Genomic DNA, 71,773 nt, shown 5'->3' with positions numbered 1-71,773 from the left:
GGGGGCTTAAGTTAGGCCATGGGATTTTCTCACTTATTGATGAATTTCTCTCTAAAAATAAAATGAAGATAATCAAGTGAGTCATTGATCCAAATTAACCGTTAAAAAAATAAAAGAATAATAAAAAAATAACAAGTACTATATATTTCGTTACATAATCCAAAAAGGCAAAAAGTAGAAGGTGGGTAGTTGCTAATTTAGGAAAGTATAGTTCCTTAAAGACAATAAACAAACAAAGTATTAAACTTACAAGCGAGTCGCCTGTGGGCAGCAATATGATGATGGGGTAATCAGACAGACATGCCCAACGGAAGCACTTCTCCATTATTAACCAATTTAGATACAACAATTTCACGGCATGCGATCCGCCGCGGAGAGTTTGCGGTGGCGATTAATAATATTATTATTCAATGAGTCAGCAGCAGGAGCGAGATGTCCTACTCGCTGTTATTAGCTGATTCCAGATTGCAAATGAGCTGGCAGACTAATTTATTATTACCATCATCCAATAAGAAACCACGGAGGAACGGTGGTCTTCCTCCTTTAGGCTTCAGGAACCTTGGTAACACGTGTTACCTCAACGCCGTTCTCCAGTGCTTGACCTATACCCCACCGCTTGCTAATTTCTGTCTACAGCTTCAACACTCTGCTTTCTGTATGTCTTTTCATTTTCATTTCAGTATTGTGTTGTTCAATTTGACCTAATTTTATTACTAGGGTTTGTTATGAAATTGCGATTTAGGGAAATGGTAATTCAATGCCCCTAACTTAAATTCGTCTTATTCGGAGTGTTAATTTTTGATTTCTGAACACTAATTGTTAATTTCCCTTTAGAATATATGCATTAGGGTTAATGGTATTACAGGTGTCTTCATTGCTTCAATTTTAGGGCTTTTTTGGTTTTTTTTCGGGTCAAATTTTAGGGTTTTTTTTTGTTTCAAATTTAGGTTTTTATGGTTTATTTGGGTTAACCAAAATAAATTAGCTTCAAATCGAACTGAATAAGCGAATAACCTAATAATTGAATTCAACTGCCTAGCTGGTTATTCAGTTACTCACTTACTGTTACAGCTTACAACCCCCAAATTGGTTAGCCAAATAATCAAATTTTGTAATCGGTTTATCCGGTTGAACAAATTCAGCATTTTGTAAGACCAAAAACCAAACTAGTTATTCAGTTATGGTTACATGTTTACAACCCTCTAATTGATTAACCAAATAACTAAATCTCTTAATCAGTTTATTCGGTTAAACAATTTCAGAATTTTGTAAAACTGAAAGCTGAATTGGTTATTCGGGTATGGCTACAACTCAAAGCGAATAACCAAATACGAATATGGTTTGGTTTGGTTTTTGGTTTAAACGGTTTCAGACTGAATAATAAACACCCTATTATTGCTACGCGTTTGCAGGCGAGTCACTAGCACAGCAAGACAAAAAGAGCGATTGTCCATTCTGTCTACTAGAAAAGAGAATCGTTCGTTCTCTTACTGCCGACTCAACCACAGAAACACCGGGGAAGATAATTGGCGGTTTAAAGCTCTTTGCAGACCATTTTCGTCTCGGAAGACAAGAAGACGCCCACGAGTTTCTTCGATACGTTATTGACGCGTGCCACACCACATGTCTTCGGTTAAAGAAGTTGCAACAACAAAGACGTAAGGTTATTAGTAATGGAGGCGGTGACGGGTTCAGTGGCAGTTCGGTAGTTAAAGAGATTTATGGGGGCGCTTTACAGAGTCAAGTGAAGTGTCTTGTTTGTGGCCATGAGTCTAATAAGGTTGATGAGATAATGGATATTAGCATCGATGTGTTAAATAGTAATTCGCTTAAAGACGCATTTGAGAGTTTTTTTCAACCCGAAACTTTAGATGGGAATAATAAATACAAGTGTGATAGGTAAGCTTACCATTCTACTTACCGTATTCTTATGTATGTATGTCTTATGTTGTGTTTATTTATATAAAACTTGTGACTTTGTAGTTGTAAAAGGTTGGTAGCAGCAAGAAAGCAAATGTCTATTCTTCAGGCACCTAACATTCTTGTAATTCAACTAAAGGTGGGTTCTATATTTATATCAGTGGATATCTTTATTGAGTTTTATTTTTTATCAGAAAAAACGGTGGCTAATTAAGTAATTTTTGTGGTTATTTAGAGGTTTGAAGGAATATATGGTGGAAAAATAGACAAAGCAATTACTTTTGAGGAAGTACTACTTCTTTCAAGCTTCATGTGCGAAACGAGCCAGGTGTATAACACTAGTCTTATCCTTTTAAGTGTTTACTTGTTACACTTGTACTGTTATTTTTTTAATATATTTTTTTATTTGGAACTATATTTCTGATTCAGTTGATCATTGTTTTTGCAGGATCTTCATCCAGAGTATAAACTTTTTGCTACCATCATACATTCTGGATATTCACCTGATTCAGGACACTATTATGCTTACATCAAGGTTATTTTATGCTTTTCTATAACTTTGCATATTCAATAGTCTGTATTTCTGTATTGGAGTGGCAATTTGAACTGATTTACTTACGAATCAGTCAATTTGGCTTATGTTGATGGGTTATAAAACCCGAAACAAAATTGATTGTTGATTTGTAAAACTTAATATTCTATTAAAAAATTTAACCCGAATCAATTGATTGTTGATGTGTAAAACCTGAATATTTTATTCGAAATAGCATTTCGGCCCCCTTATATCTGACTCACTAATAGATTGCTATAAGTAGGGCTGTAAATGAGCCGAACGGTCTCATTTTTCCTAAAGAACTTAAATGTGCAGCTAAAGCTCGGTTCATAAAAAGCTTTAGCTGGCTTGTTTATTTTTTTTAAAATCAAACTAAATGCCATTAGCGGATAATAATTCCAACTGAGTTTATTCCCACCTGTGGTCCCAAATTTTAAGAAATCTACTCTCATTGGATCACCGTTTCGAGCTAAGTTTTACATCAATTGACCCGTATCCTCCTTCCGATCAAAATCCCTAAAACATCAGTTTGAAATTCGGAAAAAACTTAATGCCGTTAATTTTTTTTTCTTTTTTTTATGGAGGACCAATGAGGGTAAAACTTCTAAAATTACCAGCGGGAATAAACTCCGTTGGGATTATTATCGGCCAATGGCATTTAGTTGGGATTATTAAAATTGAATTTACGTTTATAATTTAATTCATATTGACAAACATAAAAAGAAAAAAAATATATTTTTAACATACACACATAGTTAATGAATTACAGATTTGATGGGTTATACATACATGCAAATTTGGGTTATAGTTTGTATAAAGGTTTAGTAATTCTGGATAAAATATGCATTTTAGGTCAACCCATACACAAAGTACCAGCTTGACTAGTTTCCCACTCATTTTGCCACGTTTAGTTAATATGTATGTGGGAGTCGTTGCTTGTTTACTTATTTTGTTTTGAATATGTTTACAGGATGCTATCGGGCGTTGGTATTGCTGCAATGATTCTTATGTTTCGGTTTCAAACATTGAAGAAGTTTTATCTGAGAAAGTCTATATTCTTTTCTTTGCCCGTACCAAACAAAGGACCGCTCTACCTAACAAAAATTTATCTACAAACGGAACAAAATCACATGAAAACAACAGAAACGATAGTTCAAAAGTTCCCAAATCAAGAGTTGATCCTGCGACTTCATCTAAAGTGGTAAAGCCGCTTTATGTTCCTCAAAAGAAGCCGGTCAGTTTTGGTATCAAAAAGTTGCCTCAAATTATTGTTCATAATAAAGAGAACAATGATAATAATGGTGATGCGAAAGCGCCACATGTTAAAAAGACAAGTGAGAAGAAGTTTCCATTATTGGAGGAGAAGAATGGTGTTAGTCAAAATAAACATGTGGCTAATGGGAATGCTGAGATTTATAGGTACGGAGACGCATTTGTTGCGAATGGAAAAGAAACTGGTAAATTGCATAATGGTGTTGCTAAAAACGTTTCTGATGAGTCGGATTTGCAGAGGAAATGTAATGAACAGAAAATTTGTGATTCTGTTGTTAATGATCATAAATCAATAACAAAACATGAAGAATTGAAAGAAAGGTATGTAATTTCGCATCTTTAATTAATGCTTTATGCTTTGTGGTTTTGAGATGCATCCTATAGTTTGCCAGTTATTTTTATCAGTGTTCTATACGGTTTAGCATTGAAAAATTGCAATTAGATATTAGAAATAGGAAATAAAGGGTTAAAAGTAAATATTGGGCTGGTATTTAAAGGGTTGTTTTTTAAGTATATGACTTTTTACCTTAAATTATTGTGCTAGAAGTTAAGAATAAGCTTATTTCAACTTGCAAGGATGACTGTGCCGCTAGATTTATATAGTTTTATGTCTTGAAGTTGATTTCTTGCTTGATTTTTATACGGTAGTTTGTCATGTTTGTTTCCTCATAGTATCTTATGAAACATATATTATTTTGGCATTTGAGTATTCAGTCTCAAGAAAGAAGCTTCTTCCTTTCTGAGAAACTGTGGTTATTCCAATGAGGTGGCAACTTTCATGCGAGCAAAGAGGCTGAGTATACGAGATGAAGTTGGTGATGCATTACAAAGGAATGAACTTAAGTAAGTCCCTCTTAACATATACGGGAGGGATCAAACGAGAAGAGGTAGTATTGTGAGAGGAGAAAGAAGAAAAGAATTTTTCAAATTTTCAATTTTAGATAGTTTTAAAATACAAAAAGATGGTAAAAATGCAATGTTTATTCATCTATTTTAACATTTAAAAAAAATACATAGTCAAAACTCGCTTATTTATAGAATTTACCCATGTGTTGGCTATGTGTATCAAACATATATATATTTCCTACATATGCCTAATTGCCTACACATGTGTATAAACGTTTTAAAGTAAAAAATAAACATATGAAAAAAAGTAGTTCAATTGTTATTTAATGTATATAACAGAACATTTGTGTATAAGAAGTAAAGTTTTTAAAATTTTAACCATTGATAGGAAAAAATAAATGATTTGGGCTTCTTCTTTTTCTTTTTGCAATAACTTAATCTCCTGTAATAAAACTCTCCCTATATATATGTTTATGAATGTGCATGTATGCATGCATATGATTATATGTTGTTGGTGTAAAAGATATGAGGTTTAAATTGGTGCAATATGTATGCAGGAGGAAAATGACAGCTGATGCTAAGGCTGTGTTTATTTCTCAAATTCCTCAATTGTTAAAAACCGATCTCATCAAACGTATCAAATCTCAAATTGATCCATGAAACAGGCGCTGCATGGTACTCACCGCAAACACTTATTTTAATTCAGTTATGTAAGTTATAATTCTGCTTTGATGTTACAATGCTCATAGCTCATTTTTTGCAATTTGTAGAGGTGAAAATGGGATGCCACGTCAGAGTCGCTATGAATTTTAAGGAGGCGTGGAAACATGAAGATGGAATGCTAAGTTTTGCCTTTTAGTTTGTATGGGAGATGTTTATTATTGTTAAGACTGATTTTGGTAAGTGGTTGCTGAGTAAGGAATATGTTGAGTGAGGTTAATAGAGAACGGGATGGCGAGATACATATAATATTCTTTCTGTAAAATATAGCTCTTTTTGACACACTTATAATTTACCGTAAAAACTCAGTTTTACTGTATATTGGCATGACTCGACCTGTTTGTTTTACCTGGACGGTGATAAAAGTTGCTAAATTCGTCACTTTCTGGCGAGGACAGTGACAAATCGTCTAAATCCGTCATTTGCTGCTGAGTGTTTAAAGTGAAATTGGTAGTTTTAGTTTGTATGAGATGAGACCTTCACTTTCAAAACTTTTTGACTCACTTGGTTTTTGGACATAATAACACACCATTATAAACTATGAGAAGGCGAGCGGGTATCGCAGATTGATAACGAGTTTGAGATAAACATAAAATACATATATTATATATCCTGAAACCACCGACTTATTTACTACCAAAAACTAAGTTTTCAAACCTCCATCCAAGTGACAAAAAAGCAGATACAGGATCAAAATGTTTGATCAACAACATGATGCATCCTATCAAAATCCTTTCACCCCACAACTTCCACCCCATTGTTGTTTTCCAGCAACCTTCTTTCAGAACTCGAGCTTTTTGACTATGTGAAAATTGCTGATTTCGACCCTCTTTACAAGCCCGAATTCTACCTCTATATACAATGTAGCAGCGTACATAATTTCTGCATGGAAAACTGGAGAAGTTCATATTGCTGATGATGCTAACATGTTGGATTGTTGATAATCTTGTATGAGACTTTTGTCATAAACATAGGATGGAGGTTAAGGTTTCTGTTCTGTTTGATATTACTACATCTCGATTCCAGCTTCTTTAAAAGCCGCTGTCATGGTAGTCGACGCCTCTTCAAGTGTTCGTCTTTTCTGAATTGAATTGAACGTTTCAATCACGTCACCTTCCTCCCATTCATTAAAGTCATCAACCCCAATCCCACACTCTAAACCTGCATTCACCTGTTCGGAAAAAAAAATATCATATATCTGATCAATTGTTTTTCTAATCATATTTAAGACATTTAATTGTTCATGCATACCTCTTTGACATCTTCCTTGATGCGTCTCAAAGAATTAAGGACACCAACAAAAAGCGTCTTTCCTTTCCTCTTAACCTTAACTAAACAATCTTTTGTTACTTTTCCCTCGGTCACCATGCATCCAGCAACCCACCCACTGCCGCTCCTAAACACCGCGCGAACGTCTGCCGAACCAATCAGCACTTGTTCCTGCAAGATACCAAGAGTCTTTTACTTAAAAAAGTACAAAAAGAATCCAACATATCATGAAAATGAAGATTCGTAATAAGCCTATGGCTATAGGTAAAATTAGGGTCATTCAAAAAGATTGTGGCTGGCTAGATATCTGCTCGTTTATAAACAAGCTGGGCACGAGCCAAGGTCAACTCAGCCCATGGCTCACTCGTTAGTTGACTCGTTGGCTCCTTATATGCTTTTGAGCAGCGGCCAAGCTCAGCATTTCAGCTTGTTAAGATGAACGAGCTGAGCCGGCTTGGCTTGTTTACAGCCATGGGTCAAATGGACTGAAGATTAATTTTTGTAAAATTCAGCAAACAAATGAAGATAACAAGATGTTTGTGGATCAGCCCGACCCAAAACAACCCCAGCCCATTACCCGATCCATTTGGCACCCTATAATAATAAATCTTGAACACACCTCAACAGGGTCTAGTAGTCCCTCCATTGCGGCCCGCACATCATCAAGAAGATCATATATAACTTTATAAATCCATATCTCAACGCCCTTATTGTCAGCATACTTTTTAACAGAACCAGCCACTTTCACATTAAACCCAAATATAATGGCTTTACTTGCGATCGCCAGGTCAACATCACTAGTGCTGACATCACCCGCTGCTTGTAAAACGAATTTCAAAGTCACATTATCTTGTGGGAGCTTTTGTAAAACTTGTTTCACAGCTTCAGTTGACCCCTAATCATGAATCAAATCGTTTAAATGTGTTCTTTAGAACATAATCACATACAAAGGAAAAACATGTTCTTTAGAATGTAATCACATACAAAGGAGAAAACATGTTCTTTAGAACGTAATGGCATACCTGAAGGTCCACCTTCAGAACAATGTTCAGTTGGTGTAAATCTAATCCAGAGTTCTTGCCTGTTGTAACAGCAGAAGCAAAGGACGAAAATTTTACCGTCCCCGGCCTTGGCCAGTATACGTTCGTCTCTTAATGATCTTGCGCGTTCCCCTGCCCTCTCACGTGCGATATTGAGTGAGTCGACCACCTCAAATTCATCACCAGCCAATGGGACGTTGTTTAATCCGATCACCTGTAAAGTATGCGGTTTTAGTACGGGATAAAAGGGTTCAGACTAAAAAAGTTCAAATTTTGAACGTTTAAACAGATTCAAATGGGCCACTTTCTGAGTGGGTCAAACAGGTTGGATATAAACTGGTCAAAGGGTTGGGCAGAAGCAGGTCAATTAGAGTTTCGGTTGAAACAAGCAAAACAGATTTCCGTTGAAACAGTCCATTTTCTGAATGAATGAAATGTGATCTGCTCAAAACAGGTCAAATGGATTCTCAAAACATGGCAATTTAACGGGTTGAAACTTGAAATGGGTCAAACATATTCAATTCAAAACAGGTCAAAGAGGTTTCGATTGAAACTAGCAAAACAGGTTTCTGCTGAAACGATCCATTTTCTGAACAAATGAAATGTGATCCGATCAAAGTGGGTCAAATGGATTTTGGTCAAAATGTGGCTTTTTAATGGGTTGAAATTGGTCAAACATATTCAAGTCAAAACAGGTCAAATGGATTCGGGTCAAAACATGCCATTTTTAACAAGTTGGAACAGGTCAAACATATTCAGGTCAAAACAGGCCAAACGGATTCGGGTCAAAACATGCCATTTTTAACAGGTTATGGATCACAAAAATTCGGGTCAAAACATGTCATTTTTAATGGTCAAACGGCAATCATATTGATTCAGGTTGAAACAGGCCAAATAGGTGTGAACTACTTTTAGCACGGGGTGTAATATACACGAAAAACGCAATCAGTTTTTAGCAAAGTCTGACCTGTACTGGTATTGATGGTCCAGCAACATCAACACGCTTTCCAGCATCATCAAACAAAGCTCGAACCTGTAATATCCAAAAGAGGAAATCACTTCAGGGATCGTGTAATATGAATTCAATCTAATTATTATGTTTTAAAGTCAAGATTTTTAAAACCTGGTTAAGTGTTGAACAATTTTACCAACCTTTCCAACGGCTTCGCCACAGACTACTACATGCCCTGTTTTAAGTGTGCCATTTTGCACGATAAAAGTAGCTACCGGTCCTTTTGATTTATCAAGACCTGCTTCAATTACAGCACCCTTTGCATTTCTACAAGGATTAGCCTTCAATTCTTGCAGCTAAATAGTCAAGAAAAAATAACACATAATTAATATGTATGTATGAGCATAAAAATGCTAAATCCCTTTTGGATCCATTTCTTATTAATGGGTCCATTCAGGTAATTATTTTATTCACAAAATTAGAAATAATATCACTTTTGAAAGCATGCCTGACTTGGTAACCATTTCTAAAAAATTATGAAGTTTGGACAAAATGGCATTTTCAGTCAACCCAGCTTGACCCATGCCAGACAGTACCAAAATCCAACATTTATAGCCCCCCACCCCCCCCACCCTCTGCAGCCCCACCAAAAAAAACAAACACACACACACACACAGAGTGCGTGCAATGCATAAGTTTACCTCTGCAACGAGCATGATCATTTCCAACAAATCATCAACATTCTTGCCAGTAAGAGCACTGATCTGTAATAGGAATTTTAAATTTATTAAATATAAATCGATAATAAGAATTGTGAGAAGATTATTAACATTAGAATGAAAGAAGGTAAGGGCTTTTCTGGAGCACCTGAACCATAGGCGTATCACCACCCCAATCTTCTGGTTGGCAACCATTTGAAGAAAGATCCTGCATAACTTGCATGATTCTATCCGAAGCTCCCTCCTTATCTATCTATAAATATTGAATAAATTAGTAAAAAAATAGCAAAATGTGCAGGCAACATGGAAAGTTGGATCATTTAAGTACGCCTATTATACCTTGTTAATGGCAATGATTATTGGCACACCGGCTGACTTGGCATGGGCTATGGCCTCGATTGTTTGAGGGCGTAGCCCATCATCAGCAGCCACTACAATAATAGCAATATCTGTAACCCTAGCTCCACGAGCTCTCATTGCACCAAAAGCCTGCAAAACAAGGTGGTTATTTTCAAATCTCCAACCAAAACAATATAAGTTGGCAAAACGGTAAATGGGTCAAGCAGGTCAAAAGTGTTCTCAACCAACATAAGTGTTAATGATGGATAGAACCAACCAACTATCAGCAGCATAGCAGCTTAAACTTCTATATTATTATTATTTTGCAATAGTTATATTCTTTTTGTTTTTTGCTGTCTTATTGAACATGCGGCAAGTTTATTTGGGCCCCATTGGGACAGAAATATAATAATAATATTTAAAAAAGCCAAGGGGTGAATCTGAACAATCAAAAAGTTAGACTAAACCGCTAAAATCTTGATGGTTATTGATTTTATCCAACCTTAACCCATAAATAAACTTGTTCAACATAAGCATTTAGCCTGTCCAAAAGGTCAAGATAGCACTTTCAACACATTTAAAAAAAACAGTCAACCTTTGCAAAAGAAATTAGTGGACTATACTGCCAAAATTTTGAAATATGGTTGGCTTTATCTAATGTAAGCCTTATTTTAACAATACAGTTTTATGATCTTACTTGCACATTCATTATTTATACGTTTAAAAGGGACGACAAGGACTCATGGGTTTTTACATGTACCCAAATCTATAAGAATATGATGAAATTACCTCATGTCCAGGAGTGTCAAGGAAAACACACGGTCGCATAGTGTCATCAACAGCCACCAGGACCTTATACGCCCCAATTCCTTGTGTGATCCCGCCAGCTTCAGAAGCTGCCACCTGTAAAACATGGATGGTAAAACTTAAATATGCATGTTTTAAGTCATGCTATGAGATCTATCATCTTCATTCTTCACTCAAAAACTAACTTATAACTGCAAGAAATAACTTAATCATATTAGTAGGTGTAAAGAAACGAAGCATCGGTACCTTGCTTTTCCGGATATAATCCAGAAGTGTGGTCTGCCAAATACAAAAAAAAAAAAGGTAGTATTATCAAGAATTAGTCTTTAAACAAACTTAAAGCACAATTTTTTGTGAAAGCTCATATATATTGCTGCTTACTTTTCCATGATCAACATGACCCATAATAGTGAGAACCGGGGGTCGATCTTGTAAACTATAAAGATCATCTTCATCTAATATCTCTTTCTTTTTCGCCATTTCTTCTATTTTAGTGGGAACCACATCAAGAACCTCCACCTCATACTCCCTACAAACCATTTTCACCATTTCTTTATCCAACTGTTGCACCCCATCAGGCTTAATCCCCTTTGCATATAGACACCCTAGAATCTCACCTTCACTAACCGCCAAATTAAACGCCAGCTCATCAATTAACATACCCTCTTCATCGACCTCCATTATCTCAACCTTAACCGGTTCAGCCTCACGAGCTAACCGCATTCTAACCGCTTTTCTACTAGCCTTACTCCATTTTCTCCCCTTTTTTTTGCACCCGGGATGGAAACATTAAGCTCTGATGTTTCATCATCATGAATCTCATCATCAACTTTGGCTTTGAGCCTAAGAGCCTGTGCACCAGGCCCGCCACTCTTTTTTCTAAAATTATCCTTAAATTTCCCGGGACGCGGTGTCTTTCCTGGTTTAGGCGGTGCTAAAACCGCTTGAGCTATTGGCGGGTCAACACTCGATCTTTTAGAAGCAAATTTGTCAATCAAAACGGGTCCGCTCCGTTCTCTTGTTTTGGTACCAGAATCGTTTTCATCAGATTTTGAAGCAGCTCCTAAATCTTTCAAGATTGGTGGTTTTTTAACTGTGGAAAGTGGTTTTGATTGTAATTGTGGTTGGACTCTTTGAGGTGGTCTTAGTGGAGCAACGGGTTTACTTTCGACCTCAAATTTTGACTTTTTTTCCTGACCCTTTTCAACCCGTGTGGCTTCTTTCACAACCTTTTCTATTGTTGCAACAGGATTCCCTTTACGCCACACCCTTTTAAGCGTTTTAGCTTTCCCGTTAGTTGTTGAATTACCCCAGTTTCCATTGTTCGTATTTTGTACTTTTGTTTTCTTATATGTTTCTAACTTCTCAACTTTCTCAAATGACCCAATAACCTTATCTCTCGTTTCTCGTTCACCCAACTTTGATCGTTCTATCTTATACTCAGTCGGTTTCAACACGGGTCGTCTAGCCGATTTAACTAAAACACCAGAAGCACCTTCATTGCTACTTTTACTAGTGGCATTAAGTGATGCAGAAGTCCCTTTATCAGCTATAATTTCAGTGGTCACAGAATATGTACAGATTGAAACATGCCTCCATCCAGCGGGAAAATAAGCCGTCTTAACCGACACACGGGCGCCTTCTAATTGTCCGGAAGAACAAGTGCAGGCACTTCCTAAACCCACTAAGGAATCTAAAGAGGCCATAATTTAACTTATTTATACTCCAGCTTCACTTTATTTTCACAGAGGCAATTCATCAAACACCTTATGTGCATACTAAATTCACCACAATTTGTGCCCTAAAGTATACAGATTGGTTAATTCACAGTCCAAAGAACATGATTTCCAGTTCAATTAATATAAAACCGTATGAAATTTGAGACAAACAGAAAAAAAAATGATCTTTTTACCTCTGAAAATTAGGGTTTTGTTGGTGGATTGGAGACAGGCAGCAGAAGGTGTTTGTGTGTGTGTGGGGCTAATTGTATGCCTCTTGACAAACGAGAACGTTACACGTGTCTGATAATAAGTTGTAAAGATAAAATAACAAAAATGTCTATTTTTCATTTTTTATGTCTTTTCAATCGGGTTCATAAAATTCTACATGGTTTTATTGTGTTCATCGTAAAACTCGGTCCGCTTGATTTCAAATCATGAGACGACAAGATGTTTTAACTAACCAGAATCAGTCACGTGTTTATATTTCATCAAAAAACAATTATGAGAACCGGTTGTCTTGCATTTTATATAATTATTCAAATAAGCTTAAATCAAACCCTACAAATATTCTTAGGCTTCTTAATTTTCACCCAATCACCTACCTCATTATACACATAATTTAAAAAAAAAATTTACTTTGGGTCCAACTCATCACATGAAACGAGACAAACTTATGCCCTTATGCGAGGGCGCCTCACCTAAGGGCTTCTTAAGACGACGGATAAGCTCTTATTGTATGGGTCTCGACGAGTTAATCTCCAAGGACCTATTGGAGATAGTCTTATGACTAGGAGTTAAACAAGTTGATCACTACTGCAATGAGGTAAAGGCTGGCATCACTACTAACAAAGAAGGTTGTCGGTTGAGGGAAGGCAAGCATCAAACTTACGATACAACGGAACAACTAAGAGTATGATAGCCTTGGTAGATAATGTAGTTTTGATAATTAGTCTATGGTTAGATTGAAACAATCTTTGGGTCTGTTTGGCATCAGGTTTTGAAATGGACAACCGGGGTAATGAAATAGACAACTAAATGAAATGAATCATTATAATTTCATTGTCTTGTTTGGATGCAATGTAAGAATAGAATGATTCATCACTTTATTATTATTATTATTAATAATAATAATAATAATAATAATAATAATAATAATTAAATAATGTTAATAATAATTATACGAATATTATTTAACTTGCGCGTTACGACGATACTATTAAATCGAATAAAAATAATCATGAAAACTTTGAATCACATACGTGCGTTATGAAGTGTTAATAATAATGTTGATAATACAATAACAACAATTATTATTATATTTAGATTCAGTAATAACAGTTATATTATAATAATTATAATATAACAATAATATTTGTAATTGTTGATTTTACCAGTGTTTTAAAACCAGTTTAAACCGGCCGGTTGAACCGGTTAAACCGGATTTCGCACAACAAGCCGGTATATTTGGTCGGTTTGCTAGGACATCGTACCGGCGGGTTTTTCCTTAAAATACCGGTTTTTACCGGTAAACCGGTTTTAAATATGAGGAATTTTTTATATTTGCGGCCCATATTTTTTCAAAATTACTTTTAACCCAACAATTAACATTCAAACGTGTAAACTTTAGGACTATTTATTTAAAATTGAGTGTTTTTGTATTATTTTTTAATATGGATTAACTTTTGGGTTATTTTTTTGTTATTGAATCATTTATATTTGGGTTATTTTTAGAGTTGAAGTTGCATTTATAGAAAATTATAAGGTAAACTATTCAATCGGTTGAACCTCCCGGTATAACCCAGTTCAACTGGTTGTACCATTTTTTAGCTCAATCCGATACGAGTAAAAAACCGGTTTTTAAAACATTGGATTTTACCATTCATAGGAATAAAAAACACCTTTTACAAATAAATATAAATCCTTAAAAAAGGAAAGAAACTCATTCCTTAAGAATGATTCATTCCACTCCGTTTTTGGAATGATCTATTTCATTTCGTCTTTCGTTCCTTTTGGATGAAATGCTAGTTGTATTTTGAAGATTTGTGTTGCATATCGTCCAAATATAATGCTACTTTTAAACCAAATAAAATAAACTCTGTTGCATTTTCAAAGTAGATAAAAAATGAAGAAATGATCTCTAACGCACAAAGCTAGTAAAAATTAAATTTATCGTTGGTGATATGCAACATCGCACAGGGGAACGTGTTTACTTTGATTTAATTTTAACGAATTTTGCAAATATCAACCTAAGTCTTTTTAGTTTTTGCAGCAATGCGTGAAGGAAAAATACTCGTTTTAGTAACAATCCAAAATCATATCGACTCATACATCACGCATGCATAGATAAATATATAAAAAATGGTTAAATTCTTTGTTTTATTGGATGTATTTGAATTTTTTTATCGTGACATCTTGTTAATAGAAAATCCATCAATACATTGCTAAATACCAAGATTAGATTAAACATAGCTTACAGTCTTACACGCATGTGGACTTTAAGTAAGTTAAACGCATAAACCATACGTTTGTAGTCTAGTGATTTAACAATCCTTGTTAAAACTGAATACACAATTTCAGTGTGTTATTTTACTCGTTCATTATTCCAATACTTTCAATTCATCATGTAATAGTTTAGTTGTGACTAATATTAAAATGTATATATAATTTCCACATGTAAATAACTTATATATATATTTCAATCAAATATTTCCTATTATTTCTGCACGTAGCTTTTAATTGACCGGTTTTACAATAAAAAAATTGTGGGTCGCAATCCAATTACTTGATTTCGTGACATGGAAAGCAAATATACAAAAACAAAAAAAAAACATATGGACATTTTGTTTCATTAGAGAAACAGATAAATATAAATATAGAGTGTGGAGTTGTAGACGTCATAAACTCAAATCCTAAAATGATTCGGTGGGTGGTGTATATAGTTTGACTGTAGTTTATTACATCTTCAAATGATGGCGGTGAAGCTTAAACGAGTTCGTGAGGGACTCAAAATGTATTTTTAAAAACACATAAACGAGGGGGGGGCTCAAAATTTGGGGAAAAGCAGGTAATTTATATTGCGTATACAAATTTTCGGTGCAAAAAAGGGTCAATTTATTTTACACTATTGCGCAAAAAACAAGGGGACCCCGAGCCACCCCCGCCCTAAAGAAGCTTAGCCCATGATTATTGGTGGATGATATATATAACACATGAATATAACAAATAAAAATGATCAACTTTTAAGCATCTCTCTTCAAATTTGTTTCTATAAATTGAGAAGGTATGTAACGTTTCAACATGTCAAATTGTCTCTCAAACTAGATCATAAGAACAAAGAGCTGATGGCATTGCAAAATGATGAGCTATCTAAAAACTTACTTTGTTCTCAAACTCACATATGGAACCACATTTTCAGTTTTATAAAGTCTATGTCACTCAAATGTGCAGTTCAGCTACAAATACCCGATATCATCGATGGCCATGGTTCGCCAATGTTACTTTCCAAGTTAGTTGAAGCCCTCCCGATAAAACCCGAGAGAACCCAATTCGTGTATCGCCTTATGCGCATCCTTGTTCACTCTGGTTTCTTCGTGAAACAACGTGTATCGACAACGGGAGGGGATGATGAGGAGGAAGGAGAGGGCTATGTGTTAGCTCCTGCTTGTCGGTTGCTTCTAAAGGAAGACCCCTTAAGCCATAGGCAGCTAGTGCTAGCCATGTTGGATCCATTATTGTTGGAATGGCAGCATATGACCAAGTGGTTCCAAAATGATGAAGTGACCCCCTTTTACACAACTCATGGGAGGTATTTTTGGGATGTGCTAGGCCAGGAGCCGAGGCTTGGTCAGTTATTCAATGAAGCGATGGCTAGTGACGCGAGGCTTGTTATAAGCGTTGTTCTAGAACGTTGTGGTAGTGTTTTCAAAGGGTTAGATTCCATTGTTGATGTTGGGGGTGGTACGGGGACAATTGCTAAAGCTATTGCGGAAGCTTTTCCCGATATTAGTTGTATCTGTTTTGATGTTCCTCATGTGGTTAATGGTTTGGTTGGAAGTAACAACTTGAGTTATGTTGGTGGAGACATGTTTGAAGTCCTTCCCAATGCTAATGCAATTTTGCTTAAGGTATACTTTTGAATATTTTATTTTATTAATTGAATACTACCCAAGTTACAACTTACCTTAACTAAGCATTGGATGGTCAAGAGACCGGTCTAACCAATGTTGTTAGACCTTTATCAATTTCAAGTGAAACATGTTCTCTTTTTCTGTTTTACGCTTTTATTTAATTCACAATAGATCATAATTGATTGCAGTATATCGTCTTTTCGGTCGCAAATGGCTTTTTATGATTGATTTGTGACCAAAATGGTGGTCTAAAAAATCTTTGTAGGTAACTATGTTTTGTTAACAAGTTTATTATAAATTGTAGTAGCAAATATTGAGACTGATTTATGACTAATTTGTGAAATGTTGGTTGTAATTTATATCAATAACGTGTGTACAAGAAATTTTGACATCAATTTCTATTATCTTTTTTGAAAAACTAGTGGATTTTGCACGATTGGAATGATGAAGAGTGCATAAAGATATTGAAGAACTGCAAAGAGGCGATTCCAAGCAAGGAAAATGGAGGAAAAAACTAGTGATCATCGACATGGTCGTGAAGGTTGACGAAGGTGTGAATGAATTACTCGACTCTCAATTATACTTTGATATGCTTATGATGACTAATATTACCGGACGAGAGAGAAGCGAAAAAGATTGGGTAAAGCTCTTCCTTGACGGTGGCTTTAGTGATTATAGAATAACTCCAGTTTTGGGTTCAAGATCTCTCATTGAAGTTTATCCTTAGCTAGTTAAGATGCTTTGCTTTCTATACTGCCGTATTTCGTCACAAAGTTTTTAAACAAGAAACTAAGTACTACTTTCTTGTTTGTGGTTCTTTTTGTATCCATGTTTTCATTCTGTCATGTTTAATCTTAATGTTAAAGTCAACTGTAGTGTGTGTCTGTGTGTTCGTGTGGATGTGCAACATGCCGCTAAATCATTACCGTAACAGGAGTGATGTTTTTGAGGGTCTTGTTAAAACAGTCTATTTTAAAAAGAACATGATAGCAATTGTTTTGAGGGTAGTCAATAATCAGTTTGTAACGGTGTTTCTAGTATTCCGGTTCTGCTCTTTTATTCCAATGTTAGGAGGGTATTTAACATTTAGTTTTTAAGATATTCAAATCTTAAACGTGTGTTCCTACCAATGACCTAGTGGTCTGATGGCATAGTTTTTAAATCCTTGCCAATGCAACACATAATATAGTATTAAAAAGTAGTCTCTTATAAGTTATAAACATGCCATTTATTAAACATCCCTATGAGAAAGAAACTCTTCTACATGTAAAAACTTATTCACGTTAAACTGATATTAAAAAAATGCCCTTTTAATCTGCTTCTAGTTTTATACCAAAATTGTTAAACTCTAATCATCTAATGTATGTAACTATATATTAAATATATATGATATCTTTTTGTGGACCGGGCTTTCAAACGGCTTCGGCTAGGGCTAGTCACAGGGTCAGACTGGTTATGGCTTTGAGAGAAATATTTTGGCCCAAACATTTGACCAACCAACTGACTTACACAGTTACCCAATTACCCTCATCTAAATTTATAACTAACTAACTAACTAACTAGGGGCGTTCACTATGTTGTCAAGTCACTAAATCGTGAACCAAACTGTATAAATCTCAAACCGTCCGAACCAACTGATCTACTTCGGTTTAGACGGTTTGATCAGTTAATCAACACACCTGTAATCACTTGAGGGATAAGTAGATTGCATGAAAGTAAGCAACAATAAAAAAAATTCAGACTAGTTGTTTACTTAGAAGTATGCAAGTAAAAGTATATTTATTTTTATTTATCCATATCAGGAGACGAAAATACCCATTGATTATAACTCCTTTGCTCTTCTCTTATCTATAACCTGTAAATAATGAAAATGGGTCACACAATATCAGCTCAATCAATAACACATGTGGTCCCATCTGTGAAAACATGTTACTTACGTGAACAACTGTGGACGGTTACGAGACAGCTGAGGCCGCTTCATTGGAGATATTATCAGATTCCTCAAAGCCGTAGATGGATCAGTTCCACCACCGCCGCCGCCGCCAAACATAGAGCGGCCAAAATGCTTCTGTTATCAGCATGCACTGCTGAATGTTTAGCAGGCGGGCTAGCCGAGATATCAAATGGTCCAGAGTTTAAACTGTTCTGTCTTGTTTGTGGCCATATATCTTCCCGAGGCCCTGGAGTGTCAGGTGTGGTAACCGACCAATCTGCAGCATATAATTAACTAGCATTTCTTGGGTAATACCAACGCCAAAAGTAAAAATTGTTTATATACATAAACACATATAGGAGAGGATCCCTTAGAAAGTATAGGAAACAAAAGGGATGAAAGGCTATTTTTGGAATAGCTACTTTTGTTGACCTTTTTCGAGTTCCCCATTTTTTTAAATGTTCATAACTTCTTTATGCAATCAGAAAAAATTACACTCTATCATCAAGCATTTCTTTATATTTAATTTGGGTTTAGTGTATATATATATATATATATATATATATATATAATTAACTATTAGAGAAATAAGAAAACTGTGTTGTATGGTTCTGCTTTTAGTTATTGACTTATTGTGCTATACTTTTGATTTGTATTTTTGAGAAAACTAAAGGGCTGACAATTTGGCTTTTAGGACCAAAATGCCCTTTAATCCTAAATTTGAGGAGTGTCAAATATCACCTCCATAATTTCTATTAGCCTACTTCAGTAAAACACACTTTTATTTGATTCAGTGCTTGTGTGTGTGCGTGTGTGTGTTTATCTTATTATATTCTAATAATAAGTAAACAAAATGAGATTACCTTTCCTGATTGGATCTCTATTATCCATCATGTTAGCTGGACTAGCAAACAAATCATGATCTGTTCTTGAAAAGAAGTTGTTTGTTGGTTGAATTGCTGACCGTTTGACTGATTCATACTCGCTTCTCAACTGGTCATACATCTCATCCAGTTTCCGCTTTTGCCTATAAAATATATCCAAGAAAATTATTATTTACAAATAACTGACCTGGATTTTATTTACAAATAGCTGACCTGGATTTTTCAGAAAATTTTTCTTGGAGCTCTTGCTTATCTTTAGATAGATTCTCGTTTTCTTGTTCTGCCAGCTGGCACCGTTTGGCCATTTTCTGATATGCTACATGCACTTGCTCCATTTTTTCAGTGAATTTTTCTTGCATTGTTTCACATTTTTGTCTGCATTGAGCTACTATTCGGTTCATTTTGTATTGCATTTCAAGTTCTTTTTGTCCTATGTAGAACATGATGCTTTTGAGTGAACTCTTCATTACTTGACGTGTGTTAAAGGAAAGATATGTTCTATATGGAGAAACAGATACATAATTAATGGAACTAAATTTAATAATTAAAGTTAACAGGATACAAATCTGTGGGGATATGCCAGTCATAGCCATCTGCAGTGAAGCATGTGAAAAGAGTTAAGAAAGAAGAAGAGTACTAGCTACAAAGATATGAATGCTAAAATCAAAATGTAGTTAATGAAAAGAAATGTGGAAATATGAATGCATATTAATACTATGATTTATAAAATTACAGCCAAAATCACAATTGTACGTAAAACAATTTTGTTTAAAAGTTATAAGACACCATGCTCATTTCTCTTTTATCTATTATATATTGGCATAAATTATACATTAAACTATAAATTTAGAGCCAAATATGCAAATGCATATAAATTAGTTATGTTTTAAGTGATAAAACATGATGCTCATTTCTCTTTTATCTTTTATATTATGGCGTAAATTACCCACCAAGTCGACCTGAACACGGTCAGTTTAACTAAGCATGCTCACAGGTTTGACCCAAACACATTTAGAATAAAACCATGAATTTCATGTTAGGTTCACGTTGTGTAATAAATTCACACCCCTAGTGACAAACTACTGAAGAAAGTATCTTGGCAAAAAACTAAGCCAGTTGTGTGTTCTTACATTTATCCATTCATCAGTTGGGTTGATATCTACAGGTCTCATGAGACTGAAAGCAAAAAAGCGCATTAAGTCAATAAGAACCAGGGTACAAATGATGCATCTAAATGTTTTAAGACATATGTTGTTTTCAGGGTTCATAGACTCAAATAGTAAAACATGTACCTTTTAGATAGAACTTGATCACAAATAGGGCAGGCTCCATCAGTACTTAGTATCTTGCTGGCGTCTTCGTTGCCCTATAATGCCATTAAAGAAAAATTAATTGCCATTTGCTAGTGACAAAGAAGTATAATTGAGTAACTGAATGCAATTTAAAGAAGGTTATAAATTGAGGATACACAAGATATGGCCACAAGTGGTAGATATAGCTCTTCCTTCCAGCTCCCGCCAGCACGCGTTGCATCTCATTGCAGTGTTTGCAGTTATCTACAAATAGTTTTATACACCTTAACAGTTAACACTCCTTGTAAGACCCGTTCACAAAGATTCTGCTACCAAAGTGGAAAATCCACTGAATAAGTAAAATAAAGACTGTAACTATAGCTACAGATAACACAAATTGAACAGTTGTGATTGATACTAACAGCTAGCAAATTGAAAGCAATATGCACTGTGCACATAATGCATTATAGTTCAACCTTTTTAGTACATAAGCATCAGGACAATGACTGCATTAGTATTATTAATCAAAAAGTTGCCTTGTGACAGCGAGAAAATGATTCAGAAAAAGAAAGAACTGTTTGGATACTTTCATTGTGTGGTAGCATTTAAGAACAAAATTAAAGGGCTTTTAAGAAAAACATGGTCCATGATCCTAAGTCCTAACCTGTGAACATCATGATGATAGGTGTCAACAGTGAAACATTTTAAAGCATCTAAACAGCCTTAGGAAGCTCTAAGTTACTATATTATGGAAATCTCTATAAGTGCTATGAAACTATTTAGTCTAATAAGCCTTGGTTTATCTAAACCATCTCTATAAACAAATGCAACACATAAAACAAAGCTTTTGTTGTCATTTTATGCCCTGCACTGCCATTTATGGAATATGAAAATGAAGGACATCCTGCTTCTGATAAATGAGTGAAAAGAAATCAACATGAATTAGAATTTTCAGATGCTTAACTGGAACTAGCACTTAGCAGCAGATATAGAAGTTTTATACGCACATAATTGCAAAAACTTCAGCAATAGTACAATTGCATAATACATACTTAAGCAATTAATACAAAAATATAATCATCTTCTGATTCAGCTAACCTAAAACTTTACACCAACTTTTTTTTTTTAATTTTCACATGCTTAGCTGGAAATTAGCAGCAGATGTAGAAGTTTTATAGACAAATAATTGCATACACTTAATCATCATCGTACTCAGTATATCCCACCAATAGCAAAGCTATGGTAGGGTCTGAGGAGGGTAAGATGTAGACAGCCTTACCTCTACCCCATAGGTATAGAGATGCTGCTTCCGGTGAGACCCCCGGCTCGAAATTGCATAAACTTAACAATAGTAAAATTACATAATACATACCGAAGCTATTAATACACAATGTAATTAATCATCTTCTTATTCCGCTAAGCTAAGGCCATAAACTACATGTCATTGAGCATTAGCAAAACGAATTCAAGTCTCCTGTCGAAAATTTAGCAATACGCAATCTATTTCTCACTCTTCCTTCAAGCAATACGCGATACGCTGAATTAAACAGTCTACATACGAATTATGACTAAAACGAAACAGAAAAAGAGAACGAATCTGAATCAAAGACGAAATTCACCTCAAAATGACTGAACAGTTCACGAAACAAGCCCGACGCTGCGTGTAAACCTATACATTCGCAATTAATCACAAAAACCTGCAAAATAATCACATTGTAGCGTTAAACAAACCTAAATGATACTATACTATAAAGTGATAAACTACAGTAAGACGATCCGAAATTTAGGGTTTAAACAACATGACGATCGATCGATACAGCAAATTAGGTTTTGAATCTGAATTTTTGCATAACAGTGAAGTTCGTTGGATATAAACAATGATAATTATAAAAATCTCACCTACCAGATGAAGATTCAAGCACTGATCGCTCTGCGTGTGGTTTGCTTGCTTGATTTATGCGGAATTGAAAAATGGCGGTGAAAAGTAACGGCCGTGGTAAGATATTTTATACAATTGATTGATGGGTCGGGTTATAGGTCAACGGGTAGAGAGAAACATGGACTTTTTGTATATCAGGGGCGTAACTGAAAATAAGTTATACTAGAACTTGGCAAATCTTTTGTGTTAAAAGTTAATAATAAAAAAAGTTTTGGGGTTTCTGTTTGCAAAATGAAAGTTGTCACAAATTTTACATGTACTGTATCTTTCTTTCTATAATCTTTCAATAATGTTGGTACTAGAGGTGTTCAAGATTGGATTATCCAGTTTTCGGATATCTGAAAAGTTCGGATAGTGAATATTGATATCCAAATCCGTATCTGAAATTTCGGATATCCGATTTTCGGATATCCGAAATTTCGGATACGGATTCGGTTATTGAAATGGATGATCCAAAAAAAATTGTTTATGCATATAATAAAAATTAAACCTATGTTCAAATTTCCAAGTTTCCAACATTGAGATAAAAAAAATTCAAGAAATTCATGATAAATTCAAACTTAAACAATTTAAACAGCCAAAAACATCTAAACAAATTATAAGATAAATTTCAAAACTAATAAGCTAAAATCATAATTTTCGTTACCTGTCAACAAAAAAGTTACATGGATAATTTGAAAGCAAAGTGATATAGCAAGAGCAGCGGGGAAGGTGTTTCCGTAGGTGATGGGAGGCTGCGACGTGGAAAATGGAGAATTTATAACGGATGGAAAACCCTAAACTCAGGATATAACTTATAATATATAATAATTATTTTTAACTTTTTTTTTAGTTTTTGGGTATCGGATAATCCGATTATCCGAATATTTTAGAAATCGACATCCGAATCCGAATCCATCAATTCGGATATTCCTGTCATCGGGTATCCTAAAATTCGGATATCCGAAATTTCGGATAATTTGGATACGGATTTTCGGATATTTCGGGTTCGGTTTTGGATCCGGATTTTTTTGAACACCCCTAGTTGGTAGTTAACTAGTTATACTGTGTTGATATTCAATATATTTTAAAATGGAAAAATAAAAAAAGAACTAGGATTTAGGACCCGCGCTTCGCGACGGGATTGTTAAATCTAACAAAAAAACATAAGTAAAAATGTTAAACCATAAACTCGTTGCAAGTCGATGCGAAGTCAGTCTGTATCAAGTTACGACGAAACTAAACAAAAGAAATAAACCCGTCAATGCCAAAATACAACAAATTTTCATATGTGGAACCAAAAAGACCGGCATGTTACTGTTGCGAACCAACACCAATTCAGTTCGTATCAGCGGTATCAACACAAATTCGTAAACATAAATTTGTAATCCAAACAAAATACTTTAAAGGCGAGCTAGGTGTCAAATGTTGACATGCGGATATAAACCATGCGATGATGAGATATTTTTAAATCACGAAAAAAGTTTCAGTCATTGTATAGACGAACTATAAAAAATATGAAAGCAAAGTTTAAAAATATCGTTTTAACCAAAAATAAGATATCTAAAGCCGACACTTGTCCAAGTTTAGTGTTTAAAATATAGTTGGTTAAATATTTTGATTAGTTGACAAAAAAAACTATAGTAAAGAGTGTAAAAATATTATTTTTATTTTTGAAATTGTGATTAGTGAATTAGTGGTTTTAATAATTTATAAAATATTAAAAAATGAATAGTAAAAGGAATAGTAATTTTGTGAGAGTGATGTAATCCCCTTTTTAATATATATATTAATTGGTGATCAATAGTGTGTAGACCATTGATGAAAATTTGTGTATTCAGGTAATGAGGTAAACGAATAGAGACATATAATGGTCTAGTTTATTTATGTTTGAGTTTTTTTTCCATTGAACCTCACATATGTCTCTTGTTAAGTAAGCATAGGAAAATTAAACATAAATAATATAATCTTTTATGTTTGGTCGATAATAATCTTATATTTAAAAATTTCTGAAACGATCCAACTTTTTGACTAATTCTCTCTAAATAAACCTCTGTTAAAAAACCCTTAGCGTCGTTAAGTTTTTCTTTCTGAATTTCAAACCGATGTTTTAGGGTTTTCATCGGAAGAAGAATACGCGTCGACTAATGCAAAACTTATACAATAAAGAAACACTAGCTCGTGGACGTAGGTTGCCTTGACCAAACCACGTAAATTTAATGTACTTTGTTTCGTGATTTATGATTTTATGTTTGTGTGTGTGTGTGACTATTACATTCCATTGTGTCGTTGCTCTAAACGATGCCTAACGTGATTGCCTAACATGGAGATTCATTGCAAATACTATCTAGCCCAATAATTTGCATAGCCTACGTCTTTCACATTAACCCCACAATGCTTGTAGTTATTAACCGATAATGGCCCACTTTGACCGAGTTCTTTAAGGATAATTTCGTACTTGGTTGTGGGACTAACTTGTTTGTTTGTTCCTTTATTCGTTAAATGAGCTACTAGAAAAAGAAAATCTTTGTTTCCATAGTGGGCTCATACCTAGACCAACAGAACAAATGTAAATAGGATTGCATTACACCTCTGATTTGAGCAATTTACATGTTAATTTACAGTTTACCCCAGGTATTTAGAAAATTTAAACGTATACGGGGCATTTGAAATTTCTTATTAAGGGGGCATATTTAAATTCGTATTCAAATTCAGTATCAGGCGACCTAAGATCCATCTGAGCTTCAAATTAGGGAATGCAAGACACATGCAATAAATTAATATAAACAAACACAATTCATCAAAGCAACTTAATCATGTGTGCATAATGCACGATTTCAAACAAGATATACCTTCAAACAAGCGCGTCACCTTTTAACAATCTTACAGAAAATGCAATTAGTCTCTAAGTTGTAGTGCTTCTTGGAATTCGAACATGAATTACAATGAGTGTGCAAGACAATCAATGAAGAAATATTTATCTGAGTAGCTAGATGTGATTGTAACTGGACGAAGATGAGAATCAATGATGGACAAATGACTTCGTTGTGTGGCTTCCATTATGAATTGGTATAAAGTGTGATTGGAGTCAAGTAGTGTGGTTGTCATGAGGTATGCAATCACCGCTACCATGGTCTATAGCCTCAGTTATAGAATTAAGATGACATGTGAAGAAATAATATCAAATATATGGTATAAGAAAGAGAGACTTTAGGCTCGAACTGGTATGGGCATATACATTTATCATGCACGAACCAAGAAGCCTGAAATTATTGTTTAAACCACATCTCAAACACGCGCGCGCGCCCCAAGGAATTTATTGTCTACCAATCATTTTTTTCATTTATTGGGTTAGTATTGTAAAAAATAAAAAACTAACAAAAGGTAGATGTAACTCACGAAATTACATATATGTATCTCATACAAGATACTTGTATGTAGCCCATGAATTTACATATATGTAACTTGCTAACTACACATAGATTGTTTTATTTTTTATTTTGATAAATATTAATAAAATACAAAAAATGTGATTTTTTAAAATGGCTTTCTCAAAATTTTCTCTTTATCTTTATGTTTTCTCATGAACAATTATGTGAAAATGATTAAATAATACACAATTATGTTTTGTTTTATGTTTTTTAAATTCATTTAATTTGGCATATAAACAAATAAAACTGAAAAATAATTTCATTTGTTATGTTTTGTAATAAGATTATGTTAAAATGATTAAATAATATACAATTATGTTTTGTTTTATGTTTGTTAAATTCATTTACTTTGGCATATAAAAACTAAAAATGAAAAAAAATCATTTATGTTTATTGAACTAAAGGTACCTAAGAAAATAAATAAATGCAAATAAAGATTAGTGGTTGGAGAAACCATGTCTTATTTTATGAAGAAACTATTTATCTATACTATATATAATATACAAATAATGGGTAAATTAAGACGTTTTTTTAGTAATATACAACACTTAATGCATAAGTTACAACACCAATTAGAGGCAAAAATGTCATTGTCACTTTTAATCTCACGTTCATTTGCAATTTCTTTAATATATTTACAAGTTTCATCCCTTGAAATTACAATATTGGTCCTTAGTCTTTTACTTATATATTATTTTATTTTCACTTTTAATCCAACTACCCCCACGGTTTTTAAACAGTCATAACTTATTCGTACGTTAATATTTTTTAAAATAAATGGCATTATAAAAACGAGCATTTTATTATCCTTAATTTGAGTATCATATTGCTATAGTTTTCGAAGTAAAAAAAATTGTGCAAAAGTGTTTACGGTTGCTTTTGATGGTTTTAAATTAAACAATGAGCCAGCTTTACACGTTTTTTTGTCGTAGAAAACCGAAACTAAATTGTTTCTAATTAAAACCAAACTAAACCGAACCATTGCCAATGATTAGGTTGCGAACCATAGTTTGTACTTCGATAAAAAAATTGAGTTTAAAATTTAAAATAAGAATTGCATATACCTTAACTTCAAACTAAGCACCAACTAATACGTTATTAAAAGAATCATACTATGAACAAAGATAATTTTAGTCACATAAATAATAAACCTTATTAGAATAAATAGAAGGCGAAATCATAACAAGAACAAATATTATAAAAAAACCACTGTAAATTTAGCTAAATTAAAGTGGTAACAGACGAGTTTGTTCGTATTAAATAAAATTTTGGTTAACTATATATTTAACTATGTCTAATATATATTATATCTAATACTAAATAAGTAAATAATTAATATTTAAATATGTACGGCCAGCTCCGGTTTCAACCGTGAAACCAAACTGGTAAACGGTCTCACAGTTTCAAACGAAATAATGAACACCTAAAAATTTGTTACATGATTATCAAAGTATGTGTTTCCAGTTTCCCGCTGCATCGCGCGGGCGCTCTTCTAGTAATTACAAATGGAAACACATTAAATCAGAAGGTACTACTTCAATGTTATTTTACTTAAAGGGCCATAGCTCCTATAGTGATGGACGATCACCTAACATAGAGATTCATTGCACATACCATCTTGCTTGCTCATTTGCAGAGATGATGGCCTACTTCTACATATTGATCACCACACAATGCTTTCAATTATTAATCGATAATGGCCTACCTTGACCGAGATTTTTGAGGTTGATTTCGTACTTGGTGGTGGAACTAATTTGTTTGTTTGTTCCGTAATTCGATAAATGAGCTACTAGACAAAACCGAAGATTTACCGGCATATCACAATGAATTAAACAAAATCGAAAAGAAAAATATGAAATTTTAAAGTTTGCTGATAATCTATCAAAGAGCACAACCATTAACCCAACAATGTAAAAAGAAAATTTGAGTTTTTACATATAAATTGTTGATAAATCAAAAATCATTGTAGCCTATTCGTCTATTAGTCAAACATACATAATACATATTTTAAAAGGAAACCTTAAAGTTATATTATGAGTATGTAATTCTCAAACACGACAAGATTTTTTCATGAACAGTCACCAACGGTTGATATATTAATCTACAGATAAACCACATATTTTATCGCCATTGAAGTACTATTCAAATTTGTAGTGTAAGCCTTATATGTTACTAAATTTAAGTTGCAAAGAACACATGATTGAACAACATTCATACTCCTACATTATCTTTCTAGCTTTACTAGTTTACCATCTTATTAATCTTGTTCTTCAAGAGTCAACTCTCTTAATTTCCGAAGTCAACAATCTCAATCCCTTTGTTACGGTACCCAACCGGTACATCATACTTACTGAACAACCTGTATGATGAGAATAACGATAGTAACGCATAACAGATCACCACTAAAAAAGTGATGATGATTGACGTTGTTGCTTGTCGACAGAAATGACCGTAGGTCCCACAAGCTTCACTCCATGTCACTGCCACGTCACCTTTGTATGTCAAAAACGTCACCTCCGTCGCCACCGCACCCGCGGCCAATATCAGGTATGTTAAAACCTATTATAACTTTTTATGAGAATAATGCATATACAAATGATTACTAAATCGGTCAGATCAAATATACGTGTGTCAGTTATAGTCGGCGCATCTTACTTTGTTAACGAGTTACCAAATGCTTTTTCTTTAATATTTTAAATTTAAAAAGTAGTTTATTATAAAAGTAATTTTTTTATTCATTAAACAAAATAATTTACAACACAACAAATACTTAAATAAATGTATAATAATAGCATAACTATAATTATGATTCGGGGTTTGTTTTTAGTCAAGCTTTGGATATTAAGATTCGTTCGCTAAAAGCTCAAACTAGTTTAATTTAAAGCTCAACTAATAAACAAGGCCAGGCCTCAGTTTTATTATATATCAAATTTGGCTTTGTTCTTAAATCTAAGTGAGTTTATTATTTACATAATTATCAGTTTTTTAATATTCATAATAAAAAAATACTTATAAATTTATATAACAAAAGATAAAATTATGATATGTAGACATGTAGTTATAGAAACAACCTTATATAATTATAGTATTTTAAATTTTTTTATAGTAAAACATATAATTTTTATATGTAGTTATACATAAACTTATATAAATTAAAGAAGTTTAAGAGTTCAATCCCTATAGTTTACAATATTTAACTGTTTTAGAAAAAAAAGCTATACAAAAAATTATAAATACAAATATAAATAATATTACTTACGTATATAAATAAAATAACTAAATCTTTATTAGATATTTAATGAGCCTCACCTAAGTTGAGGTCAAATTAAAAAACTAATCCAGAACTGGGTTTGAATTTGAAAATAGAGTTTAAAACGAGCCTAGCTCGAGCTTGAGTTTATGTAAGTTAAACGATTGAAGCTCGAGCCTGTGAGAAAAAAATAAAGATGATCGAGGTTTGAAAACGTACCTGGTCAAGGAGAAAGAAAGTCCAGGCCCCAGACATGGTTATAGGGCGAGGTACCGCCGTGAAAGCAGCGGACAGTAGCGAATAACCAGCTAGTATTCCATTAGCATGCACCAAAAACCTGTATCATCATAACAAGCCACAATTAATTTATTATAAATATTTAAAAATCAAACAAATTAATAAAATCAATTAGAAACTTGCTTAAAACAGTTTAAATTCTTTTAACACTAAAATAATCCATAATAACGGAAGGGTCCTGGATTTCATGCATATTGTGAAATAAAAAATAAAACAAAAATAAAAAAGATTACATAATAATTTTGTGTAAAGTCTATGTGATTAGTAAAGGGTTGTATGAAATATTATTGATGAACTTGTTAAATTTATATATAATATTAAGTTTAAGTAAGTACCTGAAAGCAGTGATGTTTGAGTAAGATAAAGAACCATATTCATTAGTCTCAGAATCCTTAATCATGACGACTAACGCCGCCACACACAGACCCACCGGAAAAAGTCTCAGCAACGTCTCAGCCGTCCGGATGCTGCCGGAGTTTCCATCTTCTTGTTGGTATGGTCCAGTGGTTCTTGTAACAACATCAGTACTGGTCTTGTCGGCCATTGATCAGCTTTTAGCGTATGGAATTGCGTAGAGAGAGATGAAGAGAGTGATTGTGAGGAATGCATTAGCTTATAATTTATATAGATAATAAATGATGTGAATAAATTTTAGGTGAAGTTAGTTGATGTTACATTTAATGTTTTCATTAAAACGAGGGTGTTGTTCCCTATGTACACCATATCATATGGTCGTAGATATCCCTCTAGTCGATCTCTACCCTTTATATACGCACTATAGCTGTATATATAGATAGTAACAAAATGAGGTCGGCCGGTCGAACAAGTTGAGTTAAAATGACACGGTAGTTAGGGTCGGGTTTAGAATTAGTTAGAAGTCTCGTTTAAGCTTGAGCATAACTTGTCTAACTTACACATAAGGCCTAGCTAGGGGTATATCTTAACGCCCAAGGGTGTTAACAGCCTAACAGGGCCGGCTCCGAGAAGATGAAAATTTTTTTGGGCTTTAAGTAAAAGGAAAGTTTTGTTGAGTTTAAGCAATTTAATTTTAAATGGGCTTACTTGGTTATAATTTGAGTTGTGTAAAAAACTTTTGTATACAAATAAACTTTAAAATGTCTCAAATAAGAGTGGAACCCACAACGTCCTTGTTAGATGTCATACCTCTTTGCCACTAGACCAAGCTAGTGGTTATGAATTGTGTTGAAACATTGATTGTACATAAATTTTTGTTTTCATAAAAATACATTTAAAAATAAATAAATTTCGGGCATAGCGGGTTGTCGGGCCTGTGGCCATCGACTACCCGACCACACTCTTAGGCCGGCCCTGGGTGTTAAAGCTGAGTTGGTAAGGTTAACGAGTGACATATCACTCCTTTCATGTGTTAAGATGTGTTAAATGCAAAGTGGGTTAATACGGTGATGGACCTTAAAATCCTCTTCACACATAACCATAATAATTTAAGAATCAATTTAATATTAAATAAAGGGAGGTAAATGTTGGTTAGACAATTTTCTTTGAGTGATGTGGAGTAAAATTAGGTAAAGTAGGTGATGTGATGCCCATATGAAGTTAAGAAACTTGAATATATACCTCATAACCTAAAGGCTCAAATCCGGCTTATTTATAATTTGTGAGGAATTTTATTGAATTTATATATATATATGTATGGTTTATAATAAATTCATTTTTGGATGTTATCTTTTGGATTGCGGTTATTTGACACTTTGATATTTTATTATTTAAATTTGATATTTTATTATTTAATTAATTGGTCTTACTTATTGATGAGGAACATGCTCAAAATTTAATTCAACCACTCGTCCACTCTTAGTTTTGCCATCTTGTATAAAATATAATTTCATCCAAAGTTTCTTATTTTATTAATGATGGTTTTAAAAAAATAAGTTCATACAAATTTAGTAAAAAGAGATGAAGGGCAAATGCATACAAAAATATATATATTTTTTCCCAAAGTATAGGTGTTATACAACAGTTTTCAAATAATATTGAAGTTATAATTTTGGAAAATAGTTCAAATATCAAAGTCACATCAATGCAACAGTTCTTTCGACAGGCTAACCCATCCATTTTGGTACTAAATTTTGGGATTTAATGTGATGTTGAAATGGAAGGAGGTAATATGATTTTCTTTTGTGTAACTAGAGATAGGGATGTTATCATGTTAATATTCGGTTTCAAACCGGTTAATTCAAATACTGAATCAAGATGAAATTGTTTAAAAATGAACAAAATTACATACTCAACTTCAAACAAAAACCAAATTAGTGATCGATTCATGAAAATTCAAATTGATTGAAAATGAGGAACTCTAGTTACATGTATTATCTTATTGTGCAGCTCATCAAACATTTAACCATTACAAATTTGAGAAAACAAGTTGTTGGGAATTACCGAGTCGACTTATGGCTATGCGTGGAGCGACTTGGGATACAAGAAACCGGTTAACTTGGCGTGCAAGTAATCGGGTTATCTATGGATAGTTATTTTATGGAATAATCTATTTTAGGTTTAGATGGAAATAATTATCGTGTTGATTTTATTCTGTCCTAAATATATTCTAACGCGTTTAGGTTAGTCTATATATACCGTGTTTAGGGTATGAGATATTGTATCAAATTTTTGAGTCGGATTTCTTGATCATCAATAAAGTTTGGGTGTTAGCCAAAATATTGTTCTTTGTTCTTGTTCATTACGCACCCCTGATTACCATAATTGGTATCAGAGCGGTTAAGCTCTTTTCGTTCTAAAGCGTGTTAGATCAAAGTTGTGATCGACACGGAGTATTTGAAGACCGGATATCGAGTTCGTGTGTGGAATCAGAATTATTTTGCACAAAAAAAAGGGAGTTGTGAAATAATTCGTAGATCTTTTGCAAAATCAGAGATCTGGTAGTTGGTAGCCCACCTCCATGTCAAAATGTAAAGGAATTGTGGTACCACTTGCAAAGTTTGTTATTTTGTTTGCCAACAAAGGAAAGAAAAATCATAGGTTAATTTGATTTGATTTTCTTTTCTTTTGCTTCTTGAAGTCGAAGCCAGAAGTCACGAAGAAAAATAAAATAATATTAGCATGGTGATTAATTCCTTTTTTTAAACTCTTGGTTCAACAAACTTGACGGCTTGTTTTCGCGGTTAGAGTTTAAGATAACTATGGGCGATCAACAGGCAAAAGAAACGAACCCGAACCCAAACTCGTTTCAATGTCCGAAACTATCAACAACGAATTACACGGTTTGGGCTATGCACATGCGCGTGCTGATGAATGTGCATGGCGTGTGGGACACGATCGATCCGGGTAACGACGATGCAAAACAAAACAATATTGCAATCGCCTTGATTTTTCAGTCGACCCCTGAAGCACAGATTTTACAAGTGGGTAATCCGCGCACGGCGAAAGAGATGTGGGAAGCGTTGAAGACCCGACATCTAGGTGCAGAGCGGGTGAAGGAGGCGAAGCTCCAAACCCTAACGTCAGAGTTCGACGGGTTGAAGATGAATGAAACAGGGACGATTGATGAATATGCAGCCACGTTATTGAGTTACTCGTCAAAAGTTGCCACGCCGGAGAGATATTCTCGGAAGAAAAAATGGTAAAAAAGTTTCTTACGAGTATTTCAAGACGTTTTATTCATATTGTGGCATCACTTGAGCAAGTTTTAGATTTAAAGACGGTTGGGTTCGATGATGTGGTGGGTCGATTAAAAGCCTATGAAGAGAGGATAAAAGAAGAAAATCTTCAAACCGAGAGCAGTCAAAGTCGGTTAATGTTCACCAAATCTGAACCAGTTAGAAGGGGTCGAGGTTGAGGATCCTATGCTTCAAGAGGACGGGGACGCGGTCGAGATGATAAGAAAGGAAAAGGTATGGAACGAGATTTGTCACATATTAAATGCTACAGGTGCGATGAATTTGGGCACTTTGTTTCGAGGTGCCCCGACCGATTTCGGAAAGATGAAGTAAATCTAAACCGAACAGAAGAAAATGAAACAAATGGTTTAGATGCTTCGTTTTTCATGATGGAAGGTGTTCGGGAAGCCGTATACCTTAACGAAGATAAAGTAATTCTGACGAAGTACGATACCGATTCGGGCGAGACCGACATGTGGCACTTAGATAATGGTGCAAGTAACCATATGACGGGAAACCGTGAATATTTTGAGGAATTAAACGAACAAATAGTCGGACGAGTAAGGTTCGGAGATGGTTCGTGTGTGCCGATCAAAGGGAAGGGTTCGATTGTTTTTAAAGGTAAAAGTGGAGAACATAAATTGATGACCAATATTTATTATATTCCTGGTTTGCAATGTAATGTGATTAGTTTGGGTCAAGCAATCGAGTCGGGTTGTGATATTCGGATGAGGAGTAACTACTTAACGATGCACGATAGTAGTGGGAGGTTATTAATGAAGGTCACGAGGAATACCAAGATGCTTTATAAAATCTGACTAATTATTGGGAACCCAACTTATTTACAAGCAAAAGTACCAGGTATGTTCTCCGGTGTTTGCGGGTCAATAGATTCCGGGTCTGGACTTGTGAAACCGAACCCAACCAGAACTTACAGAAGTAATATCGACGGTTCTGAAACAAACTGCAGCAATAGCGATGATGAAACCGACGCTAAAAATAGCAACAACGACAACCTTATTACAAACAGCAGCACTGCTGTCGCAACAGCAACGACATCGACAAAACTGTCGCTAAATGCAGTAACAGCAATGAAAGTGTCGCTAACAGCCCAAACCCCGTCGCAAACTGCAGTAAGGTAAATTCCGATGAAGAACTCGAAGAACTACTAGTGTTATTAAATGATGAATTGAGTAGTTTTGATGAAGCGAAATCAAAACCCGAGTGTATGAAAGCGATGCGGGCCGAGATCAATTCAATCGAAAAAAAGAAAACACGAAGTTTAACGGGGTTACCAAAAGGAGTTAAACCAATCGGTTTGAAACATGTATTTAAAGTAAAACGGAATCCGATAAACAAACACAAGGCGACGCTTGTGGGGAAAGGATGCGTGCAACAACCCGGGATTGACTATGACAAAGTGTTCGCCCCGGAAGCACGAATCGAGAAGATACGGTTTAGTTGCTCTCGCGCGGATTAAATTCAAGGAGATGCAAGTGTTTCAAAAGTTGGAAGATCTACCCTGTACGACTCAGAAATTCAGGGGGAGATTGTTGGGAATTACTGAGTCGACTTATGGCTATGCGTGGAGCGATTTGGGATACAAGAAACCGGTTAACTTGGCGTGCAAGTAATCGGATTATCTATGGATAGTTATTTTATGGAATAATCTATTTTAGGTTTAGATGGAAATAATTATCGTGTTGATTTTATTCTGTCCTAAATATATTCTAACGCGTTTAGGTTAGTCTATATATACCGTGTTTAGGGTATGGGATATTGTATCAAGTTTTTGAGTCAGATTTCTTGATCATCAATAAAGTTTGGGTGTTGGCCAAAATATTTTTCTTTATTCTTGTTCATTACGCACCCCTGATTACCATACAAGTGTTTTTCCGAGAAACGCGCATCTTGTTAAAACTGTGGTTTTCATTTTGGATCCAAAACAAACTGAAACTCCGTTTTCAGTTCATTTTCGCCAACGATAAATTCGTTTTTGTTGAATTTTCAGTGTTGATATTCAAATCAAGGAAACCGAACTAAAGAGACCGAAACCCAAACTAATGCAGACACCCTACCTAAATTTTCTCAGCTAGCTTGGACCCTTGAAATTAAGACTTGAAAATGATATGTTTGGTTTCTGTCCATCAAAGAAGTTGACTAAATGTAATTAATTTGGCTACTTAGTGATCAAAAGACTATGCTTATCTTTGATGTCTCAGTTTGAGCAATAATATGATTATGATTTTTTTAAAATTTGTTCTTGCATGCTCACTTATTGAGTGGTGATCAGCTCAACTAGTATTCTATGATCTCTTCCCACTTTAACTTATTAGGTTTTTAATATATGTTATTTAGATTTCAACCATTTCAAGTTCACGGTGATTTACGGCAATTGACTTCGAAATAGGCCAAGTTTGAGTTAAAATAAATCAATTATAAAAAAAAGTAACTTGATTATGATCAAAACAAATTCCAATCAAAATATACTTATAACTTATTTGGATTTTTTTTTATTTTATTTAGATTTTAACATTTTCAAGTTCACGGTGGTCTATGGTGTATTCAAGATGTCACATGTTGGTTAGTGAAACACCAAACCGAAACCGAAAGAGTTGTAATATGTAAACTAGCGATCATGTCGAGGTACCTCAGTCATGGCTAGTTAATATCTGTTCATAAGCTGGGTTAGACATTGCTTCCTTCCTCTCAATGATATTATATGTCAATCGTCATTTCAAGCTTATTATTGAGGCATTGATCATGTTCTCACTTTTCACAAACCACAACTTAAAATTGCAATTATAGCTCGACAGTTATTAAATGGTACTTTGCTACTGAAATTGAAATGATAATTAAAACGGATGAATTTTGAGATAAAAATGAGGAATGGTAGTTAAATGGTGCGCCTCAAAGCCAAAACCAAAAGATTAAGGGTTTAAGTCTTGAATGGTGCTACGGTGTATTTATTCTACAAAATCTAGTAAATACTTTTAAAAAAACAAATATAAACTTTATAGTATATAATATATTGCTATTCATAGGTTTTATATAGTACAAGAAAATTGGGTATTTATAGACTTTTTTACAAGTGGGACTGATAGCCAGGGGCGGATTTATATGAGGGGCAGGGGTAACCTGGGTTACCCTCAACTTTTGTGATGAAGTGTAAAATTTTTGTTTTTTTCTTCGTTTTAAGTATAGGATACCCCTGAGTAAATAATAGGTTACCCCTGAAAAACCTTGAGGTTAAAAGAGAAAAGAAAATGTTTACATGTTTTCCGGCCAAAAAAGGGTGGTCCGGCGAACTGTGTGAATTGGAGAAGACAATGTGGACTTTCAGTTTTCAAGGTTAATACTTATAGTTTAGTTTAAAATATAAAGTTGGGTCCACCCACCATCTCTCTATAAAATGAAAACCTTATTTTATTTTATGTGAATCTAGTGGTCCACCGTACACAACCCAAAAGTCATTTTACAATTTTTTAAAATTACTAATCTTGATGCACCTATTTTACTTTTTTATTTGTTTTGATTTTTTTTATAAGTACTTTTTATTGAAAGTTGTATTGAAAGTTGTGAATTGAATTATGTATAGATGTTTATTCATATGTTAAGATATTTAGTTATTAATTTAGTTAGTTAACTTTTAGATGTCGTCCAATAAATAAATATATAAATACATAACTTTTAGATATATAATAGTGTAATGTAAATCTCTAATTCTTTTATGTTAGGTTAATTGAATGGAGAAAAGTTGGAATTAAGTTTTATATGCAACCAGGCCGGCCATAAGGTGCGGCCAGGTAGTTGATGGCCACAAACCTAACACCTCACTAGGTTTCGAATTTTTTTTTATAAAAAATTATATGTACTTTTATTAAAACAATATGTATATTTAGTGTTTAAACTTAATTACATAACAAATAAATTGGTCTAGTGTCAAAAATGTATTGCTCTTAACCCAAAGGTTATCGGTTCAACTCTCATTTAAGGCATATTTAATCCTACTTTTATATAAAAGTTTTTTACACAACCCAATTATAACTAAGTAAACCCATATAAAAAATAAATTGTTTAAACCCAACAAAAAATCTTTTACTTAAAAGCCCAAAAAAATTTCACATTCGGCCCATTTTTTTTTTTTGCTTTATCGGAGCCGGCCCTGTATGCAAAGGGATAAAATTAGGGTTTGTACATATAGTGGCTCGACTTCAAGCAATCCGAAGAGGAAAAAACTATTAGGTGTTTTTTAACTTTATTTGTTATCGTATTTTTTTTCATTTATATTGTTTGAATGTACGGTAAAAAAAAATTAGGTTACCCCTGAATATTTTTTCTAGATCCGTCACTGCTGATAGCGGTAACTAAATTTACGACATTTGATATTCATTACATTTGATATTCATTACAACTCGATTAGTAAATTTGCGACCATTTTTACGATCACAAATACATAGTTTTCGGGTACTTTTCATTATCTTATTATATTGATATAATTGTGGATTTAAATATTCATGTTGCAATACTAATTTTAAAAACATGTCCAAACACCCCCAATGTTCATTTAATTTATGTACGATTTAGATATAGTGGTGCTAGATTTGGGTATACTTCCAATAGGGCCCAAAAATGTTCCTTAGATGTGTTATATTAGATAGTATAAATTTAAAATTAAAACTAAATAGATAAAATTGTAACAAAATAAAATAATGTTATTTTAATTGTATATAGTGAACTATAAGATTAAAATAACCTATTACATGTGATTTTCCAGGAGCTATAATTTCAAATCTCAAACACACATGCATCCCCCAACTATATTACATGAAACTGTTACCAGCAAACAATAAAATATAATTAAAATTTTAAGTAACTTTTAAGAAACATATCTTTTGGTCCGACACATAATTTGTCTTAAATCCCTCACATGAACATGAACATGAACATGAACATGAACATGAACATGAACATGAACATCATTAAATCATTAATAATTATGTAGACAAAATTTGTTATTAGATTCTCTAATTTATAAGACACGTATCATGTTGGACATGTGGTCTATGTTAATCCAACATTTTAAATTATTTTTAACTTTTTTTGAATTAATATTGCAATTACAAAATATACTATTTGTAAAATTTTCATGGCCACCAACAAGAAAGATGAAAATCTCTTATCCAAGCAAGAGATATGCCACGTGTCCTGACCTCACTGGAACAAAAGACCCCAAATCTAATCTCCAAACTCATGTTGGTTCAACAGTGACCACAGCCACAATCTCACCAGGCCCACCACCATTCACACTCCTCCTTATGTTGGCCTTCTTCCATTCCCTTATTGAAACAAGTTTCTAATCTTTTGAAGAAAAATGGCAACACAAGCATTGGTTTCATCATCATCACTTACCTCCTCAGTGGAGTCTGCTAGGCAAATCTTTGGAGCAAGGTCACTTAACACACCTTCAAGAAAGCTCTCATTCCTTGTCAAAGCTGCTTCCACCCCTCCTGTTAAGGTACGTACACCATTAGATATATGTATTATGTATATGTATGTATGTATGCATGCATGCATGGATGCATGTATGTATCATGTATGGATGTAAAGTGTGAGTTTGATGATTACTTGATGGCTTATTTTTATGTGTAACAGCAAGGAGCAAACAGACAATTGTGGTTTGCATCAAAGCAGTCTCTTTCTTACCTTGATGGAAGGTAATTCATTGCTAAATTTCTTGATACCGCTTATTTCAACAAAATAATTATATAGCTTGCTTGACAATGGATGTCAAATATAAGTATTTAGTTTGACTTTTGTAAAAATGATAGTTCTTGTTTGTAGTTGTAGACGTGTAGTGGTGCTTTGAGGATATTACAATCTTACAAACTAAAAACTTATTTTGACTTTAGTTGTCAAAACTACGTGCTTCATATTTTTTATTGGATTACTCACGTGACTCACGTCATGTCACATAGATTTTTATGATTTCTTAAAAAAAAATCATTCTCTCCCAAACCTACAAAAACCTTACACTTCCATGTTATCACTACTTTTTTACGTTACTTCTCGTAATAAAGTCCTGATTATCCAAAATAAATTTATTACAAATTTTGATTAACTAATTAAACAAATATTTTATTAATAAAAAAGAGTAAGAATTTATTGATGTTTTCAAAATTAAATTGTTACATATTTTTATTATTTTATTCAATACAAAATGTTTTGAAATGAAATTAAAAGTAAATATAATATACAAGTCATTAGCATATGATAAAACGAAATAAACGATATAAAAACCAATTCCTCATAAAACTGAAATAGAATATAGAGCTTTAGAGCTTTACAACTCAAAACATTGATAAGCTTTATGTCCAACAGTCTCCCAGGTGACTTCGGATTCGACCCACTTGGTCTTTCCGACCCAGAAGGGACCGGCGGTTTCATCGAGCCCAAATGGCTAGCATACGGAGAGGTCATCAACGGACGGTTTGCCATGTTGGGTGCAGCCGGAGCCATTGCACCCGAGATCCTAGGCAAACTCGGGCTCATCCCACCCGAGACCGCTCTCCCTTGGTTCAAAACCGGTGTCATCCCCCCAGCAGGCACATATAACTATTGGGCCGACCCATTCACACTATTTGTTCTAGAAATGGCCCTTATGGGCTTTGCTGAACATAGAAGACTCCAGGATTGGTACAACCCAGGGTCAATGGGTAAACAATACTTTTTGGGCTTGGAAAAAGGGTTCTCCGGGTCGGGTGACCCAGCATACCCGGGCGGGCCATTCTTCAACCCGTTAGGATTTGGTAAAGATGAGAAGTCAATGAAGGAGTTGAAGTTAAAAGAGATCAAGAATGGTAGATTGGCTATGTTGGCTATTTTGGGCTACTTCATTCAGGGTTTGGTGACTGGGGTTGGGCCTTTTGAGAACCTTCTGGCCCATTTGTCTGACCCGGTCAACAACAATGTCTTGACCAGCCTTAAGTTCCACTAGAGTCTTTTATCTTTGGTTCTATATTTGATATCATGTGCAGAATTTGTTTGAGATACTGTTATTAATTTGTGACAAATTTATGACATGTTACGGATCCAAAACATTGTTACCAAAGCACTTGGTGTAAACATAATAGTTAGTACTTGTGTTTGCTTGTGTGTTTCCTGGGTTGGTTACTTGGTTATGGGTTCAAACGAAATCAAATTGAAGTTTTGGTTTTTCAATATTACATATGGGTTCGTTTACGTTTTAGGCGTTGGCTTGAAAGTTGAAATGTTGGTGTTTGAGAAAAAATGGTTCAAATTATAAATTTAGAAATGAAACTTTTAACCTAAAATTTTTCTTTTTAACAACTTATTAATGAATTTAAGCTTGAAATATTTTACCCAAAATAATGAACGTGAGCATAAAGCCAAGAACAAACACTTAAACAAGTTTGATGTAATTTGGTTCCCAAGTTCGGTGTGCTTTTGGAACAATGTATACGAAACCGAACAATAATTTTGGTAAAGGAAAAAAACTGGATCGTAGTTTGTTAGTTTAAGTCGGTTATTTTGATAGAGTTTTGTTAGTTATTGAGATTTCGGTCCGGTTAAGCGAACTTTTTTACCCCCCTATTGTGCATGTATCTAACAACCAGGATATATTTTTTGTAAACGACGCTTCTAAAATTTGAACATTCATCATTTTAACAAGTCACGGTGTTTACTACGTTTTATAACCTATGGGAAATGATGACCAAGATATATCTATCCACATGAAATAAAGTGGTTGGCTGGTTGCTTTAGCCTCCATAAATTACCAAGAAACAAGCTTGATGAAATAAAGATATCAACCACTCCAATTACATTTTTATAATAACTATACATAGCCTCAAATATGTTACAACCAAGCATTTGGCGTTCCTAAAAAAAGTGTTAGAATCTCTCTCTCTTTTCTAACAGATTTTATATTTTCTTCACTAACGAGATTTGATTTCTCATCATTGAAGAGGTAGGTCCCAGCAGAGCCCAGTTGGACCCGCAAGACTCACCTCAAAGAGGGACGTCTGCGCAGTTGAAACCGCAAGACTCACCTTCAACAGGGACGTCTGCGCAAAGGCTAAACTCGCAAGACTCACCTTGAAGAGAGACGTCTGCGCAGAAACCAACTGGATCCGCATGACCCACCATGCTCAGAGACGTGACGTCCTTACGCGCAGTACGCAAGCTGTTCCCGCAGGAAAAGCCTCCCAATGGTCGACGTACTCCGCCTGTTCCCGCAGTAACGGATACTAGCCATCAGGGAAGGCTACCCGCGCAGCAAGGCTACACGCACAAGGCACTTAACTCTTAAATAATTCAGTAATGTCACCTGAAGAAGGAGTGAGCAAGCCGAGAACACTCCCGCCCAAATGAGCCAGTCCGTACGCTACTGGAGGACCTTTTGTACTGTACCTGACGAGGTATGGACAAAAGGTCTGACCAAAGCAGCGACAGCTCACTGTGACAAAGGAATAGTACACAGCCGGCCTGGTCACTATCAGCCGCTGCCTACTCACCAACCCCTGTCACTATTAGCCGCTGCCTACTCACCAACCTGTCGTAGCACGTGCATAGCCTGCAGTTGGTGGAAAAGAATAGTACACAGCCGGCCTGGTCACTATCAGCCGCTGCCTACCCACCAACTACCAGCATGACATGTGCGTAGCCCACAGTTGGCAGAACAGGAATACTATTCAGCCGGCTGTACCTTCTTGGAAACCTACCTTCGGCTATAAATACTCCAACACCTTGGAATGGTATGGACATTACATTATCTCATTATCTTATCTTCTCTAGCAATCTCTTAATATACACTTATATTCAAGAGCAATCTAGTCTGATTCTCACGCCGGAGGGTGGTCACAAGGAGGTACCCCCCCCTCTCAGTGACGAGCTCACGGTGTCTGTTTTGCAGGTCATCAGAAGAACCATCTTTGCCGGACCTAACTCCTTGTGGGAAACATCTATTTAACCCCCAGATTATCCGTAATCTGCCCGGGGTCGATTAATGTTTCTTCATTGGCGCCATCCGTGCATAAAAGCTAGAACTAATTTTCTCAGTTTTTTCAAAACCTCCGAAAAGATGGTTAACGTTACTCCGGTCCCAAGGCCAGCGAGTGACCAGGAAACCCCGGTAATCACAACCCCAGCTACTGGAAGGAACACCGGCGAGTACACAAATTTTACGAGCACTACCCCGGTTACTCAAGCCGGGGCAAGTGCAGTAAATTTTACGAACACTACCCCGGTTACCCAAGCGGGGGCAAGTGCAGTAAACAATCATCCCCTGGGATTCATTGATACCCAGGTGGAAAGACAACAGACGAGGCTCCCCCGCCAAACACTTGAACAAGTTAAAGCGTGGGCGGAAGCACGTCAGAAGGAATTCCAAGCTGAGTTGGATGAACGCTTACGTTCCATCCAACAGGCTGACGAATTTGGAAGCACTCAACAGCTCAACATGATTAGTGAGTGCGAGTACTCGGAGGAATCCGACACCGATGCAAACCCTCGCCATAGGGCGAAAGGGAAGCGTAAGGAAACGGACTTCCAACCAAGAAGGAATTTCGGAGTCACCTTCAAACCAAGGAACGCGGGGGGAAACCCACGCGACTTCTCCAAAACCTTTAGACCAACTGCTGCAAATGCGGGAACGTCCAAGTTTGCAAGGGACATTGCGGAAGCAATCGCCCCGAGAAGTGCCAAACAGATGTCTAACATCGGCACTTATGATGGTATATCCGACCCAGACGATCATTTGAACAGATTCATAGCGGGGGCAACCGTCAGCAACTGGACGGAACCCACGTGGTGTTATATGTTCCAAATGACGCTGGTTGGAGCAGCCAGAGCGTGGTTTGATCGTCTACCAGTCCACCACATCTATGATTGGGCAGACTTCCAACAGAAGTTCAGCCAACACTTCAGTCAACAAAGAAAGTACACTGAAGAGCAATGGACAATCCTCACCTGCATCCGAGAGGAAGATGAGTCTTTACTAGACTTCATCACTCGTTTCAACTCAAAGAAGCTAAGTCTGGGAAATATTAGCGAAGATCTTGTTCGCGCTGCTTTCATCCAGGGCGCGAAAGACCCAGAGCTCGTCCGCACCTTAACGGGTAAAGATGGCATGCCATCCACATGGATTGCCATCATGACAGCAGCTAAACGCTTCGCGGAAACGGAAAAGCAATTGGGTAGAGATCTTCCCCAAAGCACAAATCTCTACACCCAGAAAACAAGAGAAAACAACGTCCTTACCGCCCGACTAAACAAAAAGAGGAAGCTAGGTATTTGGCAGTCAAGGGTAAACTTCGACACCTCATCCGGCTCGCACCCTCGGTTAGGCGGAAAGGACAACAGGCAGTCGTCGAACCGGAACCCCCGGTGGACGCCGCTCACCAAAAGCGTCACCGAGATTTTCGACACCGAGAGGCTCCCATGGCCAAAGGCTCCAATAATCCGAGAGCGTCACAACGCTGATCAGAGCAAATTCTGTGACTTCCACAGGACAAAAGGCCACAACACCGACGAATGCATAGACTTGAAAGACATCATCGAGACATTCGTCAGAGATGGAGAACTCGCACACCTCGTGGCGTAAAGGATGCTGAGCAGGACAACGCGTGTAGAACCCCAGTTGGAAAAAACACGAAACTACAGCTACAATGTTAAAGACTACATACTGCGTAAATAACGAGATTCCGAACCAAGTGCATATCGGCTCGATGGCACTCCCATCCAAACAACATGGAAGGGAGCTCAATTACACAGTGCATGTAGATCAATTCCAAACTTGTAAAAGAAAAGGCCCAGAGCCACTTCTAATGGAAATGATTCTCCTTATCACATTGACGCTGATAATCTTACATTTATACTTATGAACTTTCCACACTGATATGCCGGTCTTCACCGCATACATAAGTGGGGAAGTAAGTCGTTTCGTGTGGAAGGCGGCAAAACCCGCATAAACACAAAAAACGGCCAACCTTCACGCAGGTCAGTTATAGGTAAAGTTGGGTCATCCCACTAAATGAAAGTGCCGGTCCTACCCGCACAAATCATGATAGAGGAAACCGAACTAACCTATTGACAACCGCGCGTCGAACGGTTAATTTATTCAACACTGATATGCCGGTATTCACCGCATAAATAAGTGGGAAAAGTCGTTGCGTGTGGAAGGCGGCAAAACCCGCATAAACACAAAAAACGGCAAGAATTTATAAGGAAAAGATGAGGAAAACCTTCACGCAGGTCAGTCATAGGTAAAGTTTGGTCATCTTACTAAATGCAAGTGACGGTCTTACCCTCACAATCATGATAGAGGAAACTGAACATTAACCTATTGACAACCGCGCGTCGAAAGGTTAACTTATTCAGAACACTTAGAAAATCTCTTAAGGAAAAAATGAGGAAAACCTCCACGCAGGTCAGATATAGGTAAAGTTTAGCCATCCTACTAAGTGAAAGTGACGGTCTTACCCACACAATTACGAAAGAGGAAGCAAAACTTTAACCTATTATTTGCCACGTTGAAAGGTTAACTTATCCAAAGTACTTAAGAAATTGCTAAGTTAAACTAAAGTATGCACAAGCGAATCATATATTGTTTATGCGGCAAAACAAGTGCCAAATTAAACTATAATATGCATGAGCAAGTCGTATAACGTTTATAAAGCAAGAGTGACGGTCCTACCCGCACAAAAGATTTATATTCCATAAAAATTCAACTGTTACAAGAATGGCCAGGTATCTACCCGCCTACAAGAATGTAACATCCTAAAATTTTAATGATGAATAAAGGAAGTTATGTTTAGTGATTTCGCGTAATTAATTAATATCGGGTAAGGAGCGGGTCTTGGACTTGGATTAATTGAGAGGGGTTAAATGAGAATGGGATTTCAGGGATATAAATACCCCCAAAATCCCAAAATATCTTCATTTTTCACCAAACTCCCTAACACTCCAAAAACACACACATACCACACTAACTTCGCCGCCGGACCGAAGGCAGATCCGGGCAGATCCGGCAGACCCGAGTGAGAGAGAGCGATTAGTGGTGATAAGCAAGTAGACGAGATCCAAACAAGCCCAAAAAGGTATGATTCTTGATCTTTGAAGTTTAAAGATCCAAGCTTTTTAGTGTATAAACGACCAAAAATGGTCGGGTAGCATAGTGGGTGATATTGAACCATAGCAATGGTGTTAAAATCGCTCGAAATGCCGATCAGAAACTAAAACAGCGGCTGTCTGGGCAACTTCGCCTTCATCTGGGCAACTTCGCCTTCAAAGCGACGAACTTCGCCTGCAAGCTAAGTTCGCCTGATGAACTTCGCCTGCAAGCTAAGTTCGCCTGATGGCAACTTCGCTGTAAAGTTAAGTTCGCCTAACTGGTAACTTCGCCTGAGGCCAAGTTCGCCTGATGACAACTTCGCCTGAAGCCAAGTTCGCCTGATGGCAACTTCGCTGTAAAGCTAAGTTCGCCTAGCTGGTAACTTCGCCTAAAGCTAAGTTCGCCTAAGGTTAACTTCGCCTAAAGTCAAGTTCGATTAGAAAATAAATTAAAAATCTAATGAAAAATGTGTTAAGACAGTTAATCCTAAGATTATTAGTTTATTTTTTTTTTGTCAAAAATTGGGTTCCAATATGTAGAAACATAGATATTACATCAATATACCAGGTAGGCGGGCAACAAGTTGCGCCGCCACCCCTTTCTGAATTGCAAACCCTAACCTGCTAAAGACCTGGCAGTTAATGGAAATAAAATTTTCCAAGCTGACCTGGCAGCTCGACCCCAGCCAGGGGCTCTGCCCCTTGGACCCTGCTAGGGGCTGCCGCCCCTAGACCCCGCTGCCAGGGGCGCTGCCCCCGGACCCCCGTTCGTTGGGGGTAGTAATTAAGACTAGAAAGATGTTATAAGTAGTGATAGTTAAATTGATATGTATACTTGTTATACAGTCAGCCGTGCACAACTGAAGAAAGGGATTACGATGTAACACCCCGACCGATGGCGGATTATACATCGGGGCGCCACGTATTGTTTCATTACTCGCGACACTATTTGGGTGTCAATATTTAATAAATACATTTCCTTGCGCACGCGCAGAACATGACATAAAGTGACATAAAATTAATCATATCATAACTCAAAATATTCAAATAACATAAGCTTGTCTTGTTACATTTTAAACTAGGTCCAAAAGAAAAGAAAACATCTTATGTGTCCTCAAGCTTCCAGAAACAGCTACAGCAAACCTGAACATGTGTTAAAATAAAACGTCAACACTTGCGTGTCGGTGAGAAATCAAGTTTAATACATATAAATAGATAACAATATCTGCGCGCATCATGTGTATAACTGGTGTTCAACAAGGGTGTAATCAGATTGTGATCAAGCCTTAGATCATAGCTCATAGTTCAATCCGTGCTCCCAATTGAGCACAAAAACAAGAAAACTGTGCAAGTGTAAACAAAAGAGAAATCATAAACGATAGTTCTCCCGTGTTCATCTAATGGATCCATGAAAACTGCGGAATAGGCCGACAAGACGGTTAATGATCCACACATACAAATAAACAGCCAAGTCTACGTCCATAACACATGGGGTTTTGCGCGACAAAAGTTTATAAACAAGTTTAAGACTCAAGTTTGTACGAACACATGAACATCCCAAAACATTAAAAATAAAAAGGGATTAGGTACGAGATTACTCACCTGAAAAAGGTATGTTGAAAGATAATGCAAGAAACAAGCACAAGTTAACCTATAAATAAAAGTTTATTGATTTAATGATTGATTTTATGTCTTGAATATATGTTAGCATAGTAATATGTATCTTTAACAAATTATTATATATTATATATTACCGGAAATCTGGGCAGGACAAGGGAAAAGACGAAGGCAGAGAGAGGAGGCGGCTGAGGAACAACGACAGAAGGCAAGGAGAAGAGAGCAGAGAAGATTTTAAGTGTTTGTGTGTGTAGTGTTAAATAACAAGAAAATAGTATTATATATAGGGAAACCCTAGGGAACACAATCCCTTAAAAAGAGGAAAAGATCTTATCAAATCAAGCAAAAGATATCAAAAGGCAAAAGATTCCAAAAGCAAAAGATATCACAAGATATGGCTGCAGGGGAACAGGAAAAAGGCTGACAGGTTACAGAATAAAGCATGGGAGAAGTCAGATAAAGGTACTGGTCAAGGCATGCAAAAGAAGATTTCAAAGGCTTATGTCAGTCACTTTTTCTGCCAACCAATGGGGTTGGTGCGCATGCTGCGCCGAAAGTGACTATTCAGACAGAAGATAAGATATCACAAAAGAATACAGACTGACCTAAACAGAAGAAAAGACTTAAGGTCTAGCGCGAGAAGACTCGAGCGCACGCGCGAGGGCGAAGGCAGACAGAGAACAATCCTTAGCGCGCCGCGGGAAGAACTATTATCCTTAGCGCGCCGCGGGAAGAATTACCATTCTTAGCGCGCTGCGAGAAGAACTACAATTCCTAGCGCGTCGCGGGAAGAACTACCGTTCTTAGCGCGCTGCGAGAAGAACTACAATTCTTAGCGCGCTGCGAGAACAGTTCGCCTCGCGTAACGCAGGAACAACTGGTCTTTACGCAGGCTTCCTTGTAAGGAGTCTGGCGCGTGGAGCTGCGCAGACATCCTTAGGCGGGAAGAACCAAAGGACAAGCAAGGAGGTAAGAGAAAAAAGGGGTGGTTCAAGGCTTAAGGGTTAAGCAAAGAGGCGGGACGGCGACAAGAAAGAGAAAGAGGCGGGAAGAGAATTATTATTAGTAAGTAATATATGTATATATATATATATATAATTTATTAAATATTAAATTTACAAAGATTAATAAACAAACTTTTAAATCATAAAAAGAATCGGATTTGAAAACGGGTACCTGGGTCGGGTCGGATCGGGCAGTTGTCACAGTCTCCCCTACTTTAAGAAATTTCGTCCCGAAATTTATCTCGAAGTAGGTTGCGCAGAGAAAAGGTGCGGGTACTTGATCTTCATCTGATCTTCCCTTTCCCAAGTGAACTCGGCTCCGCGCTTGGACTGCCAACGAACTTTAACAATAGGGATGCGACTGCGCTTGGTTTGCTTTACCTCGCGATCCATAATTTCAACAGGCTTCTCAACGAAATGCATAGACTCATCAACTTGAACTTCATCAAGTGGTATGTGGAGGTTCTCGTCAGCTAAACATTTCTTGAGATTGGATACATGGAAAGTTGGATGCACATTGCTGAGCGCGGGCGGTAGGTCAAGCTTGTAGGCAACTTTTCCCACCCTCGCAAGAATCTTGAATAGTCCAACATAACGAGGTGCAAGCTTACCTTTCTTCCCAAAGCGGACAACACCCTTCCAGGGCGACACCTTGAGGAGAACAAGATCACCAACTAGAAATTCGAGAGGCTTCCGCCTGCGATCTGCGTAACTCTTCTGTCGGCTTCTGGCAGTCAGCAGATGATCACGGATCTTGGCGATTTTATCGGTTGTCTCTTGAACTAGTTCGGGTCCTGTGATTTGAACTTCACCCACTTCGTTCCAACAAATCGGTGAACGGCACTTTCGACCGTAAAGTGCTTCAAATGGGGCCATACCGATGCTGGAATGATAGCTGTTATTATAGGAGAACTCGATCAGAGGTAGGTGTGAATCCCAATTACCTCCAAAATCAAGAACACATGATCGAAGCATATCCTCAAGGGTTTGAATGGTTCGCTCAGACTGTCCGTCAGTCTGAGGATGATATGCAGTACTCATGTCCAAACGAGTTCCTAACGCAGATTGGAGAGATTTCCAAAAGCGAGATATAAAACGGCCATCGCGATCGGATATGATGCTCAAAGGAGTACCATGACGGCAGACAATCTCTTTGACATAAAGATGCGCAAGTTGTTCAACACGGTAGGTTTCACGAATGGGCAGAAAGTGAGCAGACTTGGTCAATCGATCCACTATTACCCAAATGCTATCATGTTTGCTTGCGGTCAAGGGTAACTTGGTGATAAAGTCCATTGCTATACTTTCCCATTTCCACGTAGGAATTTCAGGTTGTTCGAGCAAGCCAGATGGGCGTTGATGTTCAGCTTTTACCTTAGAACAAGTTAGGCATTTAGCTACGAACACAGCAATATCCTTTTTCATACCAGGCCACCAATAAGAAAGGCGCAAATCTTTGTACATTTTGTCAGCACCAGGATGAACGGAATACCGGGTTTTGTGCGCTTCATTCAGTATGACAGAGCGAAGATTCTCATCATTGGGAATCCAGATGCGATTGAGATAACAGAGAATTCCATTCAGGTTAGGGACAAAATGTGCTTCCGCGCCACACGCTGACTCGGCGCGAAGGTTGCCATTGCTGATGGATGCGCGCTGCGCGTCACGAATGCGTGATTCAAGATTGCTTTGAATCGGCGCGAAGTGAAGCTGCGTGCGCGGCAAGATACAGTTAAGTTGGCTGGGTTTGCGGCTGAGCGCATCGGCTACCACATTAGCCTTTCCAGGGTGATACCGGATCTCACAATCGTAATCGCTGATGAGTTCGTTCCATCGGCGTTGTCTCATGTTAAGTTCCTTTTGATCAAAAATATGCTGAAGGCTTTTATGGTCGGTTTAAAGGATACACTTAGTCCCATAGAGGTAGTGTCTCCAGATTTTTAAGGCAAATACAACTGCACCAAGTTCGAGGTCGTGAGTCGTATAATTCTTTTCGTGAATTTTGAGTTGCCTTGACGCGTAAGCGATAACCTTGCCTCGTTGCATAAGTACACAACCGAGACCTTGGTTGGAGGCATCACAATACACGACAAAATCATCATTACCCTCTGGTAAAGTTAGAACAGGAGCTTCACACAACAATCGCTTGAGCTTCAGAAAGGCTTCTTCTTGCTTCGAGCCCCAAATATACGGTTTGCCTTTGTGCGTTAAAGCTGTTAAAGGCAAAGCGATCTTTGAGAAGTTCGAAATAAATCGCCGGTAGTAACCAGCTAAGCCCAGAAAGGAACGGATTTCGGTAGGAGTGGACGGCGTAATCCAGTTCTTGATTGCTTCAATTTTGGATGGGTCGACATGAATACCCATCTTGTTTACAACATGACCAAGAAACTGTACTTCATCCGACCAAAACTCACACTTGGAGAGTTTGGCAAAGAGTTGCTCGGTTCGAAGCTTTTGCAACACCAACCGAAGATGTTGCTCATGCTCGGCCTTGGTTTTAGAATACACCAGAACGTCATCGATAAACACGATCACGAACTTATCCAAGAAAGGCCTACACACCCGATTCATTAGATCCATGAAAACGGCGGGTGCGTTGGTTAAACCGAAGGACATGACCAAGAATTCAAAATGGCCATAGCGGGTTCGAAAAGCAGTCTTGGGAATATCCTCTTCGCGGATACGCAACTGGTGATAGCCAGAACGGAGATCGATCTTGGAGAAACAAGAGGCACCTTGGAGTTGGTCAAAGAGGTCGTCAATACGCTGTAAGGGATACCGGTTCTTAATGGTGAGCTTGTTCAGCTCGCGGTAATCAATACACATGCGAAACGTACCATCTTTCTTTTTAACGAACAACACCGAAGCACCCCAGGGCGAAGAGCTAGGGCGAATGAATCCTTTAGCGGTCAACTCTTGGAGTTGACTTGCTAATTCTTGCATTTCAGCGGGTGCAAGACGATAAGGAGATTTGGCTACGGGGGAAGCACCAGGGACAAGATCAACACGAAACTCAACTTTCCGAGCGGGAGGTAAACCAGAAAGATCATCGGGAAAGACTTCAGGAAAGTCTCGCACGATAGGGATTTCGCGAAGTTTCTTCTTTCCTTCATCGGGTTTGACCACATGAGCTAAGAACGCTACACAATTCTTCCGCAAAAGTCTTCGGGCTTCAGAGCATGACATAAGTTTAAGACCGTTAGATGGTTTCTCGCCGTAGATATGCAGATCACCATTTTCTCGAGGAATGCGAATCATCTTTTTGGCGCAAATAACTTCGGCGCGATTTTGCGAGAGCCAGTCCATACCAATAATCACATCAAAGCTTCCAAGCGGCATAGGAATGAGGTCGATTAGAAAATCATGTTCATTAAGGTTAAGCGTGCAATCTTTGATCACGGAGTTTATTAAAATAGTTTCACCATTAGCCAATTCAACTGAAAAGTTTTCGTTTAAGTTTATGCGCGGTCGCGCAAGTTTTTGTTCAAATGCGCGAGAAATAAAACTTCTATCGGCGCCAGTATCAAAAAGTATAGATGCATATTGTCCGTTAAGTAAAAATGTACCATTAACCACGTCATTATTCGCTTGCGCTTGGTGCGCGGTTATATTAAAAGCTCGGCCACGCGACACTTGGTTTGAAATTTGGTTAACCGGATTAGCTTGCGTAATCTGAACTTGTAGTCTCGGGCACGCGTTCCGGAAATGACTGGGATCACCGCAGTTATAGCACGACCTGGGTCGTGGATTAGGGTATGTTGGCTGTGGGTTCTGCAGGTAGGTTGGTGGTGTTTGCGCAATTGGGTTGGAGGGAAGGACTCTACAGTTCTCAGCTGTGTGACCAATACGGCCACATCGGTTACATTGTCGGCACGGGACTTGAGGTGGGTGGTGAAGTCTACAGGTTGGGCAAAAGGGTTGGTTTCCTGTGTAGGGTTTCTTAGTTGACGGGGTAGGGAGTGCTGGATTGGTTAAGGCATAGTTGTGGACTACAGGAGGTGTTGGGTAGGTCGACAGTGGGTTAGGCGCGTAAACTGGAGGTTGGTAGGCGGGTTGCTGGACAATGGGCGGGTTGGTAAGCGCATAGGCTTTGCGCCTGCGCTTGAGGTTGTTACGGTTTGAGGGTTCTGGCTTGGTCTCTGTTGGTTCAGGGACAGTCTTGGTGAGTTTGGTCTTTTCGGCTCCCCGCAGGAACAAGGTTCCTGCCCTGACATGGTTGTCGCTGAGCACAGCGGCCAACTCGATGGCGTCAGAGAGGGTTAGTGGGTTCCTGGCCCATACAGAATCTTGGATTTCCATGGGGAGACCCCCAAGGAACTTCTCGATGGCTCGGAGGGAAGGGGTAACTAGGTGCGGGACAAGCAAACTAAGTTCGTGGAAGCGCGTCGCGTACTCGCGCGCTTCGCCACTGTACTGTTTCAGGTTCCAAAACTCTTCCTCCAGGCGCTTTACTTCGTTGGGAGGGCAGAACTCTCGCGTCAAGATTTCCTTGAATTCCTCCCAAAGCATGCTAGAAGCAGCCTCTGCGCCACGCGCATGAGCTACTCCATTCCACCAAGTAAGCGCCCTTGATTCTAGGACACTTGAGGCGTATAAGGTTCGTTTGTCTGGAGGGCATTGGGTATGGAGGAAGGTGTTCTCAATTTTCTCGAGCCACTGGAGCATCACGGTGGCTCCTTCAAGTCCGGTGAATTTCGGAGGGTTACCCGCATTAAAGGATTTAATATTGTATCCAGAAGGGTTGGGATTATTTTGGTTTAAGGCTTGGGCTATCGCGGCGGCCATTTCCTGGGAACGTTGCTGCCTACGTCTGCGCGAGGCTTCTCTTCTCTGAAATCGGCGAGATAGCGGAGGCATTCTATAAAAGTTTTAATTTTTGTTAATATCTTGGCATAGGAAATCGTTTTAGCGCAAAGTATATCGTCGTAAAGCTTGTTTCGCAGAGTTAAATGCTATCAAATTTTGAAGTAAAATATGAATTTAAATGCAAACTTAATACAGGTAATAAGTTTGAATTGAAAATCGACAATTCATGCATCACCATGACTCTCCGAATCCTCAATTTAAAATATCGAGTAAACGAGCATTGAAGGTTGACCATTCATGTATCACCATGACTTTTCAAATCTTCAATTTAAAATATCGAGTAAATAAATATTGGAGATTGACAATTCATGTATCACCATGACTTTTCAAATCTTCAATTTAAAACATAAAGTTAATGGTAATTGAAAATCAACTATTCATGTACCACCATGACTTCTCGGATTTTCAATCCCCACAACAAACGAATATGTAAGTAAAGAAACGAATTGAAATTTATCAATAAAAATCGAAAGATCGCGAAATAAACATGAAATCATGTGCTGCGTAAACGCCAGCATATTTTATAAGTATCGAGTAAATAACAATTAGCGCGCAAACATGAGATACTTCTCATGCGCGAAAAGGGACTCTTAGGTATTCTAGGTCGTTACGTCTAACCACCTATCCTAAAGTCACGGAGCTCTGATACCAATCTGTAACACCCCGACCGATGGCGGATTATACATCGGGGCGCCACGTATTGTTTCATTACTCGCGACACTATTTGGGTGTCAATATTTAATAAATACATTTCCTTGCGCACGCGCAGAACATGACATAAAGTGACATAAAATTAATCATATCATAACTCAAAATATTCAAATAACATAAGCTTGTCTTGTTACATTTTAAACTAGGTCCAAAAGAAAAGAAAACATCCTATGTGTCCTCAAGCTTCCAGAAACAGCTACAGCAAACCTGAACATGTGTTAAAATAAAACGTCAACACTTGCGTGTCGGTGAGAAATCAAGTTTAATACATATAAATAGATAACAATATCTGCGCGCATCATGTGTATAACTGGTGTTCAACAAGGGTGTAATCAGATTGTGATCAAGCCTTAGATCATAGCTCATAGTTCAATCCGTGCTCCCAATTGAGCACAAAAACAAGAAAACTGTGCAAGTGTAAACAAAAGAGAAATCATAAACGATAGTTCTCCCGTGTTCATCTAATGGATCCATGAAAACTGCGGAATAGGCCGACAAGACGGTTAATGATCCACACATACAAATAAACAGCCAAGTCTACGTCCATAACACATGGGGTTTTGCGCGACAAAAGTTTATAAACAAGTTTAAGACTCAAGTTTGTACGAACACATGAACATCCCAAAACATTAAAAATAAAAAGGGATTAGGTACGAGATTACTCACCTGAAAAAGGTATGTTGAAAGATAATGCAAGAAACAAGCACAAGTTAACCTATAAATAAAAGTTTATTGATTTAATGATTGATTTTATGTCTTGAATATATGTTAGCATAGTAATATGTATCTTTAACAAATTATTATATATTATATATTACCGGAAATCTGGGCAGGACAAGGGAAAAGACGAAGGCAGAGAGAGGAGGCGGCTGAGGAACAACGACAGAAGGCAAGGAGAAGAGAGCAGAGAAGAGTTTAAGTGTTTGTGTGTGTAGTGTTAAATAACAAGAAAATAGTATTATATATAGGGAAACCCTAGGGAACACAATCCCTTAAAAAGAGGAAAAGATCTTATCAAATCAAGCAAAAGATATCAAAAGGCAAAAGATTCCAAAAGCAAAAGATATCACAAGATATGGCTGCAGGGGAACAGGAAAAAGGCTGACAGGTTACAGAATAAAGCATGGGAGAAGTCAGATAAAGGTACTGGTCAAGGCATGCAAAAGAAGATTTCAAAGGATTATGTCAGTCACTTTTTCTGCCAACCAATGGGGTTGGTGCGCATGCTGCGCCGAAAGTGACTATTCAGACAGAAGATAAGATATCACAAAAGAATACAGACTGACCTAAACAGAAGAAAAGACTTAAGGTCTAGCGCGAGAAGACTCGAGCGCACGCGCGAGGGCGAAGGCAGACAGAGAACAATCCTTAGCGCGCCGCGGGAAGAACTATTATCCTTAGCGCGCCGCGGGAAGAATTACCATTCTTAGCGCGCTGCGAGAAGAACTACAATTCTTAGCGCGTCGCGGGAAGAACTACCGTTCTTAGCGCGCTGCGAGAAGAACTACAATTCTGAGCGCGCTGCGAGAACAGTTCGCCTCGCGTAACGCAGGAACAACTGGTCTTTACGCAGGCTTCCTTGTAAGGAGTCTGGCGCGTGGAGCTGCGCAGACATCCTTAGGCGGGAAGAACCAAAGGACAAGAAAGGAGGTAAGAGAAAAAAGGGGGGTTCAAGGCTTAAGGGTTAAGCAAAGAGGCGGGACGGCGACAAGAAAGAGAAAGAGGCGGGACGGCGACAAGAAAGAGAAAGAGGCGGGAAGAGAATTATTATTAGTAAGTAATATATGTATATATATATATATAATTTATTAAATATTAAATTTACAAAGATTAATAAACAAACTTTTAAATCATAAAAAGAATCGGATTCGAAAACGGGTACCTGGGTCGGGTCGGATCGGGCTGTTGTCACATACGATCAACGGAGAACGTAACCGTGTTCAGGTAAGTTTCTAGCCCCATTTATGTGTTACGTTTTCGGGGCTGTGTGCATACTCAATATGTTTGGTAATACACTTATCCTAAGAGATAAGTGTATGCCTTATGTGGATAATGTGAAATGTATGAATGATTGCCTGATAGTACGTGAACGATCTTCGGATATTGCACGTACTGTCAGGTTGTAACGCTATGTATAAGGTAAGTATGTTATGTATGTTTATGTGTATGAACATGATAGAGATAATAGAAGAAAGAAATGATAATGTATGGTTACGAAAAGGGTACCGAGCCTAATAAAACTCGAGGTATGATGTATGGTTGTATGGTTACGAAAAGGGTACCGAGCCCTACTAATACTCGAGGTATGATGTATGGTTGTATGGTAACGAAGAGGGAATCGAACCCTTCTAATATTCGAAAACTAGGGACCAGACCCTTATAATATCTGTGATGCTAGGGACCAGACCCTTATAATATCTGTGATGTTAGGGAATCGAACCCTTCTAATATTCGAAAACTAGGGACCAGACCCTTATAATATCTGTGATGATAGGGACCAGACCCTTATAATATCTGTGATGTTAGGGAATCGAACCCTTCTAATATTCGAAAACTAGGGACCAGACCCTTATAATATCTGTGAGGTTATAGGGCGAAAGGCTCTTTAAAAAGTATGATTATGTATGTAAAGAAAGTATGAAAGTAAAAAATGAAAGTGAAAGCACTTAGGTGTATATGAAAGAAAGTTAAGAGATTAAGTATGAAGCATAAGAATGTATTGTATGATTATGTGATTAACTAGAACTCACTCAGCGTAGCTGACTTTTAGTATGCACGCAGGTGAGTAGGATGAGGCAGCTCGCTTGAGGAGACACATGGCACTGAACAAGAATCTGGCATCTGAAGACTTATGATGTTTTAATTTTAATGCTTTAATGTTGAAAGACAAAGGATGTTTTGAGATAAGTTATGAATTATGTAAAGTTTTATGAAAGTTTTATATTCCGCGTAAATGTTTTAATTAACTCTGATATTTAGAACTGTGTTTATGAGTAAATCCAACACGAAAGTAGGGCTACCGGTAACGGGGCCTTACAAGTTGGTATATAAATCTATACAAAGACGTAAGTCTATCCTAACAGTGGGAATGGATTCAAAAGATCAAGCTTCAGGACCACTCCCTCCAAACCCACTTGTACCCGCACCATCAGTTGCCTGTGGCGGTTCAAGGAAAGTCTTGAAGGTTCTGACCAGCGGGGACGAACCCGACGGAGCCGGCCTCTTCACGCCGGTCACCGTCGTAGAACTTGGTCGCGCGGCAGTGGCAGCTGTCTCAACCTCCGAGACTGTTGTCTCACCACCACCAGGGTTCCCAGCCACCTCCTCGCTTTCGGTCTCTGAGTCAGACCGATTCACCGGATCGGCCGCAGAGGCAACCTTCGCCTTGCCCTTCGCGCCAGCAGCCTTCTTCTTCCTCACCAAGAAAGGACCATCTGCGGATTCCTCATCAGAAGATGACAAGATTAGAGGAACTCCAGCAGAGGTTTGAGCATGGAGAGGGCGGGGGTTAAAAAGTTCCTTACCTGGCCGCGTGGCACTCAAAATCTCGTGGCCTGGCGGGTAGACCTCCACAAACCGATCCGCCGTTTGCTCCAAGATGGGCAACTCGTTCTCATCAAGAGCACGGGTACCCATCCGAGCGGGACCATCAGCTTCCCGCGGATGCAGGAGCGATTGCAGGTCGTTTCCCTCTGAAAATAAAAAGAAAAACAGTTTAGCGGAAAAACCCTAAATCAGCAAGAAGATATGAACCATACCGTAAGGGACAGAGTTCAAACCGTATTCGAGGACAATAGGAATCTGTGGCGCCTCTGCCCCAGCATCCTTCCACACCCGGCTCATCCCGAGCATCACCATCCCGGATCCGCAAAGCGGTAAACCGGAGTCTGGATGCGGGAAATCTTGGAGAACCATTCCGCCTCCTGGTAGTTGGAGGCGTGAAGGTTCGGGAGAGCTCTCCCTTTCTTGAACGTCATCGCTATCGGGACGACGCGAGCGGAGATATAGAAGAACTCCCGCTTCCAAGACCGAAGACTGCGCTCGGTAGCGCAGATCTTCAAACCCTTGATCCTTGTGACCAAGGTATACCACCCCTGGATACACCTCCAGGAATAGAAGGTCATCAGGCGGTCGACATGGGGCTCCACGCCCAGAATGAGGCACACCCATTCAAAATGGCGAACCTTAGCGATCGCCATCGGGTGCACCTCCGTCAGATGTACACCGTGTCTCTCCAGAACACGGTAAACAAACTTCGTCAATGGGAACCTGAGATTCTCATAGACGAAGAATGCGGCATACACCCCTATCTTGCCCTTGGGGGCATCGTACACCGTCTGATCAGGCTTAGGAAACTCAGGCTCGAAAGGCTCGAGCATGAACTTCCTGACAATGTACTGATATAGCTCAATGGGAAGAGCACACTGGCATTCGCCAGCAGTGCTCTTATCGTCCCTATTAGACGTGGACGACGTATTCTCGGCATACACGTCCGATTCTTCAGCAGTCACTTCAAGATCATGAGTAGACATGTTTTGGAGGATGGAAAGAAGAACGATTTCAGGAGAATGCTCGACGGAAAAGTTAGAGTATTCGCCGGAAATCGCTTAAGAAGAAGAAAGTGAAACTGTGAGTTGAGATGCATCCTCTCCTCCCTTTATATACTCATCGCAATAAATGCGATGAATTTAATGCGGAAGAGAGAGGAAAGCGCAGGTGCAATGAAACTATGACACCTGGAATATGCAAGCTGGCAACAACTGTTGACAGGACGCGAGCCGTAAACTTCGCGGCCACGCGCCCGAAAACTCGCGCCCACGCGCCTGAAAAAGCGTCTGGAATGACCATATACTGTCACGTCGCCGTAACTTCTTGCACGTCCTGAAACTGTCAGAAGAAACCGTCGGACGACGTTTCAACAGTCTGGACTGTTCTTATCCTTTCACCAACTCTTCAAATTTCAAAAAAGATTCAAAAGTAAGCGGGACTATACCCCTTACCTTGGCAACCAAGTAACTACAAGACGGGTGCGGGTACAGTGTCAAGGCAAAACCCTTCACATACTTAGCACCTGCAGGGAATTGAAGCCAAGAATACCTCGGCAACCAAGTAACTATAAGACGGGTGCGGGTACAGTGTCAAGGCAAAACCCTTCACATACTTAGCACCCGCAGGGAATTGAAGCCAGGAATACCTTGGAAGTAAAGTAACTATAAGACGAGTGCGGGTACAGTGTCAAGGCGAAACCCTTCACATACCTAGCACTCCGCAGGGAATTGAAACCAAGAAGGATCTTCTGGGCCATGCTTGCGGAAACGGGAATAACATCCCCGCATAGCGGGAACGTCGAGAACTAGATTGTTGGAAGTTCCAAGATGGAATTGGTTGTTTTAACATAATTGATCACTATGTTCAAAACTACCAAAACCTCATGGAGAATCTACACAAGTGGAACTCAACGCTCCTGACTTGCGAGGAGGTTACAGACCTACCCGCATCATACCCAAAGATCAAGCAGAAAAGTCGGGAATTTCTGCATATGACATTAGGACTTCCGCGGGAAGAATCCCCATGGAAAACCTTAAAACTAAACCCTTTTCAAAACCCTTTGCTTAAGTCCAAAAGTTCACCTCACTTATTAACAATTCATGAGAAGAACATTGGACTGAGGGGACTTGAAGAGGAAGGTCCCAGCAGAGCCCAGTTGGACCCGCAAGACTCACCTCAAAGAGGGACGTCTGCGCAGTTGAAACCGCAAAACTCACCTTCAACAGGGACGTCTGCGCAAAGGCTAAACTCGCAAGACTCACCTTGAAGAGAGACGTCTGCGCAGAAACCAACTGGATCCGCAGGACCCACCATGCTCAGAGACGTGACGTCCTTACGCGCAGTACGCAAGCTGTTCCCGCAGGAAAAGCCTCCCAAGGCACTTAACTCTTAAATAATTTAGTAATGTCACCTGAAGAATGAGTGAGCAAGCCGGGAACACTCCCGCCCAAATGAGCCAGTCCGTACGCTACTGGAGGACCTTTTGTACTGTACCTGACGAGGTATGGACAAAAGGTCTGACCAAAGCAGCGACAGCTCACTGTGACAAAGGAATAGTACACAGCCGGCCTGGTCACTATCAGCCGCTGCCTACTCACCAACCACTGTCACTATTAGCCGCTGCCTACTCACCAACCTGTCGTAGCACGTGCATAGCCTGCAGTTGGTGGAAAAGAATAGTACACAGCCGGCCTGGTCACTATCAGCCGCTGCCTACCCACCAACTACCAGCATGGCATGTGCGTAGCCCACAGTTGGCAGAACAGGAATACTATTCAGCCGGCTGTACCTTCTTGGAAACCTACCTTCGGCTATAAATACTCCAACACCTTGGAATGGTATGGACATTACATTATCTCATTATCTTATCTTCTCTAGCAATCTCTTAATATACACTTATATTCAAGAGCAATCTAGTCTGATTCTCACGCCGGAGGGTGGTCACAAGGAGGTACCCCCCCCTCTCAGTGACGAGCTCATGGTGTCTGTTTTGCAGGTCATCAGAAGAACCATCTTTGCCGGACCTAACCCCTTGTGGGAAACATCTATTTAATCCCCAGATTATCCGTAATCTGCCCGGGGTCGATTAGTGTTTCTTCAATCACCTAAAAATGCAAAACGTAATCCAACACCTTAATACTACAAGGTGAAAGACCCTTTTAGTATAATCCAACACCTTATCTCTTGGAAGTTAAAAAAGTATTGTATTTAAATATTTTTTTTGAATGACAATCTCAAATCCATCTATTCATGCTTTTAATTTACACCAGTAATATATCTTATGCTAGAATTTGAACCATAATATTTCATTCCAAAAGAGAAAACTCGATTAACTGTTTAAATAAATCTTCTCATGTTGAGTCTATAGCTAATTCCATTCATGTAAACTATATATAACACACAAAGTTGGTTAGTATACAACTATACATTCCTTTAAAAGGAACCACCACCACCGTAAATTAAGTCATACGCGACGTTATACGCTCACACCAAAAAAGTAGATCCATTCTCGAAACACACACTCACACTCCAAATTCATTCCCTCTGTATATTAATATTAATCATTAAACCCTAACCAGTTCGTAATCATTCCAGTCAACTTATCAGATCCACCAATGGTGCATTTCTCTTCTCTCATCTTCAACTTATGCTCTTTATTCAAAGTATAATAATGCTATCGATTTATGCATCCTGAACTAGAATTAACTAGATTTTGTGCTATATTATGCATTATTGATCTATCTGTTGCTGTTTGTTAGTTAGTTAGATACTTAGATCTGTTTAAATTCGTTAATTAGTTAGATCTGTCTCAGTGTAACCGTATATCTGTTGCTGTTTGTTAGTTAGTTACATTCTTTAACTTCTAGATTCGGATTTTAGATCTATATTTAAAATGACACGAAGAAAATGTAGTAAGATTAGCATTTGCAGTTTACGAATCCAATAACATAAGATCGATTTCTTATGGAACAGATGAATTACACATAAATTGATTGATCTAATAACTAATTGAACTGTTGCATTGTGAGTTTACTGTGGAAAACAGCTTAATTCATTGCTGATATAGTTAATTAATAATTATTAAATTACAGGTTTATTTTGAATTATTCTATCTTAAGTCTGTTAGATTAGATATGATTCCTATTAAAGTTTTTGTTAATTTTAATCACTATATTTTGCTTCTATATGTAGTAAACAGTTAAATTCAAATATGAGGACTAATAATTAATTTGTGCATTTTAGGTTTTGAGAGTCTGACTGACTGCACAAGTGGCTTAGTTAGTTTTAAGCAACATTTCAGAGATCTACTTTTGTGTTGCTTAAGACCAATGATGATGTCATTGTTCTCGAGAGGGGCTTACGGGCTTCTTTTCACTTATGTCATTATAGTCTCACATTTTTGCAATGGGTTTTATTTACCTGGAAGCTATATGCATACGTACTCAACAGGCGATGAAATATTCGCGAAAGTTAATTCTTTAACGTCCATTGAAACCGAGCTTCCGTATAGCTATTACAGTCTACCGTACTGCACACCTTCGGGTAAAATAAAGAAAAGTGCAGAGAATCTTGGAGAGTTACTTATGGGTGACCAAATTGATAACTCACCTTATCGGTTCCGAATGAACGTTAACGAGTCGGTTTTCCTCTGTACAACACGCCCGTTAAGCGAACACGAGGTTAAGCTTTTGAAACAAAGAACTCATGACTTGTATCAAGTTAATATGATCTTAGACAATTTGCCTGTTATGAGATTCGCGTATCAAAATGGGCATAAGGTTCAGTGGACCGGGTTTCCGGTTGGATACTCGCCTCCCAACGTTGACGAGGCTTACATTATTAATCATTTAAAGTTTAAAGTCTTCATACACGAGTATGAAGGCACGGGTGTGCAGATATTTGGCACAGGGGAAGAGGGTATGGGCGTAATTTCAACAACTGAAGACGAGAAAAAGGCTTCAGGGTTTGAGATTGTCGGGTTTGAGGTATCTCCGTGTAGTGTAAAATATGACCCTGAAAAAATGTCAAAACTTCATCAATACGATGAGGTGGAACCTGTCAACTGCCCGCTTGATTTGGAAAAGTCTCAAGTTATAAGAGAACATGAAAGAGTCTCGTTCACATATGAAATTGAGTTTGTGAAAAGTGACACGAAATGGCCGTCGCGTTGGGATGCATATTTGAAAATGGAAGGCGCGCGTGTACACTGGTTTTCAATCTTAAACTCGCTTATGGTGATATTCTTTTTAGCCGGTATCGTTTTCGTCATCTTTTTAAGAACCGTGAGACGAGATCTCACCCGTTATGAAGAACTTGACAAAGAATCACAAGCACAAATGAATGAAGAGTTATCTGGATGGAAACTCGTTGTTGGTGACGTGTTTCGCGAGCCAAATCACTCGAAGCTTTTATGTGTAATGGTTGGAGACGGGGTTCAGATAATGGGAATGGCGATTGTTACAATAATATTTGCAGCTTTGGGGTTCATGTCACCCGCTTCACGCGGTATGCTTTTAACTGGGATGATAATTCTTTACTTGTTTTTAGGAACTGCAGCCGGATACGCGGGTGTGTATTTATACCGTATAATCAAAGGTACATCTGATGGTTGGAGATCTTTATCTTGGTCGATTGCGTGTTTCTTTCCTGGGGTCGTTTTTGTCATTCTTACTTTTTTAAACTTCCTTCTTTGGGGAAACAAAAGCTCGGGTGCGATTCCGCTTTCTTTATACTTCATATTAATATCACTTTGGTTTTTCATCTCGGTCCCGCTAACCCTCTTAGGTGGCTACTTAGCCACCCGGGCCGAACCGTTGCAATACCCCGTCCGAACCAACCAGATTGCTCGGGAGATCCCGGCTCGAAGCTACCCGTCATGGGTCCTAGTTCTGGGTGCGGGTACACTTCCATTTGGAACTTTATTCATTGAACTCTTTTTCATCCTGTCGAGCATTTGGCTTGGTCGATTCTATTACGTGTTCGGGTTTTTGTTAGTGGTTCTTCTTTTGTTAGTCATTGTTTGTGCTGAAGTTTCTGTGGTGCTTACTTACATGCATCTTTGTGTTGAGGATTGGCAATGGTGGTGGAAGGCTTTTTATGCTTCGGGTTCGGTTTCAGTTTACGTGTTTCTGTATTCGATAAACTACTTGGTGTTTGAGTTGCAGAGTTTAAGTGGGCCAGTGTCGGCTATACTGTATCTTGGGTACTCATTGATTATTGCAGTTGCTATCTTGTTGTCTACGGGTACTGTCGGGTTTGTAACATCTTTCTACTTTGTTCATTATCTGTTTTCCTCAGTTAAGATCGATTAAACGGGTTCGGGAGACCATTTAAAAGGAGATGGTTCATATTTTAGTGTTTACAAAAGAGTGACTTGTTTGTTTTTCTCCCCTTCTGTTATATGTATGTTTCAACATTCAAAGTAATGCAGTTTATATATCATTGATTTCTATATATATTTGTTTGATATATGATTTTTTTTTCTGGTAAAGACAAATAACAAATTCAAGTAGTATTAAACATGGAACACATTCAATACAAAGCTATAATTAACAACCACCCCCACCCCCACCGCCTCCACCGTCACCACCACAACCCCCACCCCCACCACCTCCACCACAACCTCCTCCCCCGCTGCCACCGCCTCCCCCCTCCCCCACCTCCCCCAAAACCAGCTCCTCCAACTCCCACAGCGCTGCCAAAAAAGAAACCTCCCGGAGAGCGACCATGATGACGGCGTTTCTTATGGGAATTATGATCCTTAGAGTCAACACATGCAAATATGATCATAGAGAAAACAGACACAGACACAACCACCATGCACACTATGTGTGAGCTCTCAAACTTAAGAATTCCACCCCCTCTTCCACTGCTGTCAAGATTGATTAACCGAACCATGGCGATGTAACTCTTAGTTGAATGCCAAAGGGGCACGATGAAAAGAACAAGATCGCTCTAGTTTGAGTTTGTTCTTGGCATATTGTTTGCAATTTATGTGTAGGAAGCTTGACCTAACAATGGAGTTAGTTACTTGTGTTGTAGCTTTAAAGTAATCAAATTAGATCTTTATGCCATTAGAAAAAGTCATGGAAACTTAATCAGGGTTGACTATAAATGCAACACGCAAGTTTTATTTTAAGCTTGAAACCATATTAACATGGATTAATATCATTAAGAGTTTAAGACAACCCAATAAATAAACTAGATTATGAAAACTGGCATTGCTTTATTCAAGTTTGAAGTTATTTTACAACGCAGCCAAAGACAATTAATAATATTGCTTTAAACCCAAATGCTTTATTGTTAACCAAATGTTCGGTTTTTTAGGTTTTCGCCAAATTCAGCAAAATCACTAGTTTGGAGTTTGGACTTTGGACTAATGCTTTTTTTCTTTTCAATAATTAAAGAAAAAAAACAAGCCTATCAAAGAAGCTGTAAGATCTCTTTCATGAGTTTTGAAAAAATGATAAATATATACCCATTTGACCGTCAAATTATCATTTTGTCAACTAAATTCTTGTCTCTTCCAAATTTTTATCTCAAATCCAGTCAATATATTCAGATAATAACAATTACCCGACTAGATTTTCAACCAACTATGTCACACCACATGTCAGTATCTAGTCTAGTCGTTGAGATAAAAAAACAGTCGAACCACTTGGATTTTGCCAAAAATATTCTCGGCCGCACGTTGTGTTTCAGTCAGGATGTCAGGGATGTCCTAGACAATCCAACGAGATTTTAATGTTTTTTAAATAGTCACGCCGCATGGAACTTACTCACAAGTACCGATTATATATCTTCCCACTTTCCCCCACTACAAACAACATTATCAGTATATCAGAGCTCACACTTTTTTTAGTTTAGACAAGCTTCAAAAGTCTGGTAATATACAAATCCCTTCACAAAGTTTTCCAAAAATTCGGAAAACCACGTGGATCGACTGTTTATTTCAGGATTTCAAATGCTTCAAAATCCAGGTGGTTTGACTAGGTTTTTGAAAAAAAAAACTATGGCGACTCGATTAGATACTGACATGTGGCGTGACCTGGTTGGTTGAAATCTAGCCGGGTAATATTATCTAGATGCATGGGTCGACTAGATTTGTGATGTATATTTCAGTGAACAACATAAACTTTAACTAGTCAAATATACCTTTGTAACATAATATACTAGTATTTGTCATGCCTCACGTGTCGTGTCAATGTGTCATTTATGGAACAACAAACGAAATATCTATTAAGCATGCTTCTGTTCTGACGAAATATCTTTGATTAATTAAGTGCATGCTACACGTAAGTTTGATTTTGTGATATATAGAACTTAATTTCATTTTTGGTGTATACGCAATATGTACGTATTTCTTGGAAAGTAACTACGAATGTTTTGACCTGATTATTGCTCATCTCTTCATTTATTCACTTATCTTAGAACAAACGTATTTCTTGGAAAGTAATTCATGTTTGGAACTTTTTTTCCCCTGGCAAATTTATAATTTCATTGCTAAACTAAAACGATTACAATAAAGTGACATATAAACGAACAATAAATGCCGCATTTGGCTCGGTCGATTCTATTACGTATACGGGTTTTACGCTTTGGGTTCGATATTGTTTGAATTGCAGAGTTTAAGTGGGCCGGTGTTCGCTATGTTGTATCTAAGCAGACTCAACGATTTTGGATGCCTAAATTAAAATTAGATTTGGTGGCCATTTCGATCATGACAATTGTGTAGAAACAAAAGAAACCCGCTTTGAACCGGTCTTGAACTCATAACCTACAACTAAGCAACACACAAGTTTACAATTAGACCAACACATTAATTAATTTGGTTTTACTATAACTATTATAATATATATATATATATATTTAATATTCTTTTTTTCTTGGGATTTGAAGGTCTTAATTAAGTGTGGGCCTAAAGCTTTTGCTTGGTTTCACTGGCCCACGGGCTGTATCCTGGGTACTCGATAATTGTGGTTGCTATATTCAGTCTACTGGTACGCTCGGGTTTGTAATGTCGTTTTACTTTGTTAGTTCTCTTTTTTTGTCGGTTAAAATTGATTAAACGAGTATTGGAAACCATTCGAAGCGAGATGGTTCATCGTTTTATCTTAATTTACAAAGAATGAGTTATTTGTTTTCTGCAATTCTGTTACATTTATGTCGTTTCTACATTCAAAAGACAAAAAGTAATGTAGTTTCTATATCAATGATTTTTGTATAATATATTTGTTTGGCATGTGATATTTTTAAAGATGGATCATGTGCATACTAATATCAGTCTTGGAAGGTTGCTACACGTTCAAGTGAGTTCACTAATAAACGTTTCTAAACATAGGGGCTTCACGACAGAATGGCTGTTTCAACTTACAACAAAATAAGAGTATTATGTAAATTATCATATATCCTCCATCTATTTTAGCCAATTCATGTGAATATAGAATTTCAACATAGAGATAATTTTATCAAACATTTTCATAAACCACATATGGATTTTATATGTTTCAACTTGGACATAATTATCATATACGCTCCAATTTAAGGTAGAGTGTTAACCGTGTATATATATACACATATATGTATTATTCGCCATTGGCCCATAGGCCCGACAGTCTGACATAGCCTTTCCATGTAAAGTTATCTTTGTATTTTATGTGTTTTGTGTACTATGATACGGCATAAATATTATTTGGAATTTATTATTATGTACTAAGGTTGTTCGCTATAGGATTGCCTTTAAAGCTCATTCTATAGCGAACAACCTTAGTACATAATAATAAATTCCAAATAATATTTATGCCGTATCATAGTACACAAAACACATAAAATACAAAGATAACTTTACATGGAGTATCACAAAAGGGTCAAAAACTATAAGCATTTGCACGTAGTACGTATTTGATACAAGTTTTTCGTACATAGTTTATTTAATGTAAATTGGTCTATATTTTCGTATTCATTTTCTTCTCTTTAATTAACAGCCACCGCCTCCGCCTCCGCCTCCACCTCCACCTCCACAACAACCTCCTCCTCCCCCACCGCCTCCCCCACAACCACCTCCACCACCGCCACCAACAAAGAAACCGCCTGAAGATCGACCATGGTGACGACGTTTCTTATGAGAATTATGATCATTAGAGTCAGCACATGCAAATATGGTCATAGAGAAAACCGACATAGACACAACAATCATGCACAACATGAACACAACATGTGAACCTTCAAACTTAAAAACCCCTCCTCCTCCACCGCTATCAAAACTAATTAACCGAGCCATGGCGATGATAACTCTTAGTCGAATGCAAAAGGAACACGATGATTAGTGCAACTATCGCTCTAGTTTGAGTTTGTTACTTCGCGTATTGTTTGCAATTTATATGTGTAGGAAGTTTGACCAATCCATGGAGTGAGTTACTTGTGTTGAAAGTAATCAAATTAGACTTGTATGCACGCCACTAGGAAAAGGCATGGAGACTTCACCAGGTTTGACTTTGAATTCTACGTAATTTCGATTTTAATTTTTTAAGGTGGTAAACTTGTTAACGTGGAGATTATATTAAGTTATCATTAAGAAAAACCAATGAATACACTAGATAATGAAAACTGGCATTGTTTTATTCTAGTTTAAAGTTATATATTCTCCAATGCAACCAAGAAAAAATAATATATTAACCAAATGTTTAATTACTAACTCCTCCTTATCCATTTTTCACCATTCATCACATCATCAACTTTTCCAACATCACTCGACCTATGGCATATGCACAATTCTTTTAATGTCCTGACTTGATTATTGCTCATCTTTTGATCATTAACTTATCTTAGAACAAAAGAGTTTTAATAGGGTTAGAACCGTTTTAGAGAAGAAAGCTAGGGATAGAAGAATGACTCAAATTCTCGATACCCTCCGGTATATATGTTATGTTCGATTTATTCGTCGTCATATAAAAACTAAAGTTAGAAATCTAACCCTCAAACACATAGAAAACGACCTATATTACCCCTATAGAATGCAAAGTACTTGAAACCCAAATAAACTAATAAAAACGTCAAGTAACAAGTTTGTACTTGAATTAGCTTGTTATTCCCAAGCAAGTGTAATATTTGACAAACCGTGTTAAATTATTTAACATCATCATGTGACGTACTATAATAATTTTGTGATTTGAAATATTTAAAATAAATTTACGGTTTAGGGTCATTATGATGAAAATAAGTTATGCGCGCAGTGAGAATATTAGATCTAGTGAAAAATGGTAGGATTATCCTACAAGGTGACGAGAAACATCTTAACGAATATAACGGTTGTAAACTCCCAATCATGGTTAGGTCATTTCTACTTAAGTTGGAACATATATGTTAAGCAGGCTAAACTTGGTACATACATATAAAGACTTATATGTGCTTTTCGAAGTGGTTTGGTGAAGATATCTGCAAGTTGGAAATCCGTGTTGATATGAATCGAACAAATAGATGGAGCGTGTGTGTGAAAAAAGTATATAAAAATTATGGGTTTCAGATCGATTACATATTAATTATTTATCAAATGTAGATATACTTTGATTCGCTTTTGATATTAATTATTAAATTGTTATTTTGAAGCGGTGGATATGTGATTTCAATTGTGATGACGGGGGTAGCTCAAGGAAATAATAAAATGGCTGAAACACGTTAACGCTAAAAGGGTTAAAAGGTTAAAAGCTTCGTTTCCCGCCAAAACTTATGGAAACAAGCACCCACGTGCTACAGTACAATGTCACATCACTATTCACATCCATGTCCCCTCTGACCAAAGTACTTACTCAGATAAAGTATTATTATTTTATCTATGGACCAGTGGTCCAAAGCTTCCCGCCCAACAATGGTCAACTCTCTATGCAAACAAGAGGTTAACTAGTTTAGTTACATCTGAACTGAAAGGCTTATATCTCCTCACTTATATAAGAGATGCTTAGCCATAAACACAAGACACCAGATCTGGAGTTAATACATACTCCTTGATCTTATCTTCTCTCTTGAGGAATACACACTTTGCGTATTCCTTTCTTACTTCACCAATATCATGGCTTCATCCATGAACCGATTCCAAACATCGCGGTTCTTGATCATCGGTGAGCTTTAACAACAAACAACTAACTAGTGAACCTCCTTCTACGTTTTGCAAACGTAGAGGGACACCACGACCTGCGTTAGGCTAACTTGAACCCTTGAAGCCTTTTAGCCTAACCAGTCCATTAACTATCATTGGTCTTATCTTTGTTGTAGCAACAAGTTGGCGCCCACCATGGGGCTACGCCGCTTACTTTATCTTAAAGACCAGTAGTGTAGCTCCATCACCATGTCAGAAGGTGGATCTCCTGGAGAAGTTAATCAAGTGTCAAGAACACCGACACCAAGTTCTGGACAAGAAACTCCGGCGACCACCTCGATCTTTTCCACTCCGGGAGGAACTTCGACGGGACCCTTGTTCCTCGACTTTTCACCTTTTCGAACTCCAACCCCTTCACGATCCGGAGTTCCTTCTCCTCATGCAGGAGTCACGAACACCCCAGAGCGTGTTGACTTGACTCTAGAAGGGGTATCACGGAATTTCTTGCAACTAAGACATCTTCTTAACCAACATGTGAGCCAAGAAAGGGAAAAGGGGATAAGAATAAGGCTAAATTATGACGAATCGGAGCCCTCGTTGTCGCTCGGACATCCACCTTCCCCTCTAACCAGCTCACGACAGGCTGCCTCTCTTTTTGAAGCTGGTCCAAGTGTAACCTCTCAACCCTTTAACCCATCTCCTTACACCTATGGGAGATCAAGCCCAACGGCTTTCCCTTTGTTCACCTCACAACCCCTTGGACACGAGACCACTCTCGACCAAATATGGCGGTCACCAGCTTCAAGTGCTCCTCCTACAGCCACTACGTGGGAGCAAGCCTTATCGGTCTTGCCCTTGGCTCGAAGTGCAACAATGAGCACTTCCATGGGAGCAAACCAAACAACAGCAACACCTGAAAGCCTTCAAGGCTTTAACCTGATGCCTCAGATGATGGCTCAAATGATGACACACCTCCCTTGGACCCAGCTCATCAACCAAGCACTGGGTACTCATCAAGGAACAACAAGTCATAATTCTGCTGTAAGGTTGGATGAAGATTTAGCAAAACCTTACAAGCCCAGCAACCTATCTTGTTTCTCTCAACAAATCGCCGATTATGACTTTCAAACAAAAATCAAGATGCCACCCCATATAAGAACGTATGATGGGACTGAAGACCCCGAAGATCATCTCCAGGTCTTCACTGGGGCGGCCAGAATCGAAAAATGGTCCCATGCCGAGTGTTGCTTGATGTTCATGCAAACGTTAGTCGGATCGGCAAGAATATGATTCAACGACCTTCCTGCTCAAAGCGTTCGAAGCTTCGACGATCTGAGCAAAGGCTTCTTGGCCCACTTCTCACAACAAAGAAGGTACGTCAAGGAAGCCACGATCATTTTTCAGATAAAACAAAAAGATGATGAAAACCTTCGAGACTTCATCGAAAGGTACAAGAAAGAAGGGTTACAATATGTGGGGGCTGACGAAAAAATGAGGGTGGCAGGCTTCATGAACACCATCACCTCCAAGCATCTCACAAGGGACTTTAACAAGTGCCTGCCTAAAACCCTTGAAGAAGCTCTTGAACGAGCCGAGGCACATATTCGAGGCGAGGAGGCCGTTGATTTCAAAGAGCAACGAAAAAGAGCTCCTAGTTGGCGAGGCAACAGCCCCAACCGAAAGAAAGGAAACTACAATCCCTATGATAAATATCCAAGGAGCTCAGATCAACGAAGGCCTGAAGGTTGGAACCCTCCAAGCAGGGAAAATACTGTGAACTTCACAGCGTTAACCAAAACCCCTCAGGAGATCCTTGCCACTGAAGAAGTAAAACACAACTTCCGACCTCCTCGACCCTTGCCCAAGAGCAAGAAGTACGAAAACTCCACTCAGTTCTGTGAGTTTCACGATGAAAAAGGCCACCACACGAACGATTGCTTTCAACTCAAGAGAAGAATTGAGGAAGCCGTTAAGTCTGGAGGATTGACTCATTTGGTGAAAGGGGTCAAAGACAAGATGGCTGAAAGAAAAAGCAAAGAAGTAAATATGGTGAATATAGACCAAGGTGTTCCCCACAAACGACAACGCTTGGAAGCTTGGGAGCTTCAATGCATCTGCTTCCCACCGCCTCAAGGTAACTTACTCTCAAACCTTCTAACGGTGGAAGCGAATGTGGGAACACTCCAAACAAACAAAGCCTACATCGACACTGGGGCGGCCACAGAGATCATGTATGAAAGATTCTTCAACCGGCTGAGCAAGGAAGAACGTTCAAGGCTTCAACCCTCCGAGTCATCTATAAAAGGTATCGCCGATATACCCTTGAAGTCTTTAGGCCAACTAACCCTTGATGTATGTTTTAGTGAAGGCAGGATGAAGAAAACCAAACCACTCACTTTTGTGGTTATCAATACACTTTCCAACTATGATGTGATCATTGGAAGGCCAGGGCAATGCGTGTTCAACATGGCTATTTCGGTTAGTCAAGGTGCTGTAAAGATTCCCACAGACAGGGGAATTGCAACCCTTCAACCTACCCAGGAGGTTCACACGGTTGAAGGGTAAAGCTCAAAAAGCAAAGACGAAGAGCAAGGCTTAATCATAAACCCCAAGTACCCTGAACAAAAGGTACGGGTAAACACAAGCCTTTCCAAAGAAACACTTTCACACCTTGAAAAGATGTTGATAAACTACATCGATGTCTTTGCTTGGTGCCCGGAAGACATGACAGGCATCCCTCGAAGCATTGCAGAACATGAGTTGAAAATACCTCCCGATGTCAAGCCTGTTGTCCAAAAGAAACGGAGCCTAGCTCCTGAAAGAAGCTTGGCAGTATGTCAAGAGGTTGAAAAACTTGTAC

General features: G+C 37.7%; 4 protein-coding genes and 4 pseudogenes across 8 annotated transcripts; 5 read left to right on the top strand and 3 right to left on the bottom strand.

Moving 5' to 3' along the window:
* Window positions 1-323: 323 nt before the first annotated feature.
* Window positions 324-5,655, top strand: LOC143536149 (ubiquitin carboxyl-terminal hydrolase 25-like). Its single transcript, XM_077030206.1, has 9 exons — window positions 324-655; window positions 1,413-1,899; window positions 1,984-2,059; window positions 2,156-2,248; window positions 2,369-2,455; window positions 3,444-4,066; window positions 4,460-4,588; window positions 5,149-5,266; window positions 5,362-5,655. The coding sequence occupies exons 1-8, from the start codon at window positions 433-435 to the stop codon at window positions 5,249-5,251; spliced, it is 1,821 nt and encodes a 606-aa protein (XP_076886321.1). The 5' UTR covers window positions 324-432; the 3' UTR covers window positions 5,252-5,266; window positions 5,362-5,655.
* A 287-nt stretch (window positions 5,656-5,942) lies between these two features.
* LOC143536148 (translation initiation factor IF-2, chloroplastic-like) lies at window positions 5,943-12,457 on the bottom strand (annotated as a pseudogene). Its single transcript, XR_013135839.1, has 12 exons — window positions 10,819-12,457; window positions 10,684-10,716; window positions 10,420-10,533; window positions 9,631-9,780; window positions 9,440-9,544; window positions 9,274-9,336; window positions 8,773-8,928; window positions 8,588-8,653; window positions 7,603-7,834; window positions 7,200-7,475; window positions 6,563-6,751; window positions 5,943-6,482 (listed from the first exon to the last, which is right to left on the bottom strand). The product of XR_013135839.1 is annotated as a translation initiation factor IF-2, chloroplastic-like (transcript).
* A 3,042-nt stretch (window positions 12,458-15,499) lies between these two features.
* Window positions 15,500-17,458, top strand: LOC143536124 (trans-resveratrol di-O-methyltransferase-like; annotated as a pseudogene). Its single transcript, XR_013135835.1, has 2 exons — window positions 15,500-16,282; window positions 16,708-17,458. The product of XR_013135835.1 is annotated as a trans-resveratrol di-O-methyltransferase-like (transcript).
* Window positions 17,459-17,839: 381 nt separating this feature from the next.
* On the bottom strand, window positions 17,840-20,640 carry LOC143536123 (E3 ubiquitin-protein ligase CCNB1IP1 homolog; annotated as a pseudogene). Its single transcript, XR_013135834.1, has 7 exons — window positions 20,571-20,640; window positions 20,395-20,467; window positions 20,233-20,278; window positions 19,665-19,695; window positions 19,316-19,571; window positions 19,082-19,245; window positions 17,840-18,495 (listed from the first exon to the last, which is right to left on the bottom strand). The product of XR_013135834.1 is annotated as an E3 ubiquitin-protein ligase CCNB1IP1 homolog (transcript).
* Window positions 20,641-27,811: 7,171 nt separating this feature from the next.
* Window positions 27,812-30,075, bottom strand: LOC143536147 (CASP-like protein 2A1). The gene is made up of 3 exons (XM_077030204.1): window positions 29,626-30,075; window positions 29,213-29,330; window positions 27,812-28,302 (listed from the first exon to the last, which is right to left on the bottom strand). The coding sequence occupies exons 1-3, from the start codon at window positions 29,832-29,834 to the stop codon at window positions 28,030-28,032; spliced, it is 600 nt and encodes a 199-aa protein (XP_076886319.1). The 5' UTR covers window positions 29,835-30,075; the 3' UTR covers window positions 27,812-28,029.
* A 2,391-nt stretch (window positions 30,076-32,466) lies between these two features.
* On the top strand, window positions 32,467-33,761 carry LOC143536165 (uncharacterized). The gene is made up of 2 exons (XM_077030219.1): window positions 32,467-32,906; window positions 33,215-33,761. The coding sequence occupies exons 1-2, from the start codon at window positions 32,467-32,469 to the stop codon at window positions 33,759-33,761; spliced, it is 987 nt and encodes a 328-aa protein (XP_076886334.1).
* A 4,492-nt stretch (window positions 33,762-38,253) lies between these two features.
* Window positions 38,254-40,084, top strand: LOC143536146 (chlorophyll a-b binding protein 8, chloroplastic). Its single transcript, XM_077030203.1, has 3 exons — window positions 38,254-38,461; window positions 38,599-38,660; window positions 39,325-40,084. The coding sequence occupies exons 1-3, from the start codon at window positions 38,318-38,320 to the stop codon at window positions 39,938-39,940; spliced, it is 822 nt and encodes a 273-aa protein (XP_076886318.1). The 5' UTR covers window positions 38,254-38,317; the 3' UTR covers window positions 39,941-40,084.
* A 20,184-nt stretch (window positions 40,085-60,268) lies between these two features.
* On the top strand, window positions 60,269-63,260 carry LOC143536145 (transmembrane 9 superfamily member 12 pseudogene; annotated as a pseudogene). The gene is made up of 2 exons (XR_013135838.1): window positions 60,269-60,439; window positions 61,065-63,260. The product of XR_013135838.1 is annotated as a transmembrane 9 superfamily member 12 pseudogene (transcript).
* The last annotated feature ends 8,513 nt before the right edge of the window (window positions 63,261-71,773 follow it).

Source organism: Bidens hawaiensis, unplaced genomic scaffold, assembly GCF_021521415.1.
Source record: "Bidens hawaiensis isolate Kalapana, Puna unplaced genomic scaffold, B.hawaiensis_p1.1 tig00010738_1, whole genome shotgun sequence".
In the NCBI taxonomy this organism is placed as follows: Eukaryota; Viridiplantae; Streptophyta; class Magnoliopsida; order Asterales; family Asteraceae; genus Bidens; species Bidens hawaiensis.
Note: the sequence above shows the minus strand (reverse complement) of the source record. Positions and strands in the feature narration are given on the sequence as shown.

Excerpts from the sequence above, each read along its gene's own strand:
- LOC143536149 (XM_077030206.1), top strand. The coding sequence starts at position 433 with ATGTCCTACTCGCTGTTATTAGCTGATTCCAGATTGCAAATGAGCTGG. Across the intron at positions 4,067-4,459 it reads CATGAAGAATTGAAAGAAAG|TCTCAAGAAAGAAGCTTCTT; the intron begins GTATGTAATTTC and ends TTGAGTATTCAG. Across the intron at positions 4,589-5,148 it reads TTACAAAGGAATGAACTTAA|GAGGAAAATGACAGCTGATG; the intron begins GTAAGTCCCTCT and ends ATATGTATGCAG.
- LOC143536147 (XM_077030204.1), bottom strand. The coding sequence starts at position 29,834 with ATGGCCGACAAGACCAGTACTGATGTTGTTACAAGAACCACTGGACCA. Across the intron at positions 29,331-29,625 it reads TCAAACATCACTGCTTTCAG|GTTTTTGGTGCATGCTAATG; the intron begins GTACTTACTTAA and ends ATGATGATACAG. Across the intron at positions 28,303-29,212 it reads CTTTCTTTCTCCTTGACCAG|GTTTTAACATACCTGATATT; the intron begins GTACGTTTTCAA and ends AAGTTATAATAG.
- LOC143536165 (XM_077030219.1), top strand. The coding sequence starts at position 32,467 with ATGGGCGATCAACAGGCAAAAGAAACGAACCCGAACCCAAACTCGTTT. Across the intron at positions 32,907-33,214 it reads TATTCTCGGAAGAAAAAATG|GTGCGATGAATTTGGGCACT; the intron begins GTAAAAAAGTTT and ends TAAATGCTACAG.
- LOC143536146 (XM_077030203.1), top strand. The coding sequence starts at position 38,318 with ATGGCAACACAAGCATTGGTTTCATCATCATCACTTACCTCCTCAGTG. Across the intron at positions 38,462-38,598 it reads CTTCCACCCCTCCTGTTAAG|CAAGGAGCAAACAGACAATT; the intron begins GTACGTACACCA and ends TATGTGTAACAG. Across the intron at positions 38,661-39,324 it reads CTTTCTTACCTTGATGGAAG|TCTCCCAGGTGACTTCGGAT; the intron begins GTAATTCATTGC and ends TATGTCCAACAG.